This window comes from Panthera onca, chromosome C2 (genome assembly GCF_046562875.1).
Source record: "Panthera onca isolate mPanOnc1 chromosome C2, mPanOnc1 haplotype 2, whole genome shotgun sequence".
In the NCBI taxonomy this organism is placed as follows: Eukaryota; Metazoa; Chordata; class Mammalia; order Carnivora; family Felidae; genus Panthera; species Panthera onca.
The window spans coordinates 2896498-2965192 of NC_138347.1; the positions used below are offsets into that span (position 1 = coordinate 2896498).

At 60.9% G+C, this 68695-nt stretch overlaps 1 protein-coding gene and 1 long non-coding RNA gene across 5 annotated transcripts; both read left to right on the plus strand.

Annotated features, from left to right (window-relative positions):
• The first annotated feature begins 12779 nt into the window (after positions 1 to 12779).
• On the plus strand, positions 12780 to 24451 carry SIK1 (salt inducible kinase 1). Its single transcript, XM_060640541.3, has 14 exons — positions 12780 to 12976; positions 13978 to 14148; positions 14574 to 14690; positions 17115 to 17178; positions 17356 to 17517; positions 17680 to 17804; positions 17895 to 18018; positions 18520 to 18743; positions 19037 to 19186; positions 19662 to 19784; positions 19883 to 20099; positions 20695 to 20973; positions 21557 to 21791; positions 22189 to 24451. Exons 2-14 carry the CDS (start codon positions 13993 to 13995, stop codon positions 22547 to 22549), a joined length of 2337 nt encoding a protein of 778 aa, XP_060496524.2. The 5' UTR covers positions 12780 to 12976; positions 13978 to 13992; the 3' UTR covers positions 22550 to 24451.
• Positions 24452 to 38223: 13772 nt separating this feature from the next.
• LOC132684041 (uncharacterized) lies at positions 38224 to 47526 on the plus strand. 4 transcript variants are annotated; one of them, XR_009612541.3, is made up of 5 exons: positions 38224 to 40553; positions 42281 to 42500; positions 45039 to 45258; positions 45356 to 45750; positions 47040 to 47526. It is a non-coding gene; the product is annotated as an uncharacterized LOC132684041 (long non-coding RNA). The 4 variants fall into 4 exon arrangements; XR_014138154.1 differs by having other exon boundaries at positions 38224 to 39466; positions 39620 to 42500; XR_014138153.1 differs by having other exon boundaries at positions 38224 to 42500.
• Positions 47527 to 68695: the final 21169 nt, after the last annotated feature.

Sequence of the window (68695 nt, forward strand, 5' to 3'; positions counted from 1 at the left end):
TAAAAGACAATTCAAGGGGCGTCTGGGTGACTCAGTCGGTTAAGCGTCCGACTTCAGCTTGGGTCATGATCTCACGGTTCGTGGGTTCCAGCCCCGTGTCGGGCTCTGTGCTGACAGCTGGGAGCCTGGAGCCTGCTTGGGATTCTGTGTCTCCCTCTCTCTCTGTCCCTCCTCCACTCATGCTCTCTCTCTCTCTCTCTCTCTCAAAACTGAATGAACATTAAAAAAAATTTTTTTTTAAAGAGTATTCAATGGTCAGGTCATGTTTAAGGGAATCCTTTTGGGAAGCATTATGCAAAGAAAATAAACCCTCAGTAACTTGCATTTCATTTAAATTTGTATTTGAGGGGAGCCTGGGTGGCTCAGTCGGCTCAGGCCATGCATGACCTCATGGTTTGTGAGTTCGAGCCCCATGTCGGGCTCTGCCCTGATAGCACGGAGCCTGCTGGGGATTCTCTCCTTCCCCCTCTCCTCCTCCCCTACTCATGTTCTCTTTCTGTCTCTCTCTCTTTCAAAATAAATAAATAAACATAGATTTGAATTTGAAAATGTCCGGTTCCCTGAAGGTGGATTCCCCAGGAAGCTCCCGGAGAGTCACAGCAGGGAAGGGGGAGGCGTGCTGCTGGGATTTTCCCAGGGTTCCCAGCTCCCCGCCTCCCTGCGGAGGCTCAGGTGGGGACGGCCCACACTGAGTTGCCACAAGGTCGCAGCTGTGGCTAAGAGCCCTTTTCAAGGGCAGGCGGGTAACATCATCACCAGCAGCGTTCTAAGAAATTCCACACTTCTCTCCTGATTAAATCAGCCGAGGGCTGCAGCTGAAGTTATTTCCAACCGAATCTAAATAAGGTGGGGATTCTTGGGCTCCGCGCCGAGAGGGGGAAGGAGCCCACGGAGGGCCACCTCACGGGGGCCGGGAGCCTTCCCTACGGTATGGCTGAACCCGACCGAGGCCGAGGCCGGGGCTGAGGGACCCGCCTCCCTCTCCCCTTCTCGGAGGCGTTTCTTTACTGTGGCTGAGCCAACACACGCCTGGCGACGTTCACTCCCCCATCCCTGGCTCCGAACCCGAACCCACTGGCCCTGGGAGGAGACGGAGTGGCCTGGGCATCGGGCCCCTTTGCTGGGGGCAAAGTCAAGGGCTCTCGGTTTGGGGTCCCCGAAAGGCAGACCTGAGGCCAGGATTCGGGTGGGGGTGGTTCATCTGGAGGCAATCCCAGGGATCCCAGGGAGCAGGGGGCGCGGTGGCTGAGGGGGTATGGCCGTGCGGGCACAGGCTGCCGGCCGGTGTGCAGACCGCACCTCCACACGGTGCCTCTGCGGCCCAGCCCCCTCGGCGGAACTGTCCTCCTGGAGCTCAGACAGACCGAGCACGCCCTCAGGCAGGGCGGAAGGACAAGGGTCGGAGACGGTGACCTCACTGCCCCCCGCGGGGGCATGGCGGCGGCCCGCCTGGCGTTCAGGAGGGCGCGCTGAGCACCTCCATGGGCCGCGGCCAGAGACAGGCCCATCCCTGAGCCAGACGCCCCTTCGGCAGCAGTGGCCGGAGCCTGTCGGTGGCAGGTGGCAGGGTGGGGGGGGACGCAACCTCATTCCGGGGAGGGGGGGGGGTCTGGGAACCTGGACACAGGGCAGCGGGGACCCACCGGGCTTCCGCGTCCCCGTCTAGGCAGACACTCCCGTTGGCCCCGTGTGGCGGCGCCTGGCTCTCCCGGGATTTTTACAGTCAGTCTGGAAGAAACTGGGGCTTCTGAGCGGCCCGCGCCTCAGGGGGCCCGGGACTGAGGTTGAGGCTCTTTCTCAGGGGCCTTCAGAGGGGTCTCTTTCCGGGGAGAGGCCTGGAGGAAACCCCGGCCCCTCCTTGCCGGCTCTCACCCAGCCTCTGGCGCCAGCCCCCTCCCACCTCCGCCTGGGCCCCGCTCCCTGGGCTCGGCCCTCCTGTCAAGGCTGCCCAGCCTCTCCCTCCTGGACGCTCACATCCCTCGGCTGATGGTGTTGAGGATGCCTCTGGGCCTGGGCCTGTCTGCCCTGCTCCTCGGCGAGCCTTCTGGCCCTGCGAGGCCAAGACCCCAACCGTGAGGGCGGCCAGGCCCAGCCCCAGCCCGGGGACCTCCCTGCGGCCAGGGGACCGAGCCGGCAGGCCCATCCTAACAGGCCTCAGGCCCCTCCCCCAGTCCCTGCAGTCACTTCCCTGGGCTGTTTTGTCAGCCCTGAAGACCCCTCCTTCCCGGGCAGAAGGCTGGGAAAGGGGCACCCCCCCTAGCAGAGCTGGCCCGCACCCTGAGGGGCTGGCTCTCCAGGGACGCGTCCTTCCGGGCAGCAAGGTGGGCCACAAGTGCCCCATGAGCCTGCCCCACGCCCCGCTGCTCTCCCTGCCGCAGGCCCGGCCCCAGGGCACTCCTTCCCGGCGGCCGTGCAGAAGCCCCTTATCAAGAGCCCCGGCCGCGCTCTGTTACCCTTGAATTTAAGCTCACGTCAAGGACGACGTGGCCTGGGAGCCTGGGAGCCTGATGGTGGGGGTGGGGAAGCACAGTGTCCACCGGGCCGTCCTCCCTGGCGCTTTAGAATCTACCCCTTGGAGAGGTTGGAAAGGAGCAGAGGGAGGGCGTGGGGGAGGGGAGGGCAGGGGGCCGGCTGGGGGGAGGGTGCCTTGGAGCTGGACCTCCGGACCCCTGGGCCCAGGGCCTGCCTGGGATTTGCCTGTGGGGGGGTCAGGCCGCCCGTTCTATCTGCCTGTAGTCCACAGCCCGGTCACGAGGTTAACGAGCTCCAAGTACGCTCCTTATCGCGTCGCCGGGAGCGAGCGAGGGCCCAGAGCCCTGCACCTGCACCGTCCGTCCTCGGCGCCCTTTCTTTTACTGCGTGACCTCAGTAACGGTTACAGGTGCGGCCACGCTTTTATTAGGTGAGTGACGGTTCCTTCCCTCGAGCCTTCGCCCGTGACGTCTGTGCCCAGATAAGCTTTTAAATGCTTAGTCGTTCACGGAAGTACTAGCCACGCTTTTTTTTCTCCTTTTCTGTTGGATGGCATCATTTACACCCAGGGAATGTGGCCTAACCAACCCCCCTCACGTAATGTCATCACACAAGGACACCGTAGGGCAAGGGCGCCCGAGCAGTGACACAGCCCAAAAGGCAGCACTGGCCTCCAGGAAGAGACTCACAAAGACGAGCTTGAGAAAAATATGTGGAGCAAAGATGCAAAGGATTAACATCCTCAATATGTAAAGAGTTCTCAGAATAAATAAGGGGCATTTACCTTACTCGGGGACTTGCTTTGATTTCCTCCCCCGAAGGCATCCGTGGCTCCTTCCTCGGGTAACACCTCAGGAACCACCCCTCTCTCACCTTTAGCCCGTGAGACTCAGTGGGCTGGCCTACCCTTCCCCTCCAGAGGTCAGACGTGTGGCCCAGTCCGGGCCGATGAAGGGGGACCCTGGGCTGCAAGCCAGAACCGCAGAGCAGGAGGCAGGCGCTCCCATGGTGTTGGCCATCACTGCTACAAGACGGAATGTGCTGATGGAAAACAAGAAGGGCCACACAGGGCAGCTGAGCTGGGAGACGGAGTTGGCAAGATGTAAGAGAACAGAGAAACTTCTTACGAGCGCCTGGATCTAACTCAGCCTGAAGCCTAACCTGACAGCACGAACTTTCCTTTCTAGCTTAAAGCCATTTGGGTTGCATTTCTGTTTTTCGCAACCAAGGGAGTCTGGGCTGAAACCCACCGATAGAAAACAGGGCAGGAAAGAAGGCCTGATAGTCACGAGGAATACGAATGGCCCATAAACATAAAAGCAAGAACCTATCTTAGTAAGGATATTGAAAATCACACCTTAAATTGCACACACACTGTTATGGACACCTACACCACAGCCCTTCAAGCCACACACACCCACACACACCTGTCCACATAGCTCGTGTCCAGATGCTGTGGTCCCGAGAGGAGCGTGTTATCCGGGGTGGAGGGAAGGGCCTCGGTCCATCTGTGCTATTTGAGACTTGCACAGGACCAGGGTGAGCCAAAGCCCCGCCTCCAGCCTGGCCGCCTCCCGTACATGGAGGTCCTTCAGCAGGTGCGCTGGGACCCAGCCTCCGTCTGCTCAGCAGGGCCTGCCTCCCTGGTTCTGGGCCCTTCCAGCCTCAACGCGGGGTCGCCGGAGCAGGACACAGGCGACGGGGGAGAGGTAGCAGGGGACAGCAGTGGCTCCCGCTGTAGGAACAGTGTGGCTCTGGGGAGACTCACTCTGGATGGGTAAGGGTAAGGAGGGAAGGGTACGGTGGAGAAGACCAAGGCGCGGTGTCCCCCAGCTGCTCTGGGCTCCTGGGAACAGCTCTTGCGGGCGTCAGCTCAGAGTGGCAGGCGGGGTCTGAGGCACACCTCCCTGGTGGCCGGCACGAGCCTGAGCGCACACGTTCTGGGCCTGCCTCGGCACCACAGGTGGCCTCTGGTCTGTAAGGAAGGGGGTGGAGGGCCGTTGGGTGGTCCTGTGGTGCTTTAGGGTCTTGCTGGACCCTTGGACGTGGCTTTTTTTTTAGTTTTTTTTTTGTGTGTGATAAAAGATACATAAAATTTACCACCTTAACCACTTTTAAGTGCGCAGTTCAGTTGCATTAAGTAATTCCCAATGCCGGGGCGCCTGGGTGGCTCAGTCGGTTGAACGTCCGACTTCGGCTCGGGTCATGATCTCTCAGTCCGTGAGTTCGGGCCCCATGTCGGGCTCTGTGCCGACAGCTCAGAGCCCGGAGCCTGCTTCGGATTCCGTGTCTCCCCCTCTCTCTCTCCCCTCCCCTGCTCGAGCTCTGTCTCTCTCTCTCTCTCCCTCTCTCTCTCTCAAAAATAAATAAACATTAGAAATTTTTCAAAAAACAATCATTCACATTGCTTGGCAACCTTCAGCGCCATCCATCTCCAGAACTTTCCATCTTCCCAAACAGAAACTCTGTCCCCGTGAAACACCGACTCCCAGGCCCCCTGCAACCACTGTGCTCCTTTCTGCCTCTACGAATCTGACCACATGGAATCGGTAGAATATTTGCCCTCTCGTGACTGGTCTGTGTCACTCAGCATGACCTCCTCGAAGAAAGAAAGCTTACTCTGTGCAGGTGTAGAAGTCTTTAGACACCTGTTCTAGCCTCACCCCTATACGTGAGGGGTATGTATGTAAATGAGCCAGTACAGAAACAACTCAAGGTTGAGGCCCAGCCCTCTGTTGCCCCGGGAAGCTGGCTTTCAGTGCGCGGAGGGTCCACGCTCTTCAGAGGTGAGGTCAGCAGGCTTAGAGGTTGTCGCCTTTGACCCAAGGGCTAAGGACACCAGCCAGGAGAGTCAACCCCCTTCAGACTAGGACTGAGTGTCAGCTGGGACCAGAGAGGGGCTCCTGGAATGGAGGCCTGAGACGGAGCACATCCAGAGGACCCTGCCCCAGGCAGGCACCCTCAGACACGCTGGACAGGTGGGGTGGGGTAGAGTGAGCTGCGTCGGCCTGAATGACCCAGCTTCACAGTCAACATTTCAAAACACGGGCTATGGGGCGTGTGGCACAGCCTCCTGAATCACCAGGAGGAAGGGGGTCCTGAGAGCCGCTAAAGCCCATCCTGCAGCCCATAGGAATCTAGCCAAGGACTTCTGTTTCTAGAACCTGAATGTCTGCCTGCTCACCCTTCCTCCCCTTCCCGCATCTGGTTTGGGGGCAGAGGGTGAGAGAGCGTCCGTCCTAGATGCCTTGCAACGGCTGGGGCTGGGGGTGCTGTGGAGCGTCCCCGGGGACCACTCTGGGGGGATGCCGGCTCAGGCCTGGGAGGGGCAGGGTCCCAGCACCGACCCTGGGGCCCAGGAGCTTGGGGGAGCACCCCGGAGGGATGGAGGGACTGGCAAGGGGGAGGGGAGGGGAGGCAGCCGCTGTCCGGGTTCTCTCTCTGAGTGGCTCAGCTTTAGGTGGGGGGACCCGGAGCAGGGCACTCCCAGAGGAGAGAGATGGGGAGCAGTCAAGGTCGGGGTAAATTCAGGTCAGGGGCCGGAGGCCACGGAAAAACGAGACCCGTCACTGCACACTCCTGTTTCTGGCTCACGGCCCCCTGCCCAGCTGCCTCACAGTCCTTGTGTCTGCCCTGCTCAGCTGCGCCTCCCCCAGCCATACGCTCTGTCTGTCCCTCACCACACGCCCCCCCCCCCCCGGCCCCACTATCCCGCTAGCCCACAGCCCCCACAGTCCTATGGCCCCAAGATCAGGTGTCCCTTGCTGCCAGCTTCTCTGGAATATCCCACTACTGAGCTTGCCCTATTATTTTAAAGCTGTCCTTCTTGGGCCTTTCCTGCACTTGGGGCTCTCCAAAGCCTCTCAGGTACCCTTCACATCGACTCGAGGGCCCTGGGACCACACACCATCGAGGGGGGACAGCGGGAGCTGGGCTGCGGGCCGGCCCCGGAGCGGACGGGCCAGCTTCCTCCCGCTGCTCAGCTGCCACTAACCAGTCCCCAGCCCCGGGATCGGGTTGGACCTTCTTCCCGGTCTGGCTGGTCCCGAGAGGCTCTGCCCACCTGCAAACTCTCTGTGTTCTGAGTAGCTGTGGCCTGAGCTGTCTTGTTTTCTCCCCGACCAAATTTTTGTCCTTTCTGGTCTCTCAGGGACCACCACGGAGACGTGAGCAGGACCGCGGGGTGCCAACGCCCCAGACTTTGTCCCGCTCCGTTCCACGTCCCGTCTCTGCACGGCTCATTAGCTGTCCCGCCGTACTGGGGAGACGTCGCTGCGGGTGCGTGGTCTGGGGACTAGCTTTCGGTCATTTTTATTAGCTGATGGCTGTGACGTCTCTGCCTCCTCGTGACGTAAGTCTGTGTGTTTTCTTTTTAAACAAACAACGCAACAACAATACCAGAAACCATGGAAACCAGGTCAGAGGGGATGGAAACACCTTCGCAGGCTACGAAAAGGCCCGATGCAGAGCCGGCCTCCTCCTGGGCAATCAGAGGCCTCCGTGTCACCTTGGCAATGGGGGGACGAGGTGCTCCTGAGCTCTGCTGCGGTGGCCTGTGCCTGCGGGTCCCCAGGTGTGTCTGCAGGCCCTGAGGCTCCCGAAATTCTGCCCTTGGCCTCCAGGGACCATCCCCCACCCCCGGGCTGCGCCGTCCTGAGGTGTCTGGGCCAGGTGTCCAGCCTTGACCCTGGATGCCTCTCCAACAGCCACATCACCCCCAAGCCAGCCTCCCGGGGAATGTCAGAGGAAAGCCTCATAGCAGAGGAACCACGATGTCCGCGTGGAGGGGAGGACAACAAGGGGTTAAATCGGGGACGACACGGCCACCTCCACAGCGGAATTCCGGGCAGACGCTAAAACCACCACTCCGATGGCTCCGTAACGCCTGGCAGGACGCTTCCCGGCCGCGGCTGGTGAAGAAGGCTGGCGGAACAGGGTCTCCGCACGGTTTTCATCAAAAGACTGGATGGAAAAAGATCACACTGCCGGTAGCATGGCCAGGGTTTTCTGTTTTCATCTTTCCGGACTTGCGCATTTTCTAAATTTCCTATCGATTGTGTGCCCAGTAGACACCGCCGAACGTGCTGGGATCCATCCCGAGGCCGCACAGGGACCCAGTGTCCAGGCCTCTGTGTCACTGCCTGTCCCTCCTCCCACGGCTCACACCCGGAATGGGGGAGTCCTCTGCCACCGCCCCAGGGTCTGGGCTGGGCAAACGACTTACACTTCCTGTGCTGCCCAGCGGACCCCTGCTGCCCTCACCCCCTCCTTCCCCCGTGGGGAAGCCACACCCAGGAAGGGTCCGCTCCACGCAAACATCCCAACCTCCTCTCCCCTCATCCTGGCTGCTTTCCCTGCCGTCACTCCTCGCCTGGCAATGCCCCAACCCTGGTTGAGCCCAGATACCCACTTATGCCACAACGGTCCTCACCCGAGCACCTCCAGGGAAAAGTCACAAGGCCACCTGTGCAATAATTTGCAGACGGACATTTGACGATGCTGAGCGTGTCCACCCACGTTTGCCTCTCCAGCCTCGGAGCTGGCCTGGATCCCCCTCTCCGGCTTCTCCTCAGCTGCCTCCGCCGGCCTCCTGCTCTGTGTCCCCACCTTCTCTCGGGAAGACGGAAGGAGCCCCCCGTGGGATGCCTGCCAAACCCCTCTGCCCATCACCTTATCGCCTTATCCTGTTGCCTGTCTTCTTAACGAGGCGTCTGCCCTGGAGAGAAGGCACCTTGTCTGTCCCCTTCCTGCTGTGCTCACGTGCCCAATATGCGTGGCACACGGCAGGTGCTCCGTGACTCTGGGTGGACGCCTGAGGGGGGACCCCCCAGGCATCGCACGCCTCGCCACCTCCCCTCCCTCTCAGACCTGCCCCCCGCCACCCACTCGGTCGCTGCCAGCGCATCCGTCACTGTCCATGGCACCGGGGCACACCCCTGCACAGTTCTGACCAAGAGTAGAAACTCACATCGCTTCTGAATGAGTGAACAGCCATAAAGAAGACAGTATAGCGTGCTCGATGACAGTCACATGAGAATCACTGCTTAGAAGTCCAACATCTCCCAGCAGGGGTCCGGGAGCTCTGTGCAGCCCCTGCGGAAAGCCCAGAATGAGGGGTGTGGCCACACTGTGGCTCCTGGGCCCTGTGCCTGGTCTGCACGAGGTTAGGGCACCCCAGACTCCCCACTTGCTTGGGACTGCCAGTAAGACAGCGGGAACTGAGGCATTTACAGGTGCGGCTTCCTTCCACCTGAGGACAGCTGGTTTATTCTGGGAACGCGACCAGGACATGTGACCACCCCCCACCAGGTTTCTAGATGTTGCTTTTCTTAAACGAGCCCGCGATAGGTGCATTTCAGGTCCTTGCTGCTCCCTTGCCCAGTCCTGCGTCCCCTCCCACCCCAGTCTCCTTAAGACAGCTGTCTACAGAACGCCCATCAGGAGACAGACATCCAAAGGCCTGCTGGGTCCTCGGGTGTGGCACCAACCACAGCCTTGCTTTCTATCAGGCAGCCCCATTAGCCCCATTAGCCCCATTAGCCCCATTATCAGTGAGGACTCACTGGTGGGAGACAGAAATGGGAACCAGAGTCCTAGAACGTTGGATTCAAGAGCTGGTCTGCTAATAGGAAGTTTTTGCTGGTGTGTGTGTATGTGTGTAAGCCCAGTGTGTTAGAATTCTGCCCTGCCTGTCCCATGGCTCCCTCTCTGGGACCTCTCGGGACACATATCCCAGTCCCAGAGTCCCCAGGACCCAGGATTCCTCCTCTCCCAGCCTGTGGAGGGCCTCACCTGAGCACCAACGAGGCAGTCACGGACCCAGAGGAACCGTGGCGTAGGAGGTGATACCTTTGGAGCCGAGGTGTCCACGGAGGAGGGTGAGTGCTTTCTTCCCACCTGCTGAGCCCAAGGCCAGGGGCACTGATTCCCTGAGGCAGTGAGGACGTGTCTATTCCTGTGTCCATGTCAAGTTCTGCAAATGTAACAGACGGCAGAAGGGACCGGGGCCAACCCTGAGGCCCGAGGATGCTGCTGGCAGCCAATCTTATTTTTTGATACGTGAAATCATTGGCCTGACACCTTAAATAAACCACATAAAACCAAACAAGACAGCCGGGAGGACAGAGAAGGACCTTGAGTATCTAGGAGGAGAGTGTCCAGGAAGAAAATCACCTCGCCTTCCTATGGTGACAAGGGGAAAGCCACCTTACAAGGGGCGCTGCTGTCCCCACCGCTTTTAATCTGGAGGGAACGGGTTTAGAACACCAGCCCGGAAAGCGTGAATATCAAAGGGACCCACTTGCTGCCGACGGGGTCTCCTGTCTCAAGACCTGAGGAGAGGAAGGTGAACTCCAGAAAGACTGCCATGAGAAGACAGGCTTAAGAAATTCCAAATGGAAAAGAAAACCGACTTCCTGATTCTCCCGAATCTGCGAAGATCTACAAAACAGACACTATCCTTGCAGACGCTGAGAGCGTTTCTTCCGTTATGGGGAGTGGGGGAGTCCTCCCATTGTTTGCTTACCTCTCCTGGAGCACACACTGTGTATCCCCCCCCCCCCCCTCATGACGCACACAGAGCATGCAAGACGAGAAATCTGAAAAGAAGTCAAGGATTCTGGAAGGAATTATGGCCTCTGTGTGCCAAGGATGCAAAGAATAATCGAAGATACTTGGAAGCAGAGACGCGTCAACGGCAAGTCCCAGGGGTGCCAGCCAGAGTCCCACTGGGAGAGGTGGCAGCCGTTCTGGGGTCAGACTTTGCCTCTGCCCTGCCTGCATTATCTGCAGAGCAGACTTTCCACCCAAGGGTTGGGGCGGAGGGGTGGCCACGGCCCACACGGGGCTGTTCAGAAGGCTGGAAGCTCAGGAGGGACTAGGTCTAAGGGACAAGTGCGCCTGGGTCCAGGGACCTTCTCTGGGAAGGCAGCTTTGGCTCTTTTGGCTGCAGGTTTTTATTCAGCGATGACACAATGTTTCCAAACAGCCAACCAGGTGTTTGCAAACACCTATGACCTTTGAAAAGACTTGGCTAGACCTGGGACGGGAGGGGGTGGAGGGGCCCCGGTTTGCTGGGCGTCCCTTTGGATGAGCCTGAGGAAAGTTCTGGGGTCACAGAACGAGGGGCCGCAGGGGAGTGCATTCAGATCCCCGGTTTCTTATCTCTGCATCTTGCTCTCCTAGGAGATTAGTGGGACCCCCAGAAGGGAAGAAAAGCAGTTGTGAACTATTCAGCTGGAAGAAAGTAAAAATACTCCTCCAAATTCTCGGCGGATATAGCTGGGACAGATCATCGGGGCACTTCTGAAAGACTAAGGAAAATTCTGGAATCGTTGGTGTCCCCGAAAGGCCTTTCAAAACAAACTGACCCACGAAGAACCGCCCAGGGAGGGGTGATTGGGAAAGATTCGGTCTGGCTGGTGGCTGTGCATCAGAAGCACATCCGAGTCCTACATGGTGCCCTCACCAGTCCAGCCACCTCTCCAGGCCACGCCTGGAAGCCTCTGGAAGAAGGCTTCTAAGTTCTGCATCCATCTTAAGTTTTGCTCCCCACCCCCTCCTATGAAATAGTGTTTTCATTTAACACAAGGGAAAATGATTCTAGGCTAGACGTAAAATTCAAATCCCAAACCACTGCCTTCCTAATGCCTAATGTTCAAAAAATGTCATTCACCCATAGCCTCTGTCTTCCCTAGAGAACGTGTTATTTTCTGATGAGGCATAAGGGGACATGAAGTGAACAGCAATACCAACGGCAATTGTCACCCACTGCCGTTGTCATCCTGTCCGGCCTCCTCTCTAACAGGGAATAGGCTGCCGGGCACCAATCTGGGGGCGGGGGGGGGGGGGGGTGGTGCACAGGACTGTCCCCAGCAGCTCTGGGGAAACAGGCAGCAGAGGAAAGTAACTAAGTCCACAGGACCTGCCCTGTCCACTGCCGCCAAGGAGGAAGTCCTGGCCTGAGCTGACCCCACCTGTTGCCCCCCCACCCCTCCACCGCCCCAGGAGCAGAGTCCTCCCCTTGTCTGAATGCAGAGCATCGCGGACTTGTCGGAGAACCATCACCTCACTGAAGGTGTTGCTAACTGGGCTCCCCATAGCCGGTCCCAAGAGCTTGAAGACCTCAGTGGGCAGAACCCATTCCCACCGACACCTCTGGCCCTCCGAGAAACCGGCCTTCTGGGCCTTTCCACCTCTCTCCATCCCCCTGGGTGGGTGCCTTCGTCAAAGCAGAGCCCGTGGATTCCCTTACAAAGGTCCCCAAGCCTCCTCTGGTCTGTCACCAGCTGCTGACCCGCAGATCTGAGGGAGAACGGGCGGGCTGAACCACGCCACTGGCGCGCCTTGCGGGGGCGGAGGGCAAAACCAGGACGAGAACCCGACCCATCCCAGCCGGGGCTCCCCGTGCCAGAAGATGCTGCCCAGGTTTCCTGTGTTTAAGTTTCTCACTCGCTAAACAATAGATTTGTGCAGAACAAAGGTAACCGGAGTTGGGCTGCCCCCAGGTCTTGCGTGTCTGCAGCTGCCGAGCCCCAGAGGGTCCCTGGGGGTGCTGGCGCTTCTCTGGGATGCGGGGGGGGGGGGGGGGGGGAGCAATTCGGGGAGTGGGAGCTGGCGGGCTGGCACCTGGCATCCCGTGTGGCCCTATTCTGCGAGTCTGCGAGCTTTCCCGAGCCCCACCTGCTACTTCTCCTAATAGAGGTGCCAAGTCCGAGGACTTTCGACAGAAATTGGGGCCCTGTACCCCGATAACGGGGACCCCGGACTACGGGTCCAAAGAGGACGCAGCAACCGCGGTGCTGCACTTCCGGGGGGTTGGGAAATGCCCCAGAACCAAGCCTTTGGGAAGAGCGCGAGAAGTGGGGGCGCCGCGCCAGGGCGGCTGCGCGCGCTAGCAGACGGAGAACTGCACCCCGGGACTGGAGGCCGAGCCGCCTGCAGCGCCCGCGGCGCCCGGTAGGGGGCGCGCGCCGGCGGGAACGCGAGCGCGGGCGGGACGGCGGGCCTCGGCGGGCCTCGGGCGGCCGGCGCCCCTGACGTCACCGCCCCGCGGTCGCCAGGGCGACGGCCCCATCAGCGCGCGCGTCAGAGCCGCCAGTCTCTTGGCAACCGCCCGATCTCCCGCTCTCCCTTCGCCTGGCGCTCGGCCGCGCGTCGCTCTGGCGTCAAAGCGACGTCAATGGGGATGTATCAATCCGGCGGCGGCGGCGGCGGGGGCGGGGCCGGCGGGGCGGGGCGGGGCCGGCGCGGCAGGGCCGGGGGCGGGCCGGAGGCGGGGCCGGGGCGGGGCCGGGGCGGAGCCCGCGGCGGGCGGCGCGTGCGGCCCGAGCGCGCCGCGCGGCCTCAGAGCTGACATGCGGCGCGGCCCGGGCGGCGGCGGCGGCGGCGGCCCGAGAAGCAGGCGCTCGAGAAGCAGGCGCCCGAGCAGCGCGAGCGACCGAGCGGGCGGCGGGGGCCGCGGGGAGAGCGGCGGCCCGGCCTCGGCACTCGGAGGGCGGCGGAGGTGAGGCGGCGGCGAGGCCGGGGTGGCCGCCGCCGGGCTCGCGGCGGCCGGGCCGGGGCTCCGGAGCTCCCGGGCTCTGGTTTCCGACCGCCGCTCCGGGCTCCGGGGCCCGAAGGCGCGCGCGTGGGGGTCTCGGAGCGGGACGCCGCGCTCGCCCCGCCGCCGCCGGGCTCCCCTTTGTTGTGGGGCGGGCGGCGTGGGAGCGGGTCCACCGGCCCCACGGAACTGGGGCTCCGGGGGTTGGGATGGAGCGGACCGCGGGCGGCGGGGTGGGAGCGCGTCCCGGCGCCCTGCGGGGCTGGGGGTCCGGGGATCGGCATGCAGCCGGCCGCAGGCGGCGTGGGAGCGGGTTACATACCCTGCCGGACTGGGGGCCCGGGGTCGGTGTAGAGCGGATCCCGGGCGGCGGGGTGGGAGCCGGGCCCCGCGCCCCGCTGGGCTGCAGGTCGGGGGCCGGGATGGAGCGGGCGGCGGGGCGGGGGGCGGCGGGGGAACGGGTTATACACCCCGCGGGGCTGAAGGGATCTGGGGGTCGGGATGGAGTGTCCCCAGGGCGGCGGGTGGGAGCGGGTCCAGGCGCCCTGCGGGGCTGGGGGGTCGGCGGTCGGGATGGAGAAAGACCGCGGGCGGCGGGTGGGAGCGGGTCCAGGCGCCCTACGGGGCTGGGGGGTCGGGGGTCGGGATGGAGCAGAGGACCGGCAGGGGGCGGTGAGGGTGGGAGCGGGCCCACGCGCCCCGGGGGGCTGGGGGGTCGGGATGGAGTCGACCGCGGATCGCAGGGTGAAGGGGGTCCACACGCCCGAAGGGCTGGGGGTCTTGGGAGACGGAGTGTCGGGAGCGGGCGTGGGAGCGGGCGTGGGAGCGGGCAAGCGCCCGGCGAGGTGAGGTGTTTAGAAAGGAGCAGAGTGAGGGGGCGGCGGGGAGAGGGAGCCGCCCCCCCCCCCCCCCCCCCCGTCGGGTCAGGCAGGTCCGGTGTTGAGTGCGCTCCCGGTGGCCCGCAGGTGCGCCCCGGAGCCATGGTGATCATGTCGGAGTTGAGTGCGGCCCCCGCGGGCTCCGGCCAGAGCCAGCAGAAGCCCCTCCGGGTGGGCTTCTACGACGTCGAGAGGACCCTGGGCAAGGGCAATTTCGCCGTCGTGAAGCTGGCCCGGCATCGAGTCACCAAAACCCAGGTGTGTGCCAGACCTGGCCTGTGAGGACCCTCCCTGGGGGCGGCTGGGTGGTTTCCCTGTCCTCAGGGTTCATCGTGCAATGTCTCAGTGCTGACAGTTCTCAGTTCCACGAGGAGAAAATGCTTTATGTTATGATTCTGAATAATTTCGACAAATCTTAGGGGACAGCAGAGAGAGTAATGACCGGATGACCCAGGAGTGTGGGGCTCTGGGATCCAGGCCGAGGCCCTGTAAAGGGAGCTAGAAGACATTTAAGATACTTCCTTAACTTTAAGGACCATTAATGGTGACTTGTTTTTTTTTCCCCCAACTTTTTGTGACCTTTGGGGACATAAAGTGTTACAGAAATTAAGCTGCAAAAAACCAAATGTGTCAATGAAAGGCGTTTGTTTGGGGACAAAAATATCCTTTCTTTTAAACTGTAGGTTGCAATAAAAATAATCGATAAAACTCGATTAGACTCCAGTAATTTGGAGAAAATATATCGTGAGGTTCAGATCATGAAGCTTCTGAATCATCCTCACATCATAAAGCTTTATCAGGTAAGGACTCAAGTTTGCCTTTTGCTGTGACTTCTGGCAAGTGTGTTACCTTTTATTTTTAACAATAAGCCTGCGATTCTGAATTTTGCCCCTCTCTTTGGGTGTGTGTGGGAGGCAGGGGGTTGGCCGTGTAAGGTAAATAGATTGATTTTTGTAAGCTCTTCAGATGCGTTTTCAACTATTTTCTTGCTTTTGGATCATAACTGAGATTTGCCTCATTAAAATTTTATTTCGTATTGTCATTCGCTCCAGTTTTAAATGCGTAGAGGTCGGTTGTTAGGTTCGCTTTCCTAAGAAAACAAACAACCAGACGTAGGTATTGTCTCATGTCAAGCATTTAGCATAGGACAGATTTTAGTGGAAGGAGACGCTTCCCCCTTTGCAGATGATTGTTCAACTTTAAAACCGGCTGCGTTTACCAGTTTCCGTGAACTCTTTGCAAAGGCAGCAGTAAAAGCATTTGTCTTCCCGTTTCAACTCTTCCGTCAAAAACGGAGAGATGAAAATACTTTTGCCATGGTGAGAACAGAGAACTTGTCATTGAATCCGCGTTAAGAACATGCCTCGCCCTATCCGTCTGTCGGTTTGTTTGGTGACTTGATTGTCGTTACCGTGTTTTAACTAATAAATCATATCTCTGGAATATTACAAGCGCTGATTTAATGAGCGCAGTAAAGCAACTCTTAGCCGACCGCTTCTGCAGATGAGATGCCGGCTGCTACGTTTTTTGCAAATGCTCGGTATTTCATCCAGCTGTGCCGGGTGTTAAGTTCCTTCTGGGGATTCTCGTGAAGCCTCCTGAATCTGAGAGGAACACGGGACGGCGCGGGTGTGTGCGTGCCCACGGCGAGGCTCGGCGGGCAGTGTGGCAGGAGAGGGCGTTAGAAGAGAAGACTGTCCCACGGAAGTAGTGTCACCGGGCTTGTGTTCCCCTGAATGACAGTTCACTTAGAGTCACTGAGTGCGGTCATCAGCCCTCCACCATACGCTCGGGTTTGTGTTTTGTTTCTGTGTCATTTTTAGTTGTGCTGCTTTGATAAGAAGTTTCCTCCGTGGCCGCTGATGTCAGTGCCTGAGAAATGTGCCTGGCCTGTTTCCGCAGGAGTGGCCCGAGCCCTGTTTTTGACTTTGCTGGAGGGATGAGCCAGAGTGTACCTTCCTGGTCTTCCTGTCCCTCTCCTGGCCCATTGTGTGGAGCAGCCCAGTTAGACAGCACATCGCCCCCAGCATCAGAGTGAGAGGTCCTTTCGCGGAGTGAAACCTCTCGGTGCTGTCTGGGTCGCTTTAACTGTTCGGACGGGATAGGGACAGCAATGCGTATCATTCCTCGGGGTTTTACACTGGTGTCTAACTCTCATCCAGCTGGCCCAGGCCCCAGAACCTTGCCGAGACACTACACTCTTGCCTGGAGGTTTCCCAACACCCCAAACACGTTTACTCTTCATTCTTTCTCCGGCTCTCTTTTGAACTGAGGAGAGGGACGAACCTCGGCCTTCCTGCTCAGGCCTCTACCGCACACGTGGAGGGCCAGGACACTTCAGGACACTGGAGATTCTTGGTCAAACATACTGTGTTTGCTGTCTTGTTAGATTTACGGCCTAAACCAGTTGCCTTTGAAGTGTCTTTTTTACGGAAAAACTGTATTTCGAACCCTAAAGAAATCTGTTCCTGTGAGCACGTATTGTCTCTGTGTCTCCCTTTGAAATCTTGTAAAACACCTGGGAAGGAGTTGGATTTCCTTCTTTTAGGACCAAAGATGTGAAATGCACCTTGTTTCTTAGCTAGCTGTATTTTCAACTCTTTTTTAAAATTGTTTGCACAGTGAAGTAAAATTCTCGACCCGTAAGTGAGCCTGCAGGGTGTGTTTGACCTCGGCTGTTGCTGCTGACACATGCTGAGGGGTTTGCCGTATAAAGAGCAGTCTGTATAAAGAGCAGTCTGTCGTAGCTTAGCCTGGCAGAACCCGCTTCTCAGCGCCCAATTTATCATGTCAATAGCGCAAGGGGGAAGGGGTGTTCGTTATCTATTATTCAGCTTGCGCTGGCCTGAATCATCTGTTGCCTGCTAGGCTTCTAGAAGAAAGCCCTAGCGGTGCATGCTGCGGGTGTCAGACCTCTGAGGCCTCACAGAGCCGGCGGGTGGGTGAGGCAGTTGCGTTGACACGGTGATACGGGAAGGTTCTAGTGCATTCGGATAGACAGGTTAGTGAGGAATTCACCTCTGATGTTTTAAATTCTTTTCCTGAATAGGAACCCCCGTATCTGTTTCTTTAACACAGAAGTGTTTATTTTCTTTCCTTTTGAAAGATAACGGATACACTCATCCTTGGGGAAGTTAAAAATTTACTGGGGTTCGAGTAGATTATTTATACCGTTGGCATGTTCTGTTCCCGTGTGGTTAAACGTTAGGTCTTTGTGTTTTTAGGTTATGGAGACAAAGGATATGCTTTACATTGTCACCGAATTCGCGAAAAATGGAGAAATGTTTGGTGAGTCACGCCTGTCTGTAACATCTGCTGAAAGCAGAGGGTAGAACTGGTCAGGAATCCGCCCCCCAGCATTTGGGTCTGCCCGTCTTTAAGTCGTACGGCTTTCCTCACTCGCGCTCCAGACGACGGCCAGGCCTCTGGACGTTAGGGCTGGAGCTTCGGCTTGTCACTCCTCAGATTATCTGACCTCCAACGGGCACCTCAGCGAGAACGAAGCACGGAAGAAATTCTGGCAGATTCTGTCCGCCGTGGAGTACTGCCACAGCCACCACATCGTCCACCGGGACCTGAAGACCGAGAACCTGCTGCTGGACGGCAGCATGGACATCAAGCTGGCAGGCAAGGGGCCCCCCGGGGCTGGGGGGCGGGGGGCGGTCCCCGGGCCGGGAAGGGCCGTCTCCTAAGGGCCCACGAGGCCCCCCGCTGTGGGCGCGCGCACCTTTCTGTCCGTGGCCCTGCCGTTGCCGCCGTGACCTCACCGTCCGTTTTCCTGTCCCTCAGATTTTGGATTTGGGAATTTCTACAAGTCAGGAGAGCCCCTGTCCACGTGGTGTGGGAGCCCCCCGTACGCGGCCCCAGAAGTCTTTGAGGGGAAGGAGTACGAAGGCCCCCAGCTGGACATCTGGGTAGGAGCCCGCGTGGGCGGCGCGCGTCAGACGCCAGGGCCCCGGCCGCGGGCGTGCGGGCGCTGACCCCAGGCCGTGTGGTCTTTGCAGAGCCTCGGCGTCGTGCTGTACGTGCTGGTGTGCGGGTCGCTCCCCTTCGACGGACCCAACCTGCCGGCGCTGCGGCAGCGGGTGCTGGAGGGCCGCTTCCGTATCCCGTTCTTTATGTCTCAAGGTGGGCGACCCGGGACGAGGGGCTTGCAGAGGGGGCGGGGGGTTAGTTCCCGAAACGCCTGCCCGACGGTGTCTGGGTGTGCCGTCAGGTCCGTGAGTCGGCCCCGCGTTACCGCGGGCTGTTTCCCTGCCGCCTGCGACACAAGCCCCGCCCACTGGGTGTTTCCTCAGTGCCCTACTTGTGGGGCGGGGCCTCGGCTCTGCGGTTCCCCCCCCCCCCCCCCAGAGGGCCTAGTCTCTGGGATGCCGGCCGGCCTGGTCCTCGGTCGGGGGCAGGTCGGCAGGACCCCGTCCCCTCGATTGCTGGCTCTCCTGGCGGCGGGTCCTGAGTGGCAGCCCGGGGCCACTGCCCCCGGTCTCAGCGTCCTTTAGGACGGTCACTCGTGTGTCGCGCGCAGGAGGGGAGCCTGGTCCCCAGCGGGGCCGCTGCGGGAGCCAGCTGGGCGGTGGTGGGAGCACGCAGGGGGGCCGCCGGGCTCAGCGGGCCTCCCTCACCCCCCAGACTGTGAGACGCTGATCCGCCGCATGCTGGTGGTGGACCCCAGCAAGCGCATCACCATCGCCCAGATCCGGCAGCACAGGTGGATGCAGGCCGAGCCCCCGGTGCCGCGGCAGGCCTGCACGGCCTTCTCTGCGCTCAGCTACAACGCCAGCCTGGGCCGCTACGACGAGCAGGTGTTGGGGATCATGCACACCCTGGGCATCGACCGGCAGAGGACCGTGGAGGTGAGGGCCACCGCCTGGCCTCGCGCGGGCTGGGACGGGAGAGGCGCTCACTGCGAGGAAAAGCAGGCACTCGCCAGTCGGGTTGAGACGGGAACGTGGGCTAATTTAAGGGCCAGCTGTCCGCTCCTCTAAAGGATATTCTCGGCCACCCGGGAATAACCCTGGGAACAGGCCCGTCAGGGAGCCTCAGCCGCTCGGGAAGCGTCGGAGGCACCGCCGGCCGCGGAGCCCTGTCGCCCCGCCCTTCCCCGTGCCGGCCCCGCTCTCACCCCGCTTCCCTCTGCCTCCTACAGTCACTGCAGAACAGCAGCTACAACCACTTTGCCGCCATTTATTACCTCCTCCTCGAGCGGCTGAAGGAGCATCGGCACACACGGCCGTCGGCGCGGCCCGGCCCGGCCCGGCAGCAGAGGCCGCGCAGCTCGGATCTCGGTGGCTTTGAGGTGGGGGGGAGCCTCCTTCCCGAGCTCTGCCCAGACTGTGCACCCCCACGCCCGCCAGTTACGGTCCCTCACCCAGACGGGCCCGGGACTGAGATGCCCGCTGGGCCCGCCGGCCCCCGGGTCCCGTCTCCTGCCCGTGCGGCATGGGGGTTGGGGGGGGGGGGGGGTTCCTGTGGGAGCCACGAACCAGAGGCTACACGGAGGAGAGGGGGTGCCGGCCGCTCCGCTGCGGGTCAGGCACTACCCTGCAGCCACTTGTTCCTTAACTGTCCCCGGTCTGGCCTCCTGACACCTTCCCCTGGTCACCCTGGGCGGCATGGCCTTGGAGAGGAAGGTGCATGTGTCCTGAGCCCAGGCAGCCGGTGACTGACCTGTCAGCCCCGTGGCAAAGCCAGTGGGGCCTTCCTAGTGACGCTGTCTGCGGTTGTCCCCAAAGCTACCTCCCTGCTGACGTCTGTCCTCTGCCTGCCCGCAGGTGCCTCAGGAAGGCCTGTCTGGTGACTCTTTCCAGCCCTCCCTGCTGTGCCCACAGCCCCAGGCCTTCGGGCAGTCTGTCTTGCAGGTGGACGCGGACTGTGACCCCCTCAGCTCACTCCAGGTGTGTGATCTACACTGGGCAGCCGTCACGTGGGAGGGGCTCTCCCAGCCGCGTCCCATGGAGCCTCAGGAGTTACGGGTCTGTGTCTGTCCCCCCAGCCCTTGCTCTTCCCCCTGGACGCCAACTGCAACGGAGTGTTCCGGAATCGCCCCATCTCCCCGAGCGGCCTGCTAGACGCGAGCATCAGTGAGGAGGTCAGGCAGGGCCAGGGCCTGGAGGAGGAGCGGGAGCCGCAGGAGCCCCTGTCCGGCGGCACAGGCCGGAGGCACACGCTGGCCGAGGTCTCCACCTGCTTCTCCCCGAGTGCCCCTCCGTGTAAGTGCCCGGTGGGGCAGGAACGCGGCCCGGGGCACCGGCCAGGGGGCGGGCGTGCGGTGGAGACTCTGACGGGCCGATGGAGAGTGCACCTTATTGGCTGGTGGGCGTCTGATTGCCCTTGTCCGGATTTGCCTTTTGCTCTAACCCCGAGGCCACGCAGATCCTACTTCGAGACTGCACGTGGTCCTTCGGTGGCAGGACAGCTTGGGGTTTAGCTGCCCCCGGGGGCCGGAAGGGCCGGTCCGCAGCCCAGGCCCCCGTGTGTCTTTGTCTGAGCCCCACCGGTCAGCTACGGCGGCAGCCGCACCCTCAAGGTGGCCGGCCACCATCATGGCTCCCAGACGCCTCTGACAGCCTCTGGCCGTCATAGACTCCTGCCCCATGTTGAGGGCAGGCACAGGGAGGCCAGTACCGCCGTCTGCCCCTGTCAGCTGGCCCCACGGGCTGTCCCAAGACCCAGGGGCCGTGCACCAGGCACGGAGAAAGTGTCCGTGCCCGTTCTTTCCTCTGACTTCCGGTGAAAACTTGGGTGCTGTGGGTTGCTTCTGGCCTTGGGGAGCGTCAGGCCCCTCAAGAGCGCGTGCTTCTGCAGGTATCGTCGTCTCCTCCTCCGCCACGAGCCCTTCGGAGGGCACCAGTTCCGACAGCTGCTTGACCTTCTCGGCCGGCGACGGCCCAGCGGGGCTCAGTGGACGCCTGGCCACCCAGGGGCTGGTGGGCACCTGTTCCCCTCTCAGACTGGCCTCACCGCTCCTGGGGGCCCAGTCTGCCACCCCAGTGCTGCAGGCTCAGGGGGCCCCAGGAGGGGTCACTCTGCTCCCCATCAGCTTCCAGGAAGGCCGGAGGGCATCGGACACCTCGCTCACTCAAGGTGACTAACCTTTCCTGCTCCCCTTCCACCTGTCCCAGAAGGTGCTGTGTGTGCCCCTGGGAGGGTGTCACCCTGTCCCGGTGCAGATGGCGTGCCCCGAGTCTCTGGCCGGGCCTGGACGGAGCAGCAGAGCTCCCAGGCTCTAGGTGTCCCTGTCTTCTGGGACGAACTCACAGGGTCTCCTAGTGGCTGGTCCTAAAAGCCCAGGAGACACTTGGATGCCAGGCCGCAGCGCCTCACCTGGAGGAGGGGACAGGTCAGGGAGGGACCCTCCACAGAGGCAGCCCCCACCTGCCTGCCTGGGCTCCCTCCCTCAGCCCACCGCCCCGCTCGTGCCTCCGTCCACAGAGGACCCCCTGCCCAGACTCGTTCGGGGTTGGAGCTGCTGCCCCAAACCAAACTCTGAAGAAAAGAGGACTTAGCCCCGGGAGGGGTCATCCGATCGGATGACCAGAGAGTGCCCTCAACCCCCACGGGAAAGCAATCCGTTCATGCCTTCACGTTTGCATGGGGTCCCTCCCTGCTCACGCCGGCCCGGGGTCTGCGGGCCACCCACGGACCGGCTTGATTTTGCACCCCCCAGGGCTGAAAGCCTTCCGGCAGCAGCTGAGGAAGAGCACGAGGGCCAAAGGGCTCCTGGGCCTGAACAAGATCAAGGGGCTGGCTCGCCAGGTGTGCCCGCCCTCCTCCTCCAGCCGGGCCACGAGGGGCGGCCTGAGCGCCTTCCAGCTGCCCGCGCCGAGCCCGGGCCCGCACGGCGGCGGGGCCGGCAGCCGGGAGGGCCGGAGCCTGCTGGAAGAGGTCCTACACCAGCAGAGGTACGCCCCCCGCCTCGCTCCCGTGACCGCCCCCCGGGGAGGGCTCGAGGACGTCTGGGTTTCTGGAGTAACCTTATCTCGGGAGCTCCTCGCCCTCTCCGTGGAATCAGACGCGTGCACCTGCCGGCCCCTAGTGTGGGGGGATCCGCCGGTGGGGCCTCGTTCCGGCGGAGGGGGGGGAGCAGTCGGCCTTCCTCACTTTGAAGCCCGCCCGTGAGTGGGGGGCGGGGGGGGGGCAGCGAATAAGAACGTCGCGTCTGGTTGGCATCTCTGAGCTGCCGCAGAAGCAAGACGGAGAATGGAAATGTCAGGAATTGCTCAGGGATTAGTCACGCACAGCCTCGCGTGTGGGGAGCAGCCCCAGCCGGCGGCTGACCCGCCCCCTCCCTCCCTCCAGGTTGCTCCAGCTCCAGCACCACCCGGCGGGCCCGCCCGGCTGCCAGCAGGCCCCCCAGCCGCCCCCGGCCCCGCTGGTCCTCGCCCCGTGCGACGGCACGCTCCTTGTGTCGGGACTCCAGAAGGAGCTGGGGCTGGCGCCCGGCCCGCTGCTGCCGCCCCACTTCCTGCAGGCGGGGGGCTCCCCGGTGGCGGCGGCGGCCCAGCTGCTGGACACCCACCTGCACATCGGCAGCGCCACAGCCCCGCTGCCCGCCGCCACGCTGCCCCCGAGCTTTGTGGCCGCGGGGCTGCCGCAGGCGGACTGTGAGATAGAGGACCTGACCTCGGGCCGGCTGGGCACCTTCGTGCTGGTGCAGTGAGGACCCCGCCCGCGGCTCGGGCCGGCCGGCCCTTCGAAGCAATAATTTCAGAGTATGTGAAGACGTTTCCGGACTCGAAGCCAATAAGTTTCTAGAAGCGAAACAAGCAATACGTCTGGTGTTCTGGCTTTTTACTTTCTTCTCGGTTTTACTTTTTCCCTCGCACTGAGCAAATGCAACTCTGAGCAGGGCCTGGAAACTTTCTGAAGAAAAATAATAATTGAGGGGCGTGCCAGGGTGGGTGGACGGGAAGGGGAAGGAGGGCGGCGGGGTGAGAGGCGACAGGGCTTGGCTGGACTGGCCAGCGCCACTGCGGTCGGGGCGGCGGGAGGGGGCCACGGGGGCCACGCGGGGCTTGCCTCGGGAGAGACCGTGGCGTGGGCCGCGTGTCCATCCGCGTGCGTGCGCGTGTGTTTAGTAGCCTTTTTTGTTTGTTTTGGTTAACGATTCTCCACTCCCCGAAACATTTACGCTTCAAAACGAGGACTGTGAACTTTCTACTTTATGTATCAGTTTTTTTAAAAAGGCTCTGTTGGCCGGCCCAGGAGAAAATAATCTACAAATTCCTGGAATTCTCTACCCTGAAATCAGAACCCCAAGGACGGTGTTTTCTTATTTTAGATGAGAACTTTTGTCAACTGCTCGAGGTCGGTTTCCAGGATCCTTCAGAGGAGCCGTAGGAAGAGACTAGAAGCCGTGGGTGACTGAGGTTGGGGCTCCGGCCCGGATCCCGTGGCTTCAGACCCCCACGTGCCTCGGAGGGCCCCGGAGAGGTTTCTTCCTGCCGCCCATCTTATTTCCGCTGCTAATTTAAGTTTTTATGCATTTCATTATCAGGGTCCAAAATGAACAACTGACCAGGGCGGGGGGTGTGCAATACGGCCAGGTGTGGCCGTCGGGCAGGGGCAGGCGGAAAGCGGGGGCGCGGGTGCGCGGCCCCGCCCGCCTGCCGCCACCGGGCCGTGGCCCGTGGTAGCCCTGCCTCATCCGGGCCGCACACGTCAGGCTTTCGTTCGAGAATACCGCAATGAGAGGTCAGATCAGTGTTGTTCAAGCTTTGTTCCTTTTTTAAAGCAGATATTGTCCATGTATATAAATAGACAAACAGACACTACTTATTTTTTATATTTTTTACTACACTTCTGTGTTCCTGGTGTCACTTTTGCTCTCTGGTAACGTTAGCAAGCACCGGCACCAGGTCGGCGCGGAGGGGGGAGACGAGGTGCGTCCTCACCTGGCGGGTGAACTCGGGTCGGAAGCCACCCGAGCGGGCGGGCGGCAGGCCTCACCCCCTCTGCACCAGTCAGTACCCGTCCCTTGACCCGACCCAGGTGCCTTCAGCTCACTTTGGCTCTTACAACCTACAGTATTAACAGGGGAGAGGAGGGCGCTGGGAGAAGCCGAGGACACCCCCCCCCCCCCCCGGGCTCCTAGAGGGCAGGGGGCCGGCCGCGTGCACGGGGGGGGGGGGGGGGGGCCGCGGCCCGCGTGTCCGCATCTGCCAGGCTTCCTGCTACCGGCCACCGGCCCTGCCACGGCCGCTGCTGCTACCTCCCCGTGGCTGTCGCCGGAGAGTCGGGGAAGGCACCGTCCTCGCGCCTGGCCACAGAGAAATCACCAAAGCCTCCTGCTGACTTGTAACGAGGGCCCCGGGGGCGTCCGGGCCTCCGGACCCACAGAGGCGGCGCGGCCGACTCCCCCCGAGACCGGGGTCCCCTCGCTAGACTCCTTGCTGTCGTGACGCCACAGATCAAAGGCCTCAGAGCCGTGACAAGCACTTTACTTTCACGGAGGTTTTCTTTCTGGCTGTGAGTCGTGTCTCTGCGTCGTGTGTTTAGGTGTGTGCGACGTGCGTCCTGTACTTTCTCCGCAGCGCCGGTGCGCAGACTGGCGGCCGTAGCCTGTGCGAAGGCGCCACGGCGCCCGATTAAGGTGTACAAAGTTTGGTTTGTTTGGTTTTTTTTTTTTTTACTGCAACGGAATTAATTATTTTATTTCTTATGTTAACATGAGAAATGTATGCCAAATGATTAGCGGGTGTATGTTTTTTTAATTTAATATTTAAATAAAATATTTGGGGGAAGAACCTTGCCTTTTCCCCGTGCTCGTCTCTGTGGGAGTGCCGTCCTTCCCAGCCGTTTCCTCCCGCCTCCCTCCGGTTGCAGATCTCAGAGAGGGGGCGGTGGCACCAGCTCCCCCGCCAGCCTGGCCGCCAGGAGCCGCCCTCCCCCGGAAGTAGCGACCCACCGGGCGCTGGGTGCTCAGGGCAGGGCGCGGGAAGGGGCGGCCTGGGGCTGAGCGCGCCCCGGCCCTGCCGGTCCCCCTTCCCCGGGTGGCATCTCCAGCCCGGCCTGTTTCCAGTGGGTTCCTCCCCTCCCAGGGTGCCATACACTCCTTCCTCCTCCCTCCCTCCCCAGTAACGCTCAGCAAATCCACTCGTGAACCAAACATTTGGAAGACCCTCACGGCCAGACTCTCCCAGTCTCTTCATTTATGAACTTCTAGCAATAAGAGAGACATGGCTGCTCACAGAGCACAGGGGTCCCTTCATTTTGATTCCCTGGCAAATGCCTTTGGGTTAAAGAAAGTTTGTCAGTCTCTTTACACCCATTAGGATGGTCATCGCCAAAAACAAAAACATGTGAGGTTGCCATCAGCACCCGCGTGCGCTGCTCGCGGGAGAGGGTGGCGCGGTCTGGCGGAGCCCCACCGAGTGAGAGCCACCGTGTCCTTCCGCTGGTGGGCGTGGGCCCCGACCTCTGGCAGAGACCCCACTGGCGCCTCTGTTCATTACGGCGACTCAGCGACCGAGGGACGGAAGCAGCCACACACCCGTTGACAAGGCGATGGACGTGACGTCCGGTGGCACGTGAAGAGTAGCCATAGAAAGGACAGGAACCGACGCCTGCTGTAACACGATGAGTCTGAGGACGTTACACCAGGGACACTTACGCGGGGACCTCAAGCAGCAGAACCGTAGACACAGAAGGGGGATGGGTGGGAGCCAGGGGCTGGGGGAGGGGGAGGGAGAATCCGTGCTCTCTGGGGACAGACTTCAGTGTGGGGAAGGTAGAAGGTTCTGGAGATGGATGGAAGTGACGGTTGTATGGCAACGTGAATGGACCGAAGGCCACAGAACTGGGCACTTGAAAATGGTTAACGTGGTAACTTTGACGTTAACCGCGTTTCACCATAATGAGAGGGAAATAGATTCTCTCGGGGAGAGGCCCGACGTGGACAAGAAGCTTCCCCGTGGCGGAACAGCAGGACACGGGACAGAGGACAGCAGGCTGGGACCCGCAGGGGTCCCCGGAAGAGTCGGGGTCCGTCAGCCGGCGTGGGGATGACCCCTCGGGCCCGGCCACTCAAGCCCGGGGTGGCACTCGCGCTGTGGGCAGGAGGCCGGGCTGGCAGCGGCAGTGGGGTGGTTATGCTGCTTGCGTGGGAACGGCTACAACGCCCGGAACCGAGCCGCGGCTCTGGGTGTTGGGGGGCCCCTGACGTGTGTGGGGGCTCGGCCTCGCCGTGTGCGCCCCCGAGTGGGCTCTGCGACCCCCGGCAGTGGGGGGTCCCCGAGGGGGACACCAGCTTCGGAAGAGACTAACGGGTGTGCAACCGACACGCGCGGCCCACGGCCCCCCGGCTGGGCTCCTTACGGGCCGGCCGCATCCCGTCCCACGCCTAGGACACCTCGAGCAGCCAGACCGCCGCCCGCTGAGATCCCAAGTTCACACTGGGTTGTTTCTGTGGGGCACTCCCATCGTCGTCGTCATGAAGTGGCGCTTCTGGAACTCCCAGGCTGGAAGTCGGAGCCCCCCGCCTGGGGAGCGTCCGGGCTGGGCGATCCGCTCGGGAGTCATTCCGGCCCCTCGGAGAGAGGGCCAGGGCGGCCATGGGCCTGGCCCAGGCCCGCCAGCCTGTTGGGGACCCTCGCCCGGCCCCGCTGCCTGCATCTTGCTCTGTGCCACGAGGGCCTCGCCCGCTCGGGCGCTGCCCCGTTGGGGTGTGGCCAGGCTCACCTGTGCTTTGGCGCACCCGAGTGCCGGGCACGCTAGGGGTTCAGAGTTTCCGCCTCCTGGTCGCTCTGGCGGGGGTCCGGGTACTGCCCGGGGCCGTGACCGCGGCAGACCCAGGGGCAGCTGAGCCCAGCGCGCGGAGGAGCACGGGGGCCCCAGAAGGCGGCCTCTGCTGTCGGATGCGCCCGGATGTGATCCGCGCGGCAGTCTTCCAGGCCTGTGGCGGCGGACAGGGCCGAGCCATGCCCGGCTTTCTGCTGTCAAGACGGCGTGCGTGACCACACGGTGTACTTCTCGGGGTTGAGCGAACACCGCCTACTGCGAGAACCGCTTCGCACAGCGCCCGGCGCACGGCGGGCGCTCCGTGAGCACAGCGTCGCCTGCGACGTCGCCACAGCCGGGAGCGGCGGGGCGCCCGGGAGGGAGGCGGCGTCGGTGGACCCAGCTGGCTGCAGGCACCGCGGTTCCTCTCAAGGGTGTCGGAAACGTGGACCCGGACGTCTTCCTGCCTTCACCAAGGGTGTCCACTTCCGGCCACGAGGGCTCGAGGAAAGCGGGGGGCTCGTAGGTCCCACTGGACCACGGATCGAAGACTGTGGGGAGCACGGGGCGGGAGCCTCCCACAGAACGGCGCGTCCCCAGAACAAGCCAGCTCTGCTGAGCTGCAGGGGACACACAGCGGGACTCACCCATCCGGACTGAGCGTGTGGCTCGAGGAGCTCTGCCAGCCGCCGCCGCCAAACCCAGCCCGCCCGTCACTGCCGCCTCCCAGAAAGCCCCTGGGTCCTTTGCGGGGGCCCTTCCCGTTCCCCGGGCCTCAGGCGGCCGAGGCCTGGTCTCCGTCACCGTGGACTAGTTCTGCACTTTCTAGAATTTCCTGCAGACGGTCCGTGCCGCGTGCGCCTCCGATCGTCGCGTGGCGGCTCGTGCAGGGGTCGCCCGCTGGGGCCTCAGCCTCTCTCGCTGCGGAGCCGCGCTCGCTGGGCCAGCGTCTGTGGTCCCTCCGCAGTCGGCGGACAGTCGGGCCGTTTCCGGTGCGAGCTGCCGCGGGTGCCACGGCTGGGAATCTTCGCGTCCAAGCGTTTGTGTGAGCGTCCTTTTCTCTCGGGTAGTGGGGACACAGGCACAGCGGCCGTGTCCCGTGGCGCGATGGCTGTCAACGTCGTAAAAGCTGCCGAGCTGTGACGCGAGTCCCCCCTGCAGCGGGAGAGCACGCTGGCCGCCCCTCGTCCTCACCGGCACTCACAGGGCCCGCTTAGCTATCCTGATAGGGCCTGCAGGGGTCCCTTATTGTTTCATTTTGCGTTTTCCTGATGGCCAGTGATGGCCAACACCTTTTCACGTGCTTATGGGTCGTTCCAGGTTTCAAGTTTACTTAAGTCTTTGCCAGTTTAAAAAAAAAAAAAAAAGTTTATTTATTTATTGGGGGCGGGGGGCGCGGGCAGAGAGAGAGGGAAAGAGAGAATCCCGAGCAGGCTCTGCGTTGTCAGCACAGAGCCCGATACGGGGCTCGATCCCATGAACCTTGAGACGATGGCCTGAGCCGAAATCAAGAGTCAGACGCTTAACTGACTGAGCCACCCGGGCGCCCGTGCCTTTGCCAATTTTTAATTGGTTGTTTGAATTCTTAGTATTGAGTTGTAGGAATCCCTTATATATTTTGATATGAGTTTCTTCGTCGTGTGTGTGTATATACACATACATGTATACGTATCTGCACACATGTATACATACAGATCTACCCATGTGCACGTGCACATATGCACATTTGTGCACACACGCAGAATATTTCTCCCACCTGTGGCCTGTGTTTCGTTGGAAGAGAGGAGTTCAAAGTTTTAAATTTTATGAGGTCCAACACACCTTCTCTTTTCTGGTGCTTCCTCTGTCCTAAGCGATCTCCACCCCCGCTCCTAGTGTGGAGGGACTCTCCTGTGCTCCCTTCTGGAAGCTTCTCACACTTTTAGCTTTTGGTCCACATCTGCAACCCACCTTGGGATTAATGTTGCCTGCTTTGGGACAACGGTCGAGGCTTATTTTTCCTCTGTGGATATCCAGTTGTCCCAGCACCATTTATTGCCAAGACGCTCCCTTGCCCTGCTGGATTAATTTGAAACATTCGTCAGAAATCAAGTGATTTCTGAGGTCTTGATGAGTCGGGTAGTGTAAGTCTTGTCATTTTGTTCTTGTTTCTCTAAGAGTTTCGCTTTTCTGGGTCCTTCGCATTTCCATATAAATTTTCGAGTCAGCCTGTCATTCTCTACAAGTTGTACGGAGTCTGTATATTTGTGTAGAGTCGGAATTCTCTCTCTGCTAAGCGTTGGGTGGAATTCGTCAGTGAGAGCGCTTGGGGCCGGAGCCGCGTTGGGGGGTGGGGGGGGGGCTGTAAATCACACATGCGATCTCATTACTGCGTTTAGAGCGACGCACATTCCCCGTTCCACTTTCGAGTGAGCTTCGGAAGCTTGTGTTTTCCAAGGCGTTTGCGCATTTCTCCTGGGCTGTCGGATTTAGTTCTCCAAGGTCCGTCGTATTCTCTCGGGCCCCTCTTATCGTCTGCGGGATCTGCAGCCGTGTCCTCTGTGTCACGGAGCCTTGTTCTGTGGGCGGGCGCGAGGTTCGCTGGGTGACCCTCCGGTGCGCTGCTGTTTATGCTCTGTAAGCATAACCACCAGGGAAGTCGAGCTGGGGGAGACCGATGTTTGTGTTCTGCACATCCTCCTGATTTTGTCTTCCTTTTTTATTTGTTTTTGAGGGACGGGTGTGGACACGACCAGTTACACCTGCGAGTTCATTTCTTCCGCCCTGTCCGTCTTAGCCGTGCACACTCTGAAGCTCTCCCTTACCCGCTGCCTACTTTTTAAGACTGCCGTGCCTCCTGGACGAGCTGACCGTGCTTCCGTTGCGGGCGATTCCTGGCCGTGGATCCCCCTTGTTCCGAGGTCTGTCCTGGTGTTTCCACCGCTGTCCGGCTTCCGTACGGTCAGCGCCGTGTGGGCGCGATGTTTTATCTACCGCTTGCACACGTGCGGCCTGTCTTTCTATTTCCGGTGGGTTTCCCGTAGATGGTCCAACCTGGGGTCTCGGATGGGAGCCCAGTCCGCCACCTCTGCTCTTTACACGGTGTGTTTGCCCCTTTAACCGCGCACATAACTAACGTGTCGGGTCCCATCGGCCGTCTTGCTCCGCATTTCCGGGCTGTCTCTCCTTTGTGGCTTGTCATGTCTTCTGCGGGGCTGGGTTTTGATTGCTCCCTTTTGTCTCCGCAAGGAGAAGGGGTGCGGCACACCTCCACCCTGCCCACCTTCCGCGGGTCACACTGTGGACACACGGCCACGCCTCGCGTCCGGGAGGCTGTGGGCTCCCACGAAGCTGCCCAGTTTCATTGTGTTTTGCAGAACAGTGTTCGTATAGCATTTATTTCTATGATAACAACGACAGGAGTGTGAAAAGCACAACTTCTTTACCCGGTGGGTACGGAGATAAAGTGTTCTCGAGGACAGGAGAGTCCGCTTTTCCATAAGCTCCACGCCTGGCACGAAAGTCGGGCCCTGTCTGTCCGTAGGACTTCCCTTGTTCTGACGGGACTGTGGAGCCAGTATCTCCCTGCTGTGCGGCTGTGCCCGTGGCCTCTCCTTCCACCTGCCCCTCGGCCAACAGCAGCACGTGCCCCAGGCTCTCAGAGGACACAGAGGACACCGGGCCAACGTGAGCTGCTGTGATTCGTCCCTGGGAAGCTTCTTCCTCACATCTGCAGCCTGGCTGCCGAGGTCTCAGCTCCCGCTGGGCAGGGAGGGTGGGGCCAGGGCCCCGAGGCCTTGAGGCTGGGGTTTCAGCCCCAGGTCAGCGGAGCCTGGCTTCCGGCCCTGGTCCCTTGGTGCCCCGGCTGTCTGTCTCCTCTCACTGGGCTATCAGAAGACCCCAAAGAGCGAGTGGGGGAAAGGAAAGGCTTCTGCAGTGGGTCCAACCACCCAAGCGGGCATTGGGCAGCCTTCCAAGCTCGGGCCATCGCTGGCCTCGAGGTGCAGGGCCACACAAGGGCACAACAGGGCCAGTCAGTTTCTCCGGTCAGCCCTGGCCGAGGCCCCTCCTGACAGCAGGGTGGGACTCCCCGGGTGGAAGATGACAGATAGATGGAGGGGATAGGAGCCCAGCTGGAGGGGCTGGAGTCCCACTGGCCAGCACCCGGAAGCCCTCCAGACCTCGAGCTCCTAGGGACCCTGCCCACCTCCCTTGGGCCCCAAGTTGTAGGCAGGTGGTGCTGCAGCATTCTGGGCCCGTGCATTTAAGACACTTACTGGGCAAGTTCCCTCTCCGTATGGGTCTCCGTATGGGGTCCAGTTAATTTTCCTGAACAGGCACGGCGGCCAAGTCGTCTGCCTGTCTGAGTTGGGCGGTGATTATCGCCTCCCGCAGGTGTGCCGTGGCCTCGGCCACCGGGGAGCCCCGAGTGCTCGCAGCGCCCTGGACCTGCTGGGTGGTGCAGGGGAGAGCCAGGGGTCAGGGAGGTACTGCCCGCCACAGCCACCCCACCCAGAGGCCACGGGGCCAAGAGTACGTGGCAGGTCACGCGGGCTCGTGGCCAGAGTGTGTTGGGGGCGGTAAAGCTTGGGCGGGGCAGCGGAAATGCCTCTGGATGGGGTGCACAGCCAGGTCCTGCGGTGGGAGAAGGGGTGCACCCAACACGCACCCTACCGACGCCAGCCCCATCGAGAGAAGGCCCCTGGGGTCTGGTGATGTCGAGGCTGGTCATCGCCCTGGGCTGCCGTGGTCAGTGGCGAGGGGTCAGAGCAGGACAGGGGAGGGGTGCTGGGGCACAGCTGTCATCTGAGGCTCTCTGGTGTTGCGGGGTCACTGCTCCCCTCGCCTGGGTTGGGGGCAGCTGGTGGGAGAGCGGCCGGTGGGTGGGGGCCGGGCTGCTGTTTCTCAGGCTGCGACCCCTTCAGAGCCGGGCCCCCCTTCTCCCTCCCATTCCTGAGGCTTCTCCTGCAGCTCAGAGGGCCAGAGCCTCATCCTTGTGCACAGGGCAGGCTGGAAGCACAGAGACTTTGTCCCCACAGGGTCACAGGTCCCTCCTCCCGGGCCAGCAGTGGTGATGGGCACATCAGCTTACCTGACAGCCAGACCCCAGAGCCACACGGTGATGGTGATGTGATGGGACTCTCCGGGCCCTCCCCAAGAGAGACTCCCCATTTTCTTTGCTCTCACAGCCCTGTGGACACCCTCCCCACCACCAAGAGACCCTGCCTGGAGGCAGGACCCAATGGCTAGGGCCCCAGGCCAGAGGCAAGTCCCTATTTGTGATGCTTTCCATTCTTCCCTCCCTTTTAAGAAGAGGGTGTTGCGGGTTGCATTGTGTCCCCCAGAATATGTTGATGTCCCAACCCCCCAACCTGTGGATGGGACCTTATTTGGAAACGGGGTCTTTGCAGGTGTAATCAAGTTGAGCTGGGCCATAAGCTCCTGTCCTACCTGATAGGACTGGTGTCATAGAGGAGGGGAGTTTGGGCACATATGGAGGGACAGGTGGACACAGGTGTGGCCACAAGCCAAGGAACACGGGGGCCAGCAGATGCTACCAGAGCTGGCCGAGGCAGGAGGGACCCTTCCCAGAGCCTCTGGAGCTGGTTCAGCTCTGCTGACACCTTGATCTTGGACCTCCAGCCTCCAGACCTGTGAGAGAATAAACTGTGGAGTTAAATCCCCCTGGTCTGTGGCCTGTGATCCAGTGGCCCCGGGAAATTGACACGGAGGACGAAACAGGCAAGTGCCCACCTCCAAAGGGCAGAGGCCCCGGCATTAATTCCCAGGGACTCCTGGGCAGGCAGCCACTCTGTGCCCTCGGTTCCCACCCTCTCCATGCTGCGGGACCGTGCCGTCTACAAGTATTGATGCACCTTCCCGATGGAACGACTCCCTCCTCCTCCCCTGTGCAGGGAACAGAGGCATCTTTAGAGAGGCACCGCAGCCCCCCATTCCCTGCGGACCCCTCCTCCTCCCTCCAGCCTGACAGTCGGGCCTGATAGTCCCGTGCTTTCCCGTGGGAGGGTCAAGGTGTACCCGAGCTTGGGGTTGGAAGGCTGAACCCCAGCAGGGGACGTGGGGCGCCCCTCCCTGCCGGGCCAGCCAACACTGTCCATTCTTGTGGAGCTGTTGGGTAAACAGAGGCCCGGGCTTTATCTGTGGAATGGCTCTGGGGGTCTCCCCCTGGGCTTTGCAGGACCTCAGCCACTGGCCGCCTTGCCCCCAGGCCCCGGGGCTGAGGGGCTGAGGGAGCCGCCAGCTAGGCAGGCTCAGGCTCGGCGGGGTGGGTGCAGGTGTTCCAGACCGGCACGTGGAGGGGTCACAGGAGGCCAGAGCTTGGAGAGCTGGCCACGCAGGGCCAGCCCGGGAGGAGTGGAGACCGCAGCCACAGAAGGGGCCTGGCAAGGAGGTGGGGGGTGGGCAACCTGCGTTGGGGCCAGCACGGTCCCCAGTGGCTACAGAGAGCCCCGTGTGGGGCCAGCAAGCAGGGGCTGGGCGGGAGCTCAGCCAGCAGACCGGCCACCCACCCAGGGCCACCTCCCGACCTCAGTGGGGGCCTGAGGTGGGGGTGTCTGCCCTGGTCTGCAGTGGGACCCCACGGCTGTGCTGGGGTGACCTGGGGGCGGTGAGGGGTGGGAGTCTCCTGGTGCAGGGGTGGTAGGAAGGCTACGGAGGGGGGAGGCTGCCTCACGCCTCCCGCCTGCCCTGCTCCAGGGCTGTGGGACCCTTGCAGCCAGACTCAATGGGCGCTTCCTGGCTCTGAGTCCCTTCCTCTGTGAGGGAAGGTGACAGCTCGCCCGACTTGTGGGTAAGGACCCTGAGTCCCAAGAGCTCCCTGCTGGCCCTGGGTGCCAGGCCCCCTCAGAGCCGAGCACACCAGGCCTGGGGATGCAGCTGCCCTTGCTGAGGGCTTGCGCTGGGCCAAGGGCAGGTGGTCTCCCTTCCTTGGGAAAAAGGGAAATGAAAACAGGAGAGGGAAGTGGTTTCCCTGAGCGGCAGAAGGTCACAAGTGCCCAGCGCAGGGACGGTGGCAGTGGAGGCAGTGGGCCCTGTGCTGCTGTTGCCTCGGGACCCTGGGGAGGAGCAGCGGGCCCCCAGCCCACGGGCAGCCAGATCCCTGGACACACACGGAGACCCCCCCCCCCCCTCTGCCGAGGAGAGCTGTCAGGGAGCCTCGGGGCAACACCCCCTCATCACATCACACCCCGGCGTCCAGGCGGCCCTGGCCCCAGGAAGACTGTTCATCTGTGGTTCACCCGCGGTGGGAGTTGGGGCAGAGGTGACAGGGGTGCCCAGAGAAGTGACATGAGGAGGGGGGCGCCATCGGCTCCTGGGAGCACACTCGTTATTGTCACTCCAAAAGGAAAGCCTTCTTCCGGGACTTCCCTGAGCCCAGGGTGGCCGGAGACAGCTCTCAGGAGGTGCCCACAGGTCAGGACAGCAGGAGATTCCCCGGGAAAGGCCTAGGGAGCTGCAGGGAAACTGAGGTCGGCAAAGCCCCCACCAGCCAGGGTCAGCAGCCCCAGTGACTGGGGTGGGGGTGGGGGGCAAGACCCCCGTGCTCTCTCCCCCAGATGCCCTCTGGTGATATGCTGGCTGTCACAGTTGGTGACTCACCCTCACACCCACTCGGTGGCAGGCATCATGTCTCCGGTGCCCGGATGAGGAAGCTGAACCCCAGGACTCAGCCTGCAGGAAGCACGAGAGAGGGCACCGGTGCTGTGCCTGCACCCCAAGCCCTCCCCGGGGCCCCGGCACCCCCCTCCTGCTGCTTCACCCCAAGTGGGATGCACATTCTCGAGAGGGGCCAGGGGACGGGAGGGGCTGGCCCGGAGGCTGGGCAGAATTTAAGCTGGAGGAGGCTGCTCGGTGACGTGTTTGCACGTGCGCGCACGTGGGCCAGGGTGCAGAAACCCATCGCGCCGCTTGTTCGGACTGGGTCACCACCACAGGCTTAAAAAGCAAAGGTTTTGTCCCCAAGCTGCCGAGGAGGAAGCCTGAGAGAGTCGGTGACTCAGGACGTCCAGCTCATCAGCTGGTGTTGGCCTGTGTGACTCCTGGTCAGGTGCCCGCGAGCCTGGGGACAGCGCTGTTGAGCAACAGGGCCAAGTGGGTGAGCTCATGGCAGGAGAAGGGTGTCTCCTGTCGGTGGATGGGACCACAGCGGGAGAGGTGACCACGGGGAGGTGACTTCCCCCCTGCAGTGCAGGATGAGGGAACGAGCTGGCCTCCATCGGAGGAAGAGGAGGGCACTTACCCTGTGCCCCGTGTTCGGGGAGGACCAGGGACAGCAGGTCTTTGTCCCCTCTGGGGCCGCAGGATGGCCTGGGCTGACCGGATTCCGTAGCTCACGGTCCCTAGTGCCTTGGGCGCTCTGTCGCTAGGACAGGCTCTGGCCCTCAGCAGGGCCTTCCGCCCCCTGGGGCCCCATCTGTGCCTGATCACCAGGCCGCTGTGTTCCAGGGATCCTGGAGCTCGCGAGAGCCAAGCCGAAGGCGTCAGCACAGGCCGGGCGTGCAGGCTGGGTGTGCACCAAGCGTGCACCGGGTGTGTGGGCTAGGTGTGCAGGCCGGGTGTGCTGAGCTGTGCCGTGAGGGAGTGCCGGCGTGTGCAGGGCTCAGCCTGCGCGTGTGTGCGTGTGCATGTGCACATGCCCGTGCGTTCCCGAGCCCGAGACCTCCGTTGCCACAGGGAAAAATGTGCCGTGGTCGCCACCGTGCAAGTTGTCCCGAAGGAGGCCAGAGGCCGAGGGTCTGTGCGGAGCGAGACCCGAGGAGGCCAGGGGTGGGGGTGGGGGGTGAAGCCGGAAGTCATTTCTGCTCCAGAAACCAGACGCACGCGGGTTTTCCTTCCTGGGCCGGCGGAATCCTGCTCATCCAGGCAGGAGGAAGTGAGAGTTTACTGTAAACAGGGCTCCCCGTAGCCTTCGTTTATGGTCAAATATCACAAAGACCTGCTGGAGACCAGGGCCTGTGGGGAGAGGTGCCCGCTGGCAGGCGCACCTGCAGCTGACGTGGAGGGCGGCTCTGCCCCGGCTCCCGGCTCCGGGCTCCTCTAAGGCCGAGGGGCTGGGCCCCCAGCTCCCTGCGTGAGCTCCTGGGCCCGCGGGGACAGCTCTGTGGCCGTGGGGCTCCGTGCAGAGTCGCGGCCTGCCCGGCACGAGCCCGGCTGACTCCGCAGGGACGTTACGCTGCGTTTTCGCGTAAACAGGAGTCCTTTCAGGTGGCATTTCATCCTTGACTTTGAGACTCAGGTGACTTTCTCTCTGGGGGATAGAGTCCTGCAGGCTGGACTCCAAGTTCCCGAGGACCGGCCAGGATCCTCCTGGGCACCGTGCCCGGGGAAGCTCCGCCTGGCGGGAGGCCTCCTCCCCACGAGGACGCGCCCACCCTCCCCCCCGGCCCCTGCTCGGCTCCGTCGCTGGGCTCCATTCTGGCTCCGGCTTCCGGGCCCATCGGGGAACAGCTCTGGTGAGACCGGACACCGGAGTCGACCTCAGACAACGGGGATCGCACCCCCCCGGCCTTCTCTCCTGAGGACCTGACCCTGGTGGGGACGGACGGAGGGCGGGAGGGAGGCACCTCCACCCCGGGCAGACGCTCTCAGGGTGACTCATCCGGGTGCGGAGGCACGACAGGCTTCGTTGCTCACCCTGGCTGCGCTTGGTTCGGGAAGGCGCGGAGACCAGTGACTTCTCGCGACCCAGGGTTGAGGCACCCGTGAGCTTGCCCAGGCAGGGCCCACGCTGGGCATCGAATCCACGCTACGCGGAGGCCGGAGTGGCTTTCGGGAGTCCCGACAGGCCCCCTGCCTGGCTCTGTGCTGCCAGGAGCCCTCCGCAGCCTACCCCGGGCTCCGGGGCTCGACCCTCCCCCATCCCAGGGTGCCAACTGGCCCCTGGAAACAGGTGGGGCCTGGGGTTCCCAGGCTGGAGGCTGGGGGTGCTGCTCAGAGTTTTGATGGACCCACGAATCGGACAGAGGAGGTGGAGGCACAGAGAGATGGGAGGAGAGGGGAAGAGAGGTCCACCTCGCGGCTAGGTGGGGAGACTGGGACAGGAAGGTGGGGTCAGCGCGTGGGAGGGGTGCAGGGATTCTAGACAGAGACGCCATGGTTGGTCAATTCCATCACGCTGCTGGCAGACAATGCAGGCCAAGGATTGATTTGCCGATTATGTTTGGTCCCCATGAGTGTGTACCTGCGTATTTGACCACCCGGCGCTCCGGGGTGGCGAGAGGCGGGACCGTCCGCACAATGCCCACCTCACTGCTTTGCCGCACGTGGCCTCCACCCCGCCACGCGCTGCTCGTCGCCCTCAGCCCTTCCTGCGTCGCCCCCCCCCCCCCCGACCAGCCTCTCTGAGAGCCTTTGCCTGGGTAGCTGCACACATCCTCCGAGACCCAGCCTGCCCTTCCTCTAGTTTCCACGGTACCTCTGCACCCCCCTGCCTGAGCGCCTAGGTATGGACCTGGCATTCCCGCATGAGTGTTGGTCTCTTTATATTGCTAGAACTCTCTTGGCTCAGAATCTCCATTCAAGTGAACTTAAGTAAATAGGAAATGTATTGGCTTACATTAACTACATCTCCCAGGAGCAGCTTCAGGCTTGGCTGGATCCAGGAGCCCCGGTCATAGCCTCGAGTCTCGGCCTCTCTCTCCCTGTCTTGGTTCTGCTTGTCTTTTATTGACTTCATTCTGGGTGCCAGCTCTCTCTCCCCGCGGGGTGGAGGTGGCCTCTGACAATCCCACAGTTGCCTCCTACCAAGTGAGCCCCGATTTTCCGGTCGCTCTGGGAACAAGTCCCAGAGGGGGTTCTCATGTTGTGATTTGGGTCACGTGAGCATCGCAGAACCAACCGCTGTGGCTGGCGGACGAGGTACATGTCTGTCCCTATACTAGGGAAGGGCAGCCCCGCAGGAAGGAGAGGTTTGCTGCCTGGCCAAGGGGAGAGGGAGGCTGGGCAGTCTCCCCAGCGGGCCGGGTGAGTTCCTCACGAGAAGGCTGTGCATTTTAAGTGTCTCTGTACCCGTGGCCCCCTGCACAATGCCTGGCACATGGATGGGTACGATCTTTCTTGACTAGCAACTGCCCCTCTCCCACGTAGGGGCTTCTTGGCTTTAGAGAGTGGGGCACGTGGGCTCTGGGGAAATTATAAAGTGACAAAGGTCATCTTTGGGAAACCTCTCGGCTGCCCAGGTCCGGCTCTTCCTCCTCTGATGGCCTCAAGATGAAGGATTAAGCTGCAGCAGAACGGACAGGGGGCAGGGGTGGGCGGGCTTTCCTGGCCCCTGAGGCCCTTCCCACAATTATCACAGTGTTCAGCTCCAAATCAAAACCCACGGCCTACAGTGGGGTGGAAAATGCCACATAGATGCTGGAGGCTGTCTGCTGTGGTCATCCCAGACACCCAACGCCAGCCTTGGCAGAGAATCAGAGCCTTGAGGCCATGATGTGGGGTCCTGGATCTAGCCATGCCTGAAGCTGCCCCGGGCGATGCAGTATGTAAGCTGACAGATTTTCTTCTTGCGTTCGTCTGAATCAGCTTCCCAAATTACCGTGTCCCCGACTCTGGAAGAAGGGGCTTAGGTCTTTGTGAGGATGTGTATTAAAATGGCTCCCACTGCGTGCCCCCGTTGTCAACGGAACCTCCCTGCTTTCAGGGGCGGGCAAGGGGTTGGTGGATTCGGTTCTGGACGAGCCGTGTGTCTCCTCAGCGTCCCCCAACACTCCCCGCCGCCATCGCTGGGGCTGGCTGCTTCCAAGGCTCTCCCTCTGCTGAGCCCACCCCCAGGGCGGGGATGCATCGGGTCCTGACGTCCTCTGATCCCGGGGAGCCTGGAACCTCCGTGCGTGACATTCACGCAGGTCTGCAGCTCTCTCTGCCCTCAGCCTCTCCTTTCCTTCCCCAGGCTAAAAACGCAGACAAGTGCACCCCCACCCACTGTAACGGGTTCTCTGGAGTCTCGAGGGTGAGGAACGCCACCGCAGAAAAGGCGGCGAGGCCACAGCGCACGTGTTCTCTCTCTGCAGGACGGGTCTCGGAGCCCCAGCTCGGGGTGAACACAGAGCGGTTTTGTTGGGGCCAACAGCCCCTCCCGATCATGCTTTGCGGCCTCCTCCCCTGCGCGGGCCCCGCCACACCCGGTCACTTTGGGTGGTCGGGGTGCCGTCCTCTGTCTAAAGCAGCTTCTCATCCCGCCCATGGCCCCCCTGGCCGGAGCCGGGCTGTGTCACACGGGGCTCCGGCTGCCCCCGGCCCAGGCGCCACCAGGTCTGATGCCCCCAGCCTCGTGGCCTGCCCTCGTGAGTCATCACGCATAAAGCCCTGCAGGGAGGTTTCCGTCCCCGGGGGGCCTCTCAGGATCGGAGTGGGGTGCAGGGGAGTGGGGGTGTCAGGGGCTGCTTAGCTCCACTGCCATTTACAACCTCAGTCACCGACTCCGGGGCTCTGGTAAGCACCTCCCTCTCAATCCCGTTCTCACCGTGCCCTCGCTAGGCCCCCAGATGCCACCCCGCGGTCCCCGGCTCCTGGTGTCCGTGCCCTTGTGGAGTCTGGGCTGCTCTGTGCCAAGGTGAGTGGCAGCCGGGACGAGGTCACAGGTGACATTGTGGTTTCCACCTTACCCCCTTTCGGATCACTGACCCTGGTGGACCCCGGCCGCCATGCTGTGAGGACGTCCGCGTGGCTCTTCGGAGATGCCAAGTGGCCGGGCACCGAGGGCCCTGCCAACGGCCGTGTGAACTCACCTTCTCGAAAACAGACCCTCCGGCCCCGGTGACACCCGCACGTGATGCCACCCTGTCTGATATCTTAGCTGCAGCCTCGTGATAAACCCTGAGTCAGACCCCCCCAATCCCGGAGCCACAGAAACCACAAGGTAATAAACGCTTGTTGTTTAAAACGGCTAGTTTTGGGGTAGTTGTTACAGAGCCCCGGGTAACTCCTCTCCCCTGCGTGCGCCCACACCTACTGGTTCTTGCTGTGGGAAACAGAGGCAAAGAAACAAATCAAATTTCCTTACAACGTACAGCCCATTGACAAGTCCTTGGGACAGGCAGGGTGACCTTCCCCCGGGAGCTCAGCGGCCTGGATGAGGACACTTTGCTCGGGGCAAAAGTCGATCTTAGCCTGACACTGTCCCCCTCTCCAGGGTCCTGTGAGTCTCCTTTAACAAATAAAGATTCCTTTGGAAACTTCCTTTGTCTCAACACCCCCCACCCCAAGATACATGCTGGCAATCGTCCTCCAAGCATGTGGCCCCCTGATCTCCATCTGAAGGGTCTCATGACGGGGTTTTGACTAAACAGTAATAAATGACCTTTTCCCAACAACAGCAAGCCCCTCCGGGTCCTGGAAGCCTTGTTTCCAAAACTCCCGGGAGGCCTGTGCTGTCCTGAACCCCTCCCAACCTGAACCCCTCCTCGCAACCCCAGTGCAGCTCTTTATGCGCACGGGTCCGTCCCCCTGCTTTAATAAAATCACCTCTTTCTTTGCACGGAAGACGTCTCGGGAATTCCTCCTTGGCTGTTCGCTCCGAACCCCACGTTTCCACGTCAGTTCTGTTCTCCTGGAGAGCCCTGACCGTCCCAGCACACACTCAGGCCACCCACCCCCAGCCCCCAATCCCCGCCTTGCTTCTTAAGGTCTGTCTACACTCCTGCCCACGGTTCCTTGGTTAAACGCTTCTCAAATGAGCCGGTTTGCACGCAACAGCCATTTCTTGTCAGGCCCACGCTTGGCAAAGCCACCCCACCCCCACCCCAAGTCAAGACCCAACCAACTGCCACTGGAAGGGACTTTCCGGGCCTTTCCCAGCTGGAGAAATCTGGAAGCAACTTTGACCTTTTCCTCAGATCTACCCGCAGCAGCAGCAGTGACGGCTGAGGACCCGTAATAAAGAGAATGCAATCGGATGCTCTGGAACGACGTTCTGCTTTCTCATGGCTAACCGTCAACCTCCGCAGGTAATTGTGCAAAGGGGGCAGCGTGTGAGAAGACACTACTTGGTTCCACCGTCACCCGCTTCGCCTCCTCTGTGTGTGTGGGCAGCATGGCCTCCGGGGCCCCGGGAGCCGCCTTCCACCAGGGAGAGAGGGCGGAGGGCTCCGTCCCCGTGCCCCTGTCCCCGTGCCACCTGCGGAGGCCGACTTGCCCAGGCTCTTCGGGAAAGTCCCGGGAGGAGGGACTTCCTCACCACATCCCTGGAATGTTGTTTTCCCTCCGGAGGAAGCCTGGGCGCAGGAGTCTCTTCCTGCCAGGGATTCCCCTCCGGTGCCCCCACCCCTGAGACGCCGCTGCCCACAGGTCGTGGGCTGGTGGCCGGGCGGCCGCAGGAGGGGCGGGTCCAGAGCCACGAGGGGCAGCACCAGCCCCGGGGACCCCGCCTGTGTTTAGGCGTTTGATGTTTCGTTCATCAGGAATTTTGAATTAATTCTGGCTTCGAAGAGGGTTGGGCTAAAATGGTGCTCGTCTTGATCAGTGAGTTTTTAGCGACTCCCACTTGGATTTCGCACCAAGACAAGCATCTCCCTCGCTGTGCCCTGAGGTCTGGTTTCTGCCCTCGAGGGACGGGACACACATCACACACTGGGTGTGCGTGGTCGTCTGCATGGGGCGTCCCCCGCGGAGCCTGAACCCCACGCAGCCACGGGCCAGCACCTGGCAGACGCTGACAGAAGCCCGATAAACACCAGTACACGGAAGGGGCCTGACCCTCCCGGGCCAGGACCCCGCACGGACGGCGGCAGGGCCCCCGGCACAGCAGGAGGGCAGTCCTGAGGGACACAGAGCGGCCACTGCCCGTCTGCCGGCCCCACGCTGGCCTCCGCCCCGGGGCAGTGACCGGGCAGTGCTGTGGATGCCCGGCGGCTTCTGAGGGACCAAAGGGTTGGTGTGGGTCCTCACAGAAGGGGTCTGGGGGTCCCGGCGCTGCAGCAGTGGCCACAGTGGCCCCTCATCCCAGATGGATGAGGCCGCCCGCCGCCCGGCCCTGGGCCCAGACTCCCCGGGATCACACCAGCCCTGCCTGGTTTAGACGCTCCCTCCCCGGCTCTCAGCGCGACTCCGCCCCATTCTCCCGCCGATGTTTCTCTGAACCCCTCTTGGAACATCAACCTGAACACCGCGTTTCAGACGCACCGTGAACAGACACAGGCCTGTGAACAGCACGATCCCAGACATGCAGAGTGCAGGGCCCCTCCCCCGTCTCCTCTGCCAGGTCCCCCAGCCCGGGGGCCCCTGTCACTCCGTCTGATACACGGAAGGGGCAGCGAATGCTCCTTGACCTGGTGCTGTGCTGGGGGCTTCATGCCGTGGGCCACCCCCACCCCCCGGGCCCCTGTTGTGTGGTTGGGGCTCAGCGTGTTAAGTGACCTGTGTGGGGTTGCCCAGCGCCTGCCCCCTGGGGTACCCTGGAGCGTGGGGCTCCCCAGTTTGCTGAGATCGAGTCCCCTGGAAAGGGAAGCAGGGGTGGACCGCACGTGGGGTCGGCGCGTCCCTGCGCGTGCCGCGCCTTCTGAAGCTTCTCCGTCGGCCTGGTCCAGGGCCCTGCAGCTGAGCCCTGGGACGGTCCAGGCAGCCAACAGAAGGGAAGGGGGCAGGCGAGGTGGGCCGAAATAACAACTGTCTCAGCTGCCCTGCAGGACCCCCCCGAGCCGTCCACTGTCTGTCTGTCCTGCACCCGCCCGACTAGGCTCAGGGCCAGCCAGAGAGCACCCGCCCCGCCCGGCAGCAGGCAGCCCGGTGGGGCCCGAGGGCCAGCGGCCAGGGCGCTGGGAGGAGCCCCATCCTGACGACAGAAGCCCTCTCCTGCCTGCCCGGTTTCTGCAGCGAGCACACCCTCTCAGAGAAGGAGCTGGAAGCCCAGAAAGCCGCCGGCAGGGCTGAGAGAAGGAAGGGCATCGGGAAGACAGGTCTGTGTGCAGGTAGAGCCTGTGTGCACGTGCGTTACACACACACGTGACACGCATACCATGGACACGCCCCCACATGCCCCTCACACACCAACACACACAGAACTAGGCTTTCCTCTTGCACAACAAGCACAAAGTCCTGGGTCTCCAATCAGCCAGAGCTGTGTTTCTGGCTCTCACTCTGTGCCGCATCCAATCTACTCCGTTTCCCACAAGGCCTACCCACCTCGGCACAGGGGAGCCTCACCTGCCTCACTGCCTGACCAGGGCTGTCCCGGGAGGTGTGGGCCAGTGACCAGACCTGCTTGCTTTCCTGATGGGGTCAAGTGCTGTTGGGCAGAGAGAGCCACCGGGGCACCATTCCAGCCAGGGGAAGTACCCCCGTACTTGGCTGAGGAAACCAAAGCCCAGAGAGACCACGGCTCGCCCAAGGTCACACAGCACAGCTAGGCTCCTTCCTGCATGTAGCCTGGGGGTGGAGGGACTCAGCTGTGAATCAGCTTGGTGCCCACATCCAGTTTTCCACCTGGTCCTGGCCCCCAGCCCTCTGCTGATAATGGGTACCAGGAAGTATTTACAGAGGGGCTATTGGATCGTGTCCTGGCACCCTCCCTCCTTATTCCCATTTATGCCCACAGACGAAGGACCCCGTGGACCACCTACCTCACTCTCCCAGAAAACAGCTTCGGCATGTACTTTGTTAATGAGACCGCAGTCTGCTGACCCATTCTCTGCCTTCAGCCACACTTCCTCGCCTGCTGGTCATTCTCTGTGTCTCTCTCTCTCTCCTTTCTAAGCCTCCCTCTTCCCTGGGACTCTGAGCCACATCACTCATTCTGTCTTTGGTCTGCAAAATGCCCACATCTGTAAACATCTCTGCAAACATCCTGAGCTCTTCCACTCCCTCACCTTCTTGATGAGCCAACACCTTGTTTATGTAGAAACTTCAGGTGATGCTCTTGTCCTGAAGTCAACTTGTCTGATAATATAGTCTCATCCGCTTTCTTTTTTTTATTTTTTTAATGTTTATTTATTTTGAAGGAGACAGAATATGAGCAGGGGAGGGGCAGAGAGAGAGGGAGACACAGAATCCCAAGCAGGATCCAGGCTCCGAGCTGTCAGCACAGGGCCCGACGCGGGGCTCGAACTCATGGACCGTGAGATTACGACCTGAGCGAAGTTGGACACTTAACTGACTGAGCCACCCAGGCGCCCCTCACCACTTTCTGTGGTTAGAGTGTGACACTGTGCGTTTCCCTACCCGATATTTTCAATCTCTTTGTGTTCTGATATTTAAACTGTGTCTCTTGGCAATAGCATACAGTTGAGTCTTGATGTTCTTATGCAATCTGATAAGCTCGGTCTTTCCACTGGAGTCTTTAGTCCATTTACATTTAATGTAATTAGTGATATGGCCGGGTTCAGACCTTCAGTCTTGCTATTGCCACCTTCTCTTTCCTCCTTTGTTCTTCCTTTCCAGACTTTGCTGGTGCTCTGTCTTTGCCTTTCTACAGACTTAGGCTCACATCTGGGATCACTTTCCTCTGGTATTATTTCTGTTCTGTAGGTCTGCTGCTGATAAATTCTTCCAGCTTTTATTTGTCTGAAAATAACCTCGTTTTCATATTCATTTTCGAAGGATGTTTGCACTGGGTATGGAATTCTAGGTTGAAAGTTCTTTCCATCAGCATTTTGAAGGTGTATTAAGTTGCCTCTGGCTTTCATTGTTTGTTTTTTTTTAATTTTTTTAACGTTTATTTGTTATTGAGAGACAGAGAGACAGAGAAGAGACAGAGACAGAGGGGCAGAGAGAGGGGGAAACACAGAATCTGAAGCAGGCTCCAGGCTCTGAGCTGTCAGCACAGGCTGTGCCTGTCGGGGCCCGAGGGTCCCCAGCTCTGACCGGCCTCCTTGGGGTCGGTCCACTCAGGGCCCCTCGCCTGAGTGTCCCAAACCGACGGGGGTTGTGTCCGCCCACACTCCACAGCCCCGGGAGCGGTTCGCACAAATCTCCCACTCTCTGTCCCCTCCTGTCACGGTGACTCATCTAGCCAATGGGAGTGAGCCGGGCGACATGTGAGCTTCGGGAGGGTCCCTCGTGATGGGCATGTCCCACGAGTGACAGATACATCTGGGGCCTAAGCCTTGGGGGACTTGGGGCTACTTGTTACCTTAGCATGACTTTACCTGTTGTGACTGCCGAGGGCCCTGCTTCCCATTTCCCAGCCTGCTGTTCTAGAAGCAGAGGCAGAACCTGGGGCACCTGGGTGGCTCAGTCGGTTAAGCATCTGACTCCTGATTTCGGCTCAGGTCATGATCTCACGGTTCGTGAGTTGGAGCCCTGTGTCCGGCTGTGCACTGAGTGCGGAGCCTGCTTGGGATTCTCTCTGTCTCCCTTTCTCTCTGTCCCTCCCCTGCTCACTCTCTCTCTCTCTCTCTCTCTAAAAATAAACACAATTAAAAAATAAACTTAAAAACTCAAAATAATAGAAGCAGAGGCACATCCGGACCCCTCCCTCGTCCCTACCCTGCACCCAGGACGGACCAAGTCACACGCATGGGACTGTGTGCCCTCCGCTGCCCCACCGACACCCGGCCAGGCCTTCGTCATCCTCCCCTGGGCCTCTGGGCGCTCTCTCAGCTGGGGCGCCCAGGACGGCACTCCCTGACTTCTGAGCACATCTGCAGAGCAGCTCTGCCGGCATCCTGAAGGGCGGTCAGAGCGTACGGACGGGGACGGCTGCCCACCACACTTGCGGTAAAGCCCCTCTCGGCCCCGCCCGATGGGCTTCTCTCTGCCCGCCGGCCACCGGCCTCTCCGCTCCTGACAAACCCTTCCCCCCACCCAACCACAGGGCCTTTGCCAGTGCTGGCTCCCCTTCCTTCACCCTCGGCCTCCGCCACACCTCCAACCTTCTAGCTCCCATCCTGAGATCTCAGGTGTCAGTCGCCGGGAAGATGTGATTAATCCCCCCCACCCAACACCCGGCCCGTCTTCGCCCTGGAGCGGCCATGCATTCCAGCTGCCAACGACGTGTTCCTGTGCGTGTGAGCGGCCGCGGGGGTCGGCATCAGCTCTGTGACGACGGGCTCTCCGAGGCGGGCTGTCCGCTCTGCCCACCGCCTCGCCACCAGTGCCTGTGCAGGAGATTCACACGGGAGTGTTTGTTGATTGACTACGCAAGAGGATGCCCTAAACGGCACGTGTTCATTCTGCCGAGTGGCTGAGAGAACCGAGCCTACGCGACCCGTACGCGCTGTATGGGGCGGCAGGGACAGAGGGTGGGGCCGTCACCTGCTCGGGACCCGCCTTTGCAGCAGGCGGTGTCCACAGAGCGAGGCCCCAGCGTGGATGTGGGGGAGGGGGGCGGCTCTCGCTGACAGGGCTGGGGCGGGAAGGGAGGGAACCACGGGTCCTCTCACGCGGGCACCATGCCTGCCCTCATGACCTGCCTCGCTGCGTCTCAACCAGAGTGCCGGCCAGTCCTGCCTTCCTACCCGCCACAGGGAGCCCGCCTCGGCCCTCCCTTCCCGGCTCAGACACTGTCCCTGGGCCTGGGGGGACAGGCCCGTGAAGCTCCCGCCCGAGTTTTCTCTCTGCACAGTGCGTGCTCCCATCCCCCCCACCCCGACTCACCCTAGGGACCAGTAACATTTTGCTGCTGGGGAGGGGCGGGGGACACAGCTCTCGGGGGCAGGGAGCAGCTTCTCACGCTCTGTGTGGGTGACTGTCACCCTTGTTCAAGGGGTGTCAGCAGGGAACAAGAGTGGCCCTTCCCGAGGGCGTCCTGGGGTGACCAGTGTTGTCACGACCACACTTGGGCTGGGGCTCCAGACACACCCACGACGCGCGACCCGCAGACCCGGGCTGGGGTTTCCTTGAAGAGCCAGGAGCAAAGTCCCCTAGACCCCTGTCCCTTGCAGACAGCCTCGGATTGGCCTGTCCCCACACCCCGGGAACTCTCCCTAGCTGCACATTTCTGGGTGACCCTCCTCTAGCATGTGGGGTTCAGACCCCCCAGGGGGCAGGGGCCTCTGGCAGGGGGAGCATGGGCTCTGGGCCCCTCCCCACCCCAGGCATGTCCCCTCTGGGGACTTGCAAGAGCCACAGGCATTGGGAGGCATAGAGTCGGGGCCACGTCTAGCTCGGGTGGAGTGGATGTCTATTCTGATGGTTCACGGCCACCTCTGGGCAGCATACCTGGGTCGTGGGCATCTGGAAACTCCTGCCCTCTGCCACCCTGGCCTCAGGGCCAGAGGTCAGGTCGGGTCAGGACACCAGCACGTCCGGTGAGTCCTGGTCCTGGAATTGTGAGAGCTTGGGAATGCGGCCAGGGGAAGTCTGTGGAACGTTCTCCAAACCTGACAGCTCGTATAAATACCAAGCAGAACACCTCGGCAGAGGGTTCCCTAAATTTGATTATCCTGAAAATATGCTCAACATCATCAGTAAAGAAACTTTCCTACAAATAATTAGAAGCAAATTTTGATCAACAGTGCAACAGAAAAGCCTGAATTATCTTTTTATTCTCTTCATAGGAAATGTTATGACATCACGGCCACATGAAGAGACAATCAGAGTATCCAGCTGAACTGTAGAAAAAAGGGAATTATCGGGGCACCTGGGGAGCTCAGGTGGTTAAGCATCTGACTTCGGCTCAGGTCAAGACCTCACGGTTCATGAGTTCAAGCCCCACATCGGGCCGTGTGCCGACAGCTCGGAACCTGGAACCTGCTTCAGATTCTGTGTCTCCCTCTCTCTCTGCCCCTCCCCCACTCGCACTCTGTCTCTCTCTCTCAAAAATAAACTTTAAAAAAAGAAAAAAGGCAAAAGGGAATTACACAGGTATGTCAAGTGATCGATAATTTTCCTTGACTTTATCATGCATACGAAATTTAAAATATGATCCTTTCGCTACGGTTTCTTTTCTGGTTCCAAATAGTCACGTTTGCACCTACACCTTGTGGTTATAATTCTGTATTCTTTTTCTTGGAGTGATGCCCCGAAGTGTAAGCTTTAGGCCCACAAAACCTGGGTCTGCGGCTGCCCAGGCCCTGAGTGATAGAGCAGTCAGGGAAGCTTCCAGAAGGATGGGAGGTAGCATGAGAAAAGAGTGTATTGGGGAATCTCCAGGAGGCCCAGCCAGGTGGGGGTTCGGGGGCGGGGGAAGGGGACCTCGTGCTTGTTCCTCTCCCCAAACAGAATGAGGACAAATCACACACTACAGGGACGTTGCAAAAATTTAAAGATTAAAATAAATATACAGGATTTTAATAGTGAACATGCATTTGAGTTTTTAGGGAAAGATGCATTTTGATGGGCTCTCAGGCATACGCTTTAAAAAACAAAACCAAACCGACTTTATTCTTTAGAGCTGCATTAGGTCCCCAGCAGACTGAGCACAGGACAGATGTCCCGTTTCCCGGTCCCCACACCCCGCAGCGCCCCCCCCCCCCCACGCCGGCCGAGCAGCGTATCCGCCGTGATGGAGACGGATGGGCCCACACTGACGTCATCACCGCGCACAGGCCAGGAAGGCTCTTGCCGGTGTGAGTCCTGCGGGTTCAGGCGAAAGGCTGGTGACCTGTGTCCACTGTCACAGTGTCACGCAGACCGGTTTCACTGCCCTCCAGGCCTTCTGCACTCTGCCCGCTCACCGGCCCCCCCACCCGCCAGCCCTCCACTGACCCCTCTGCTCCCTGCAGAGCTCAGAGTGTGCTTTTAAATGAAGCTTTTGATTGGAAAGTAATGAAAGAAGGCAAGAACAAGGAAAATGAAACCCAGCAGTCTCTGGAATGAATCCTGGGAGAGTGGGTGGGGTCTCTCTGCACACTGTGCAGCCCTGGGCCACCCCTGCCTGGCCCAGACACCCCGAGGCAGGGGTCTGGCACCTGTCACAGCCCCCACAGTGCCCAGGGCAGCGTCTTACTCGCTGGTCATGTAACCAGGCTTTGCTGAACAAGGACAGCATCCGATTCCGGAGTCACTGAACTGGGTCCCGGCCCCCCGCCGGCCATCGGAGAACGGCCCTCCTCCCCCACGGGGTCCAGAACAGCCTTGGTGGCCCCCACTCTTTACCAGCTACACCTTGGCCGGTGGCCATGAAGCTCCTCCAGTGCAGCAGCCCCCCGGACAGGTCAGACCCGGGCCCCCCCGGCCCCTGCTGTCCTGCTTGGACATTGTCCACGCTGTCCCCTTCTCCCTGCCCCCCCTGCCCCTCGGCTGTTACCGGGCCTTCAGCTGGCGGCCCTCATGAATCATTCACAGGCCGAGAGGACTCTGCCAGCTTCCCGCAGCCCCCAGGTGATCTTTCAGGGGGTTTGCACCCGGTGCCCTTGAGCAGTCTCTCTCCGGTTGTGCCAAGAAGTGGGTCGGGGTCTGTGGGACCCGGGCGGGGTCTGCAGCCAGGGAGCAGGGCCCTGGGGTGTGTCCAGTGGCCGGGAGGCCTGTCGGTGTCCCCACACTCAGGTGTCGTGGACGGCCCCACCTTCCTGACCTGACCCACGGAGGCAGGTGTCCGTGTTTGACAACAGCCCTGAGCTCACAGTGTTTGCACAGCTCCAGGAGGATGTAAAGCACGACAAAGGCGAACATGTGACAGAAGCAGCCAGTGGCCCCAAACCCTCCATCAAGTAACGAGTGAAACGCCTTGCCCTTTATGGAGAAAAGACCCACTAGGCAGCTGCCCCTCCCCCGCGTGCCGGCTCCTTCCTCCCGGGACCTTCATCCTCCAAAGCCGGCAAAAGGGCAAAGCGTGCTCCTTTCTCCCAGGGGTTCTGGAAAAGTCCAGGGCGGGCCTGGGGCTCTGCTCAGCCAGGGCAGGTCACGTGGCCCGGAGCCCGGGAGCAGGACGGGCACCACCTGGCCTTCACTGCAGGGTTGAGGCCACTCCCAAGGGAGACTGGATGCGTCCCCAGGCGGGGGCCGGGGGCTACAGGGCTGCACACCTCCCCCCTGCATGCTGTGCACCGCCCTCACCCCATGGGGTGAGAGCCACTTGAACCTGGCCCCTGGCTGTGCCTGCAGTGGCTCCCGACCCTGCGTAACAAGGCAGCAGGTGCTAGCGGGCACCTGACTTTCCTTCTCCAAGGCGGTGCTCGCTCGGTCAGCCGAGCAGGTCAGGCTGTAGGGACCCGCGGCAGACTCACGGTGCTTGACCACAGGAGCTTTCCTTCTTGCGCAAGGTGCCCGTCCATGCTGGGTCGGCTTCGGGACGCAGGATAAAGGTGCAGCCGGCCCTCGCCCGGGGCAGCCTCCTCAGGGTCACGGCCAAGGGGACAGAGCTCACTGGAGCTGGCAACGGCCCTTGAGGCCTCTGCTGGGGTGGGGGCTCTCTGTGTCCCTGTCACCAGCCAGAGCCTCCAGGTGGCTACGCCTGCCCCCCAGCAGGCCGGAAGCCCAGTCCTCCCCCAGGGAAGGAGGAAGAGACTGGTCCCACCCACCTTACAAGCGGACCCCTCTACCAGGGCGACCGGCCCTGCCAAGAATAGGGGCGAGGGGAGGGCAGATGAGGAACGTGGGGTTCCAGCAGGGGTATTATGACGTACTGGGCCCTCTGACCCTCCCTGGGACCAGCAGTGAGCTGGGGGCTGAAGCCCTTTGATCCCCCAGCCAGGCCCCCAGGAGTCTCCACAACCCTCGGAATGCAGGTGGGTTTGTCCTTGACCCAAACAGACCAGGTCTTTTGACCACGCGGAGTGTCTCCGTCCACCTGCGACACGCCCCCGGGCGGGCTGCTCGCTTCCCGGGTTCCTCTTGCAAGCAGGTCACAGGGAAGGGCTCCATCCGGCTGGGGGAAGCAGAGCTGGCCTGAGCCAACCACCTGCCTCTCTCCTGCGGATGTGGGGGAGGAAGGAGGTGATCGATCACCAGTTTGCCTGCGTGCCGTGCCTTTGCTGACTCCTTCGTAACGGGCACCTCGTCCCCAGCCCTGCCACGGGGACCCCGGGCAGGCCGGCAGCCTCGGGGGGCTTTCTCGGGTGCAGCCACTAGAGGAGCCCAGATCCCTCTGTGGTCCCTGACCTGACGTGGAACAGGGACCCCCCCGGGCTCACCGCCGTCACTGTCCGGGCCCACCGCTGGGGATGCCCGTTCTTCTCCATTGCTGTCTGATGGAGAAGCTTCAACCCGAGCGGCGCGAGGGTGGGTGGGGGCAGGGAGTTGGGCTTGGATCGGTCATTTTAAGGCGGTGACCGTTCCTGCTTCTGCAGCCCCTGCCCAGGAAACAGTGCAGGGAGACCCCGCGCCTCACCTTTGCTGCGCTGGTGAGCTCCCAAAGCAGAAACGAGGTCCTGGCAGGTCCTGGGCCACGGCCAGAGGACAGGACTGCAGGCCCACAGGCCTGTGACCCCGGAAGTGCTTCTGGAAAATAGTGGCAAACACGGACCCCCAGGTCAGCACCACGCGTCGTGCTCAGGGTGACCGCGGAGGCCGGCAGCCGCTGCCCGCGTGCCTATTTCTGAGGTCCTCCTCTGTCCTGCTTTGTCCGGCTCCTGCTCTGTCATGAACACGGTCCCAAGGGGACGCGTCCTTTCAAGAGATCTAGCGTGCAAAATCCAGGAATTAGAAAGAGATGATTCGCTCTCCAAAGGACCTTTTTCTCCAGAAAAGAACACCCTGAATTTGCCAGAAGCACCGATAGCCACGTCCCCGAGTGCCTTTACTGTGTGGTCTGTTTTTTCAAACGGGGACGGAATTTTAGGAGCACATCCGGGGCCTCGATTGAAGGACCTCCGCCGCTCCAAAAGCTCCCGCGGGCGGTGCGGGTGGCTGGCTGGCAGCGAGGCGCAGAGGTGGCCGCCTGCGGGCCGCGGGCTCCCTCGGGTCAAGGAGCATCGGCCGTGAGGAAGCAGCAGGCGGGAGAGCCCGTGCCCTGGAGGGGAAGGTGGGGGCAGCGTTTGACGCTGGTAGAGTCTCACTGAGCAGCTGACGACGGGGTGTGGGGGGGGGGGATGACGCCACGTGTGACGGCAGAGGGGGACACATGGTGAAAAGGCACACAAGAGGAAGGACCGGGGTCGTGAGAAAATACGCACTGAGAGAAATCCCCTTGGATGTTTTTTCCTTGAAAAACAAACCGACCTCTCTGAGCTGTGTCTGAGCCGTGATTCAGAATTCCACGCTGAGCCTAAATTAAGCAGTGGCACGCACTCACCGGGGTGGGTGACATCTGCTCGCCGTGCGTCTTTTGTGTCCCTCTCCCACCAGGTCCCTCGTGGCAGGGCTGGTGTCCCCCAGGGAGGACAGAGAGTGGTTTCGGAGACTCTGGAGCTCAATGCCCAGGAACGGAGAGTCCTCCGCTCTCCCGGGAGGTCTGTCTGTCTGGACCGTCCTCCCTGCCTGTCTGGCGGGCTGGGTTTAAAACCTTCCATGCAATGCCAAACCAATCAGCACTGCCTTCTGGCGCGGCGAACCTTTTGGACCTTCCCTCCCGCTCCTCTCCCTGTTCTCCCTGACTCGTGTATATGTATATTGTCACCGGAATGCACGTGGGACTTACCCCAGGCCGTTATAAACAAAGAGGCTGCAGGGAACCGACCCTCGGGGCCAGACCGGGCTCCCAGCGTCCATCCTGGAACCTCACCCAGCCGGGGCCGGCTCTCCTGGGTGTGGACAGTGGAACTCAGGAGGGCCAGACCCTCCGCTGCCCCACACCGACGGGCAGGGCCACCGCCCAAGCCGCCATGACCAACAGCACCGCACCAGGTTAGGGACGTTCACTGAACACAGCGACCTGGGCAGCTGGGCTGGCACGGGCTCCTCGTGTGCCCTGTTTGCCCACGTGCGCCAGGTCTTTCCAAAGAGGCCACTTGGTAAAGATAAACCCTACGCTTCGTGTCTGCAAGGGGTGGTCTGGGCGTTGCGGGCAGACATCCCAAGCCCACGTGGCGGCTACGGTCCTGCTCCTGCTTTCTTCTCACGCAAAGGGACACGGAACCTCTCTCGCCTTCTGCCTTGGGCATGTGAAACCAGGGTGGAAGCCGTTCGTGTCATCAGAGCTTGGGTTTTGCTTGGGGGCCGCGTGGGCAGGACGTGTGCAGAGCAGGATCCCGAGGGCCGCAACAGGAGAAGGGACGCCAAGCCACCTCGACCGAGTCATTTTCTCGTCTGGGGTTCTGTCCCCGTCCCTGCAAGACGGGGAGGGTGGTGACGCTCACGGCTCCAGGGCCTTAGCCAACACGGCACGTGGCTCACAGCCTGGTGTGCAAGCAAGCGGGAGAGACCGAAGACGCCACAGGAGTGCGGGAGCTTTCCTTGTTGGTCGTGGCCCGACCAGGAGCCTTGTCCACGTGGGGAGAGGACAGCTAGCTGGACACCACAGCTCTCACCGTCACCTTTGACACCTGGGCCTACTCTGCACCTGCCCTGCCACGTCTGACTCCCAGTGACAGAGCCACGGCGAGTGGTGGGTCCGGGGAGCCCAGGTGGTGGGTCCCCCGAGTGCTTGAGCCCCTGCGTGTGAAGAATGTGGACGGAGGTCAGCTGGCAGCCATCCGGGGCTCCCCACCGGGGTCGGGCAGAGAGTCCATTTAATCGTCATGGCAACCGGGCAGGCAGCAGGTGTCCCCATTTTATAGATGAGCAAACAGAGGTAGAAAGTGATGAATAGATCTGCACGATACCGAGTGGACGAGAGGGGGACCTGACGCAGGGAATGCCATCCGGGCACGGTGCCGGTTCGGTCGGACCCCCCCGCCCCAGCCCGGCACACGCATGTGCCCGTGTGTGTGCACACGCACCACAGCAGGTGAGCAGGGAGCAGGGCTGCTGCCGGGCTCCCTCGTGAGCATATTTTCTTTCCTCTAGGTGGGAACTCAAGGGTTACACGGCACCACCCGGCCCCGTGTCCTGCCATCATGGGGAAAAAGGCAAGTGATCTCACACGGCCTGCCAGCCAGCACCTATAGCGACCTCTTGTGGGGTCCCCAGATGCGCCTCAGTGGGCACAAGGAAGGGTGAGTGGACCCCTGCCAGCAGTGAGTGACGGGGAAGTTTTGGGGGACGGGGCACAGCCAGGTGCGCAACTCACTTCGGGGGCATTGGAAGGTCAGGAGGTGCGGGCAATGTGCAGTGAGGCCAGCGGGGCCTGGGCCGCGCCCCCAGGAGTGGCTTCCCCGGACCCCTTCCCGGAGGCCACAGTTCTAGATCCCCTGGGGCTGCCCTCTGCCCAAGCCGCGTGCAAAGGCTACCCAGCGCCCCGAGGTCCCACAAGGTCCTATGTGCTAAGGGCACTTTTCTTCCCTCACCGGTGGCTGTCCCTCTGGGCACCGGTGTCCGAATGCTAATCTCAACCCGCTCGGGGCGGCGATCAATGAGTTCCTGAGGCTCTCAGGCCGGCCGGAGCTCCCCGTGCGAGGCAGTGGGTGCTGTTGCTGTCCCACCCAACCCCTCTCTCCAGGCCTCGGCACCACCCCTGGCCGTGAGCTGCTAGGGGCCCAGAGGCTGCTGCGGCTCTGGAAGGGGTTCAGGGCTCTGGGGTACAGCTCAGGCCTGGAGCCCCCGCAGGACAGGTCCTCTGTGCACACAGCTCACACCCGAAGTCCCGCGGGCTGGGTCCTCCCTGCGGGACAGCTCAAAGTCTGGACCCCCGTGGGACAGGTTAATGTTCCTCTGCAGCCAACATCCTAGCTTAGCCACCTCCCTTGTCCCGTCTCCCTCTCCCCCATTCCCATGGGAATGAGTAAGGTTGCCACGGAACAACCCAGACCAGGGGCTTAAACAACACAACACCTTTTCCACACGATCTAGAGGCTGAAGTCCGAGCTCAGGTGCTGATGGGATTGGCTTCTGAGAAGGCCTCCTCCTTGGCTCGTAGATGGCTGCCTTCCCTGTGTGTCCTCACACGGCCGTTTCTCTGGGCGTCCTAATCGTCTTCCTATAAGCACACTGGTCAGGTTGGAGTAGGGCCACCCTAATGTTTTCATTGTGCCCTAATCACCTCTTTCAAGACCTTGTCTCCAGATACGGTCACATCCCGAGGTCCTGGGATTTGAGACTTCAGCACGTGAGTTTGGGGAACGTAACTCACCTCCTAATGCTCGGTGATTCGCCTCCCCACCAATCACCTTCACAAACTCCGCCTCGGGCTGTGCTTCTGGGGAACCCAGCCTGAGACAGGACCCAGCCAGCGTCCCGCTCCTCCAAGTCAGAAGGTGGGACAGGTGTACCGTCCGCTCACAGGCGGCCTCACGCGGAACGGGCTGTAAGCCGCTGGCACCCCAGAGGCCGAGCTGCAACAGGCATGTGGGCCGCGGATGGGCCTGACCCGTTCTTTTGACTATTTCAAAACGATCGTTGTCGTACGTAAACCAATTTGACAGTAAATTTCATGCAAGTAAATAAATAAAACATTAACAAAAATAACCTCTGTCCACAGCATGCCCACGTGTCCTTTTCTTAATTGGAGCGTCAGATTTTCTCAGATAATCGGGGCCATCTAACAAGAAACACGGTCTGCACGTACATTTGGCTGACAGGCACAGTTTCTTATTCCTGGGGACCCAGCGGAACAGAGTGATCATAAATTGTGAGAATGGAAAGAAACTGCTGTGCAGCTCTAACCCCAACCTCTTCTTCTGGCCGGCTAGGGGGCCGCTCTGCAGGGGGGTGGGGGTGGGGGGCTCTCCGGCTGTGTGCTGCTCAGCCAAGGTCGACGGGAGCGGGTCTCCGGGTGGCTCCCAGCCCAAAGCCGACGACACGTGGGGCAACAAATGGTTTAATTAACCTCACGGCTTTCCCATCTGTGAAGCAGAGCTCAGAACGCTCGCCACCGGAGGCCACGAAGACAGGTGCATCTGTGTTTGAAAACTCTCCGCGCCTGGGGTGGGAAATGCCAGTGCTCAGTCTCATGCTGAGAGAGAAAGGAGACAGCTCAGACCTGCAGGGGCAATCGGCATGTCTCCCCTTGTCCCTTGGGCCACGGCCCCGGTGGGAGGACGCACTGGATGGAAACCACGCGCCCGAGTGTTAGAGAGCCACATGCTGCTTCCCTACACGGAGCACAGACTCTGTGCGGGCGTCACCCCATCCCCAAAGCGATGGCTTAGACTCGTGTCCTGCTGTGTTTGTTGTCCTGTTTCTTTTTTTTTTATTATTTTTTTAAAGGAAACTTTATATTTTTTTAAATTTATTTTTGAGACAGAGAGAGACAGAGCATGAATGGGGGAGGGGCAGAGAGAGAGGGAGACACAGAATCGGAAGCAGGCTCCAGGCTCTGAGCTGTCAGCCCAGAGCCCGACTCGGGGCTCGAACTCATGGACCGCGAGATCGTGACCTGAGCCAAAGTCGGACGCTTAACCAACTGAGCCCCCCAGGCGCCCCTGTTGTCCTGCTTCTTTAGGGGCGTCTTCTTCTCAAAGGCAGGAGGGGCTCAGGTGGGATCCGGCTTTGCATCTAAGACCAAGCCACTGCTAATTTTTCTTAATTAAGGAATATTTGGGGGCGCCTGGGTGGCTCAGTCAGTTAAGCATCCGACTTCGGCTCAGGTCATGATCTCTCAGTTCTGGGTTCGAGCCCCACGTCAGGATCTGTGCTGACAGCTCGGAGCCCGGAGCCTGCTTCGGATTCTGTGTCTCCCTCTCTCTCTGCCCCTCCCCTGCCCACGCTGTCTCTCTCTCTTTCTCTTTCTCTCTCTCTCTCTCTCTCAAAAATAAATAAACATCAAATAAAAATAAATTAAGGAATCTTTGACAAATAAAAACTATATATAGTTAAGGCATACGATTTTATTTTGATAGTCATATACACTGTGAAATAAAAAATCACGGTTGAGCTAACGAACCGATCTGTCACCTCAAATAACTCTCCTTCTCTTCTTCCTTGTGAGAACACTGGAAACTTACCTCCTTAACAAATTTCAAGTATACAGCATTGTCCTCTGTAATCACATTGTCATACATTATGTCTCCAGAACTCAGGGCACCGGGGGGTTAAGCGCCCAACTCTTGATTTCAGCTCAGGTCATGATCTCACAGTTCATGAGATCAAGCCCCACGTTGGGCTCTGCACTGACGGCACGGAGCCTGCTTGGGATCCTCTCTCTCTCCCCCTCCCTGCCCCTCCCCCGCTCGCATACACGAGCTATATCTCCCCCCTCCCTCAAAATATATAAATTAACATTTTTTAAAAAGTCTCCAGAACTCACTCATGTTGCCTAACTGAAACTCAGTACCCTTGGCCGACACCTGCTCGTATCTGCCTCCCCGCAGCCCAGCCCCGGGAGCCACCGTGGCGCTCTTTGCCATGCAGGGTCCACACGCATATTTGCCTGTCTGCACCTGCTCATCTCAGGGAGAACACTGACCTCGAGGTTCATCCACACTCTCAGAAATGGCAGGCTTTCCTTCCTTGCCAGGCTGGATGATACGCCAGCATATGCATAAACCACATCTTTATCCATTCATCCTTCAGTGAGCACTCAGGTTGTTTCCGGATCTCGGCTATTGTGAATAAAGCTGCAATAAATAAGGAGACGTAGATTGCTCTCTGAAGTCCTGATTTCACTGTCTTTTTTTTTTTATGTTTATTCATTTCTGAGAGACACAGAGAGAGAGATCATGAGTGAGGGAGGGGCAGAGAGAGAAGGAGACACAGAATCGGAAGCAGGCTCCAGGCTCTGAGCAGTCAGCACAGAGCCCGATGCGAGGCTCGAACTCACAAACCGTGAGATCATGACCCAAGCTGAAGTCGGATGTTTAACCGACTGAGCCACCCAGGTGCCCCATGGTTTCCTTTTCCTCTGGATATGTACCCAGCCGTGAGACGGCTGGATCATCAAGTCATTGTATTTTTAATTCTTTGAGGAACCTCCACGCTGGTTTCCAGAATTTACATTCCCACCAGGAGCAAAGGCTTCTCTTTTCTCCAGGTCCTCGGCAACACTTGTTGTCTGTTGTCTTGCCGGTAATAGGCGTTCTAACCCGTGAGGAGTGATGCCCACGGGTGAGCAGGAGGGCGCTGAGTGAGGTGTGGCGGACCCAGCTCCGGCGGGTGGCGGGTCGCAGCGGGCTGTGGTCGTGGGGCAGCGTCTCTGTGCGGCCACGACAGCCGAGGCTGCAGGCGTCTGCGGTGGAGGCGGGGGCGGTCCGGGTGCACAGTGCTGAAGGCCGCCGGGGTCCCTGTACTCCTGTTACACGCGGACAGACGCGGTGGCCAGGGGGCCCCTCCGGCCGCACGCGGTGGCGGCAGGGCCCGAGTCTGAGGCGTGGGCGTGTGCAGGGTAGGGTGGCTCTGGAGCAGGGGTTGGGGCGTGGGTGGGGGCTCCGGCCCGGGGGGTGGCTCATTCCTTCCCCGCAGTGGGGCCGGGCCGGCAGCCCTGTGGCCCGGGTGCTGCACTGGCTGAGCCCGCGGGAGTCTGTGGGGTGACGAGGGCTGCCCTTCTTCCACGGGAGGTCGTGCCAAGGGGATCCCTCTCGGGGCTGCGGTGCGCCGGGCTGGGGACGCAGGGGTGGAGGCGAAAGCTTGCTCCGCTACAGGCTGTCCCGGGCTCCTGTGCCCTCTGGGTTTCTGCAGCTTCTTGATGGCAGCCTGGGTCCTCCCAGAGCTGTTTCCGTCAGTCCCAAGTTGTTCACTCGCGGGGGCGGGGGGGTGTTGCGGGGACAAGCCCCCCACCTGCCGGCCTGCGGTCGTCACCCTGCTCCTTCCCTTTGAGGCGGCTTCTTTCTTAAAGGAGTAGCTTGTCTATGTGCTTAGCAGTGACTAGCTAGTGTGGCAACTCACTTATGTGGGGATAGACTCGAGATTGTGTGAGGGGCCCTGCTCCTGCCACTTGATTATTCAGGCCAGGAAAGACAGGTGCAGCTGAAGAAACTTCTGGAGGATGAATCTCAGGATTCAAGGCCCTCCGAAGCATGTGCCCGGGGGCGGGGGAGGAGCGGTCAGCACCCAAGGCCGGGCCTCTGGCGGCCAGAGTCCACTGTAGGATCTGTCTGTGCCCACGGAGGAGGCCATCGACCAGCCGTCACAGAGGGCCTGGGAAGACGGGCTCCTGGCCGCTGTGCTGGCTGCAGGGAGCAGGGGCCAGCGGCAGGAACAGACCACTGAGGTCGGTGTGGGCACAGCCCCTCCCCGCGGGCCGTATGGCCTGTCCCCGTGGGGACGTCTTCACATAGCTCAGACTCCCCGGCTGGCTTGGGGGCATGGCGTGAACCCACCAGGGAGTAGCAATGCAGACGGCCGCCGTCACCGGGGTCCCTCGCTGCCAGCGTGTGGGTTTGAAGCGGGTCCCCGCCGGCTTGTCGTGAGGCACGCACGCCCAGCAGCAGCCACTCATTACACCAAAGAAGCAGGTGCCCTTGCCGGTCCCCGGTCGACCTTCCTGGGGCCTCGGGGGCGGTGAGAGCCAGCGCCCTTAAGAGCAGCAAGGCCATGGGCCCAGGAGGCAGGCTGGGGGTGGGGGTGGTGCTTGGGGCCCGGCTCCCCGTGTTTACAGGGGCCAGCTGTGGGCCAGGGCTTGTCCCGACACCCCATGCTGCCCGGGGCCGGTGCGGGCCCTCCTGGGGCACCGGCCTGCCCACCTCGACCCGCCCCAAATTGAACTCTTCAAACAAACAGCACCTTTTACGCATACTTAGTGCGGTGCTTTAAACTTCTGAAGGCACGACGGGACGCGTACTCGGTGAAGTCTTCCCCTCCCCTCCCCCCCCCTGCAGAGCCAGCAGTGTGGCCCTTGTGCACGTGCAACCCTGGCATTAATGAGCAAATAGGAGAAAAGACAAAAGAGCATGAAGGGGCACACCTGCAGTCTCACCCCTTTTATTCGTGCGCTTTTGTTTTCCGGGCGACACAGAGCTCAGGAGATTCCCTCCCCATCGCACAGTGGCTCATAACAGTCATAGGTATACAGGTCGGGCCCGGGAGCCACCACTGAACACAATGCCGCCGTGCACGTGGGCACGTGGACCTGCGGGGGGGGGTGGGGGGGGCGGGCGAGGCGGTGTGGGAGGGGCCGCTCCCATGTGCCTTTGCAGGCAGATGCGGTGGCAGGGTTCGGGCGTGACGGCATGGCCCGGGCTCTGACTGTCCCCGGCCCCGTGGTCTGGGACGGTGCTGAGGGCCCTGCAGGAAAAGCAGCCGGTGCGGGCGTTCCGACAGAGGGACGTTAGTGCCAGGAACTGGCCACCCGGGTGCTGGGGCCGCAGAGGCAGGTGGCTTGGAGGGACAGGCAGGCCAGGCGATCCCAGCAGCAGGAGCTGCTCTCGGCCACGGAGCCTGTGCCCCTGCCCGGCCGTTAGGGCTGGGATGCCATTGGTCCTGGAAGTGCCACGGAGGGGCCACCTGAGCAGGACAGGGACGCGCTCCTAGTGGCCGCTGACTCAACTCAAGCGGAATGAGCTGGTCCTCTCCCCTCTCCCTCCCTGCAGGCTGTCCCACGCAGCTGGCCGGCAGTGCGCTTGGGAAGTGAGTTTGCAGCCACTGACCCCTAGAAAACACGGCGTGGGCGAAAGCGGGGAGGGAGAGAATGTGCCGGGGCGTGGAAACCACATCCTTGCTACACTGTTGACCTTGGCATGAGTGCGGATGGTCCTGTAGGCTCCGATCCTGCACGTTCCAATCCCCCGAGGCCGCCTGGGCCTGCGCAGGCCTGAACGCGCCACCCCCGCCCCCTGCCTTCCTCTGCCGCCTGCCGCCACCAGGCTCCTCTGGTATCATCATCTGCGAGGAGTCAGCCGCTCCTTGTTCTGGGGTCCTTAGTCAACATCCAGTGACTTGGCCAACCTGGTGGGCAAAAGCAGTTCGATCTTTGACACTTTGCTAGGACTGGGCGTATGCAGCCCTTTACCCCAGATTCCTTTCTGGGGACGGTGGGGATCAATGCTGTAGCTGGAAGTCCCCTGCAGTCACCAGGGTGCCAAATGCAGCGGGGGCCGTGGGAGAGGGAATGGGGACGAGGGGCTATTGGGTGTCAGGCCATCTCGGGCTCCTCTCGGGGAGGAAAGGGGACGGGGCAGCCCAGCACCTCTGTGACGAGACACGCAGGGCCAGCCCCAGAGAAGCTCCCCAGGGCCCCAGAGGTGACTTTCTTCCTCCATGTGGGAATGTCGGAGAACGTGCTGGCTGGCCCTGTAGACGTGGGGCTGATCCCTGCATTACTTTGCTGGGGCTGCTGTACCAAGGCCCCACAGAGTAGTACGGACAACAGAACGTCGTTGTTTCAGTTCTGGAGGGGCTGGACGGCCAAAGCCAAGGCGCCGGTGAAGCTGGTTCTTTCCAGCCCTCCCCCCGGCTCCTGCTGGTTCGCTGGCTTCTTTGGCGTTCTGGGGCTGGTAGGTGACGCCCCACCCCAATCTCTGCCTGAATCTTCACGTGGTGCTCTTGTACGTGTCTGTGTCCAAATTTCCCAGCGGTCGTATTGGATCAGGGCCACCCCTCTCCAATATGACCCCTCTTAACTAATTACATCTGCAACGACCCGGTTTGCAGACAAGGTCACATTCTGAGATACAAAGGGCCAAGTCTTCAACACACGAAGGCTTTAGGGGAGAAGCAATTCAAAATCTGCAACCAACCCCCTTCGTGCGCAAGGAGTGTCTCCGAGTGAAAACAAAAACAGGTTAGGTGACCATGATGTGAAAGACAGGCCAAGAATGGGCATAAGGAATTCTCTAGAAAGCAAATGCCTGTGATCACAAAACACAGGGAGGACGGCCCTACCTGACCAGTGGTTAAATACAAACCACGACATCTCCACACCATGCTCTCCCTGTCGAACTGGTGAGCTTCATATAGCGGACAATCCTCAGGGCTGGCCACCCTTCCAGCCGACACGCAGGCAACGTCAGAGGTCATTGTCAGCATGAACGTCCCCCCTGAAAATGTTCCTTTGATCCAGCACATCTATTTCTGGTCACCTGACTTAGGGAAAGATCCCAAAACATGGGGAAATATCGATGCACAAAAATGTTCCTCTCAGGGTAATTAAAAATAAATAGAAGCAAACCAAAGATAGCAAAAGGGATTTTGGTATACTCGTGGGAGAGGGTATTATATGCTCATTACAAATCACATCGAAAAAGAACATCAATGGCCTTGGGAAATACCCACGTGACAATGTTAAGTGATGGGAGCAAGCTGCACACGCACATCCCGTATCAGAATTGCACCCAGGGTTTCATTTACAGAGGTGAGAACAAGAGGGACCCATGTTGTTGGAAGAAGATGTTTTATTCCGTACTAGAGAAAGGGGGATGACACCACGTGGGGCCACATGGAGAAGCACCAGGCCCGGGTCGGGAGGCAGAAGCAAGGGGAAGGCTGGGTTTTCTGCAGGAAAGACAAGGCAGGGGAGCCAGCCTAGGACGGGCCAGTTTGAGCCATTCTGGCAGGTTCTGAGCCGCAGAGGTGGTCTCTTGTTGCCCGGTACGTGCCCCGGGGTTGATCCCGGGTGGGGGCATCAGGGGTGCCCGGTGTGGGGGAGCCCTGGCCGTCTCTGGCAGCTGGCTAACCCGGGGAGGGCCGCCTGTCCCCAGCCAGGGAGGCCACAGACACCAGGACAGCAAGATTGCAGAAAATACAGAAGTGTAGTTAAAACCATCGGCCCTGTAGACAGAGCTAAACCCCAAGCGAGCAGAAACCCACACTCAAAGAAGACACACTCGTGCACACACACGCACGTGTGCACACACTCACATGCATACATGCATGCATATGCACACATGCACACATGCACACACACACACACACACACACACACACACACACAGACTTAATTCTGTTTTTACAATGTGCAGAAACAGGTAGGACTGGAAGGAAACATTCCAAAAGCGTTGATAGTGTTCACTGTGTGGTGAGTTGAGTGTATTTTCTTCCTTCTGCTTCTTATAATTTTCTTTATTTTCAAATTCCGTGTGAATGACTCTGCATTGTTCTTAAAGTCAGGCTAAAAGGGTTGAAGGCACTTTCGTGGCTGCCCCCTCCATGGCCTCAGTGGGCCTCTGAGTACGGGCCCCGAGCCTCCCCTCCGGCCACCAGGCCTCCCCCGCACCCCCCCCCCCCCCCCCCCCCCGCCGCGGTCCTCGCTCAAGCAGCTGTGACTCAGCGTGCTGGCATCTCAGCCCCCAGGAGGGAAGGAAGTACAGGAGTGGAGGGCGAGATGTGAGCCGTGAAATGGAAAGGAGGAACCACGCCTGGATCGTGCTGGTGACTAATTATCAGCTCTTCTGTATATAACGTCGCGGGCCCTGCGGAGCGAGCGCCCGGGACAGCACGCTCCACGCTCACAGGGGACAGGTGCCACCTGCGTCCCTCTCCTGCCCTTGGGGCGTGAGGACCTGGCCAGGGGTTGGCCACCACCCTTGGCCAGAGAGTTCGGGGCACTGTCAGGGAAGCCAGGACCCCAGAGTCCAAGCCCCTTTGTCAGAATCCCAACCAGAGCGGCCACGTCCTCTGACGGTCCCAGGGTGTGACTGTCCCCCAGCTCGGGTGACCGGGAATCCTGGTTTCAGCATTAAAGCCCTGTGTCCCCTCCGGACTCCCAGGGGCCCAACCCTCCCCTCAGGGTCCCGAGCCCTGAGAGCAGGGGGGGAAGGGAAGGGGGGAGAAGGGGAGGGGAAGAGGGGCAGAGGTGAGTTTGGGGGTGAAGACAGTAACGCTGGGAGGATGTCCCGAGGTGACCCAGGTACCTCCCGTTTCCAGACCCTGCCTCCATTCAGCTGTGACCTTCAAGAGGTCAGTTCATGTGCAGAGGAGTCAAACCTTTTATTAACATTTTCTCAGGTACTTTCAACCACAGTCATTACGCGGGGGCGCTTTAGAAATTACGGCGGAATACACTTTTGCTAATCGATTGGATTCACTGCACCTATGCAAGGTCTACACACATAGCAAACATGTAATAAAAACTACGAGGCTAGACAGTTTTTCACGCAGAACTGAGAGAACCAGACATCTAAACAACCCCCTTCGCCTCGAGGCATTTCGGGGATGGCTCGGAGCGGGCCAGCCTCACCCTCACACAGGCTCAGCTATCGCGGGGCTGATGGCTCCCTGCCTGACCAAGTGCTCTCCGGAATGTTCCACACTTAAGCAGGGATGTGGGAAGGAGGAGCCCGCCGAGCCAGACTTCAGGGTCTGTGCCCGACAGTTCCCGATGGCGCCTCCTACTTCTCCCGGAATCGGCTTCCAGGCTCTGCCTCTGGGGACCTGGCCTTTGTGTGTGCACGTCGGCCCGGGTGGGTGCGCAGGCTGAGCCTCCGACTTTGGCTCAGGTCACGGTCTCACAGTTTGTGAGTTCGAGCCCCGCGTCGGGCCGGGTGCTGTTAGCGCAGAGCCTGCTTTGGATCTTCTGTCCCCTTCTCTCTCTCTCTGCCCCTCCCCCCTTGGTTCTCTCTAAATAAATAAATAAACTTTAAAAGGAAAAGGGGGGGCCCCCACGGCTCACATTCCAATATGACCATGTTCCCCGCCTTCCTCGGGGCACAGGAAGAACACCTCCTGGCAGCCCAGAGGCCGGAGCTGGGTCCCAACAGTGCCACGTGGCACCCAGGCCCTTGCCCTGCGGCCTTAGTTTCCCCAGAGAAGGTGAGAGAGGCTACCCTCTCATCGTCTTTGTCCGCAGGCAACGGCTGCTTTCATCAAGGCCACCGGGTCCCGTCGACACCACCTGCACAGCCGGCTCCCTACTCAGCCAGCCCTTCCCGACAGGAGCCCCATAACCAGCCCCGTAACCCACGGTGCCGAGCAGGCGGGCGCACCTGCCAGGCTGCGGTCCCCGCCCGTCGAAGGGGCTGCAGAGTCCGCGCGGTGCCGGCTGGACCTCCTCTCTATTCAGTCTTGCCCGCTCCCCTCGGGGGCAGAACAAGGCACCGCCACAGAGGACGCATGCTTTAATCTAGAAGACCGATCTTTTACTCGGGCCTCTGCCAGCCGCCGTGTGCCCGGGACGACGTGCGGCAGTTTTCGGAACGGCGGCGAGTCTGTGGTTGTGCGGCGGCCGGGTTTGAAGTGGCCGTCAGCGGGGGAAGCACTGAGGGTGAAACTGGTTTCCTGTCCTGGAACATTTGGGGATTTTGATCACACTCTCGGCCTCTGACAGCCTCCGGGGCCTTTGGAATATTCCGGCACGGCTGCCGGGTCCTAAGGCTCATCTGTTGCCATGTGTGGTTCTGGGACCCTCTGGAGGGGTTGAGGGCCGATCAGGGCCTTGAGCCACAGAGGCACCGAGGGGAGGGCCTCGGGTGTGAGTGGCAGGGCCTCTGCGAGGCGCAGGCCACATGCAGGAGCAAGGCTAGTGTGTGTTCTGGGCTCCGCTGGAGACACTCTAGGGCAGGGTCCACATTCCTGTCCCGGTGGGGGCTCTTTCTCTCCCTCTGCAGATGGGACTCCTTCAGCTGCCTGGAGGAGGGGGTCCTGGCCACGGCCCCCCAAGGCCTGCAAGGTGGTCCAGCTTCAAGACCCCAGAGGAACTACAGCCCCTTCCTCCCCATGTCCAGGGATGGCCCCGAGGCTCCTGCTGGTCAGCCGCCCCCTGGGCCAGTGCACCTGCCGGGAGACGGTGCTACCTTGGCCAACCTGGGGTTGCCGTGCGGGTCTCTGGGGTCCTTGGGGGCTGGTTCTGAGACGGGCTGCCTCCAGAACCACCCAGAGTCGGACTACTCCTGCTCCCAAAGGAACAGAGGGTGCTGCTGAGGTCAGGAGGGTGTCACACAGATCCAACAGCCACCACCAGCTCCCCCCGCCCCCATCGACAGCCCCAGAAAACAGAAGCAGGAGGTGCGTCTGAGTGCAGGGCTGGGCCTCGGACCAGTCTCTGCCACTGCGGTCGTGGACTGGGCAAGTCCCCCGCCTCTGGGACTGTCACCTCGTCCTAGCCGAGAGCGTTAAACTCTGAAGTCTGCACTCTGCCCACAGGCTGTGCTGCCACGGCCCAGGTCTGGCCTGTTTGTGTCTGACCCCTGGCCAAGAAGAGTTTTAACATTTTATTTATTTAGTTATTTTTAAAGTTTATTTATTTATTTTGAGAGGGGCAGAGAGAGGGAGGGAGACACAGAATCCACAGCAGGCTCCGAGCTGTCAGCACAGAGCCCGACTCGGGGCTCTGAGCTACCAACCGTGAGATCGTGAGCTGAGCCAAAGTCAGATGCTCAACCGACCGAGCCACGCGTGTGCCCCGGTTTTAATATTCGTAAGTGGCTGGGGTGGGGGGAGGGGAAGACGACCTGTGGAGGTTGCACCCAAGTCAGATTTCAGGTCCATAAATAAAGTTTCATTGTGGCACGGCCACGCCCACTTGTTCACGTCGTGTCTCCTGTGACTTTTGCAACAGAGAGGATGCAGCAGAGACCGCCGGCCACAGAGCCTAAATATTTACTCTCTGGCCCTTTCCAGAAACAGTTCGCAGAGCCCTGGGCTAGATCGATGCTCCCCACGCCTCCGTCACCCACCGGCCACGGCAGAATTTCAGCCGGGCCGGTCCACGACGTGCCTGGCGCTTTCCATTCAGCCAGCCCGGGGCTAACGGCCCTCCTCACCAGTCTCGGCCACAAGAGATGAAATCCTTCCGTCGAGGTTTTGATGCTCTACGCTTTTTGCTAATGTGCAGGAAAATCCACACAGGACTTAAAAAGCTGATCCTGCGTCCGATCCCTGCCGCCCCACACGGCGCCCCGTGGCCTGCTGATCTTAAGGCCTCTTCCGCCGGATCCTGGGCTTCTGTGGCCCTGATGCCCACTGTCTGCCTGTGGTCACATCCGTCATCGGCCTAGCAGATGTCCAGCCTCATGGGGTCGGAGCCGGGACACTGTGCAAGCAGGAGGGCCTCACCCTCTTCCCCGAGCTCTGGCTGACGGGAGCGTGAGCCGCGTGGGGGCAGGTGGGGGCAGGAAGTTTGCTCCGCTGATGAATCAGTGGGGCCAAGCCTGGGCTTCCGGGGTCATGTTTCGGTTGGTGTGGGGCCAGACTTTCCCGACTTCCCAGCAGGGTCCTGGGGGCAGGGGGAGACCCGTGGTCCCAGCCATAGAGCCGGTGGGGGGCGGGGGGTGGGGTGCCGGAAGTACTTTGGTGGGAGATGGCTGGGGTGGGTGTGAGCCATGTGGAGGTGGTGGGGGATCCGTGTGTGGTCCTCAGCCCCCACTAGGACTCAGACCACCTGAGCCCTCGTCTCACCACTCCTGCCTGTCTGTCGTAAGGGGCCAGAGAGTTCTGCAGACTCCACTTTCCCCCAAAACCAACAGTGGACGATGCTCCCAGAGGGGAAGGAGGACCCGGGGAGGGACGGCTCTCCTTCCCACTCGACGTGGCCCGGGTGCCACGGGACCGTGGGACGAGGAGATCCCACGTCGGGAACATTCCGCTTGGTTTCCATCTTGGCCCAAACGGCGGAGTGCAGACGTCAGAGCGTCGAGGACGGAGCCAGGTGGCACCATCGTTCCTGGCAGGGGACTCCACCCGCAGCGGGCCAGGAAGCAGAGGCGAACAGAACGAGCCGCGTCAGAGGCAGGCGGTGGCCCACACCTCCGAAGCCGTCTGCCTCGGGAGTTGGGATTCACACACGTCCTCCGGCAGTGCCGTTGGACCAAGAGCCTCCCACGGGCCTCCCAGAGAGAGGCGCTCACTCCCTGTCCCTGGCAGGCCCACCTAGAACGTTCTCTGGGCTTCCCACTCTGCTATCTCCCGGCCCAACTCAGCTCCAAGGTGGACACGGGCGACTGGCCATCGGACGACTGAGCGGGACACCAGCTGGAAACCTCTGGACCGTGGAGGCCCCACATACTCCACCTGAGGCTGGCCCGCCACTCACCAGGCATTTTCAGCCCTGGGGAAGCTTCCAGGATGTGGAAGGCAGAGGAACACCTGTCAGGAAGCGGCCCTGTCTTCCAGACAGGTGGAGAGGAGTCCGGGCAGACTGGGGTGGCAGGATGTCAGCAGACCCTCGAGAGGGGTCCCCTGGAGGCTGGAGACCCAAGGGGAGCAAGCAGGAGGGTGAGGGTCAGGGCTGCTTCCTGAAGGAGGAAGGGGGCAGATATAAGAAGGGAGAGCCTGGTCTGGAGGGGCTCCAGGCGGAGGAGAGCTTTCTAGAAGGAGAAAGAAAGGGAAAGCCCCCCACACACTCACAGGCTTGTGATCAGACCTGAGTGTTTCCTTATTTAAATGCCCCAGTTACCCACATGGCCACCACTTGGTTCCCACGGGCCCACGGGGTTGATCACCTGTGCCCCCCCCCCCCCCACCACCACTCAGGCCTCAGGCCATCTGTTACTTAAACCTCTGCTCCTGCTGTGGAAAAAGAAACAAGGAACTGCCTTCCCCCAGCCAGCCCCAGGACAGCTCATGTCAACTCCAGAGGGCCCGCAGAACTCTGTCATAGGCGTGACGGCAGACCTGGTCCTCAGAGCCCCAGGCAGGAAGCAAGCTTTTTTACCGACGTCATCCTAGGCAACTCGCAGAATCGTCTCCCAGAAACAGGGGACGTGGGCCCAGCAGGGTGAGCCAATGGCCTGAATGAGGTCCCAGGGGCCCGGGGGGCCCAGCACCTTCCCCTGCCGCTGGACCTGGGATCTACGGGGGTCCTCGTGGGTTCAGTCCCACATCCCGCAGCCCCCCGGCCAGAAGGTGGCCTGATCGCTGCAGGGGCCGCTTTGAAGAGGACGAGGGCTCGCGAGCAGGGGAGGCTCTGGTGGGGGCTGGGGCCCAGGAGCGTGTCCGTCCAGGTCTGAGGGACCCCAGGCGTCCAGAAATTAGGAAGCAAGCTGTCTGTGCCCGTGTAGCCACTTTCAGGACTGCCGGGGGCCCACACATGCGGGAGGCTGTGGTGTAAATGTCACCAGAAGGGAGGGCAGCCTGCTGGTGCCCGCGTGGCCTTCCCGCGGGTGCCTGCGCTCAGGGCAAGGGGGCCCGGGGGCAGCCAGAGAGCACGGCCACAGCGATCTGTGTCACCGTTCATCTGTTTGTCGTGTGGATTCAGGCAAAGCTGTTAGGGAGGGCCTACTGTGCGCTGGCATGTCACATGACGTCCTTCTAGGCCTCGATTCGGCTCAGGCTCGAGAGAGGTTCCGGAGCCCAGAGCCAATGATGAGCCGGTACCACTTACCAGGTGTGGAACACCTGCCAAACCTCACGGCCAAACTACCCCTGCTGTGGCCACGCCTCGCTGTGGAGAGGCGCATACCGTGGGCTCCATGTGCCCCCCTTCCACACGTAAGAGAACCGGGGCCTGGAGAGGGTAAGCAGGGGGTCAGGCGTCTAGTGAGAGGCTGAGTGT

Bases quoted from the DNA above. Each gene is read 5' to 3' on its own strand.
- SIK1 (XM_060640541.3), top strand. From the start codon at position 13,993: ATGGTGATCATGTCGGAGTTGAGTGCGGCCCCCGCGGGCTCCGGCCAG. The intron at 17,518-17,679 runs GCAAGGGGCCCC...CCTGTCCCTCAG, and splicing joins CATGGACATCAAGCTGGCAG to ATTTTGGATTTGGGAATTTC. The intron at 20,974-21,556 runs GTGACTAACCTT...TGCACCCCCCAG, and splicing joins GGACACCTCGCTCACTCAAG to GGCTGAAAGCCTTCCGGCAG.